Source organism: Dipodomys spectabilis, unplaced genomic scaffold, assembly GCF_019054845.1.
Source record: "Dipodomys spectabilis isolate Male_0828 unplaced genomic scaffold, ASM1905484v1 ptg000026l, whole genome shotgun sequence".
Taxonomy (NCBI): Eukaryota; Metazoa; Chordata; class Mammalia; order Rodentia; family Heteromyidae; genus Dipodomys; species Dipodomys spectabilis.
The window spans coordinates 12494971-12567059 of record NW_024870703.1 but is presented as its reverse complement, the minus strand read 5'-3'; the positions used below and the strand labels follow the sequence as shown (position 1 = coordinate 12567059).

At 41.9% G+C, this 72089-nt stretch overlaps 2 protein-coding genes across 3 annotated transcripts; both read right to left on the bottom strand.

The window, feature by feature from the left end:
* Positions 1-40903: 40903 nt before the first annotated feature.
* On the bottom strand, positions 40904-64480 carry Cdc42ep3 (CDC42 effector protein 3). 2 transcript variants are annotated; one of them, XM_042675507.1, is made up of 2 exons: positions 64457-64480; positions 40904-42999 (listed from the first exon to the last, which is right to left on the bottom strand). In XM_042675507.1, the coding sequence occupies exon 2, from the start codon at positions 42762-42764 to the stop codon at positions 42000-42002; it is 765 nt and encodes a 254-aa protein (XP_042531441.1). In that variant the 5' UTR covers positions 42765-42999; positions 64457-64480; the 3' UTR covers positions 40904-41999. The 2 variants fall into 2 exon arrangements, with proteins under 2 accessions (XP_042531441.1, XP_042531440.1); XM_042675506.1 differs by lacking the exon at positions 64457-64480 and adding an exon at positions 63348-63592.
* On the bottom strand, positions 62742-64644 carry LOC122104534 (translation initiation factor IF-2-like). The gene is made up of 3 exons (XM_042675456.1): positions 64457-64644; positions 63705-63816; positions 62742-63536 (listed from the first exon to the last, which is right to left on the bottom strand). Exons 1-3 carry the CDS (start codon positions 64642-64644, stop codon positions 62742-62744), a joined length of 1095 nt encoding a protein of 364 aa, XP_042531390.1.
* Positions 64645-72089: the final 7445 nt, after the last annotated feature.

The window sequence follows — 72089 nt, the reverse complement described above, 5'->3', positions numbered from 1 at the left end:
TAAAACATTTACCGGAAGAACTAATCAGGTAGCCTACATAGGTAATCTCTGGCTGGTGAATTTTATCATTGTTTTAGAGAGAATCATTGACAAACCCTGAGGACTGAGGCTTTACCATCAATTGATTAGCAATTGATCATCAGAAAATGCATAGCTTGTGGAAGTGTAAAGAATTTACAGAAGTGTTCTTCAAACTGCTGTGCACATTGTAGACTCTTTAAAGACTGGTTACAAGTAGGGCGTCAGGGGCTCACACCTGTAATCCTAGCTACTCAGGAGGCTGAGATCTGAGGATCCCAGTTCAAAGCCAGCCCGGGCAGGAAAGTCCATTAGACTCTTATCTACAATAAGCCACCAGAAAAGGGGAAGTGGCACTGTGGCTCAAGTGGTAGAGCACTAACCTTGAGCTGAAGAGCTGAGGGACAGCACCCAGGCCCACAGTTCAAGCTGCAAAAAAATAAATAAATAAAATAAAGTTACAGAGCAGTTACGTTCAAAGGCTCTCCCAATAAAATCAGAATATTTGTGGCTAGGCCTCTGGATATCAGTAGTTTGGGAAATACCTCAGATGATTCTAGCGTATGGCTGAGATGGAGATCCAGTGATTCCAAGTAGAGCAGAGATTCCCATGCTAGCTCATTAGCACTTGCATATCTGTATCACATGGAGAAAACAGGCAAAACCTCTGATGTGCAGGCATCAATAACAGCAGCGTAAGCAGGAGGCACAAGGGACAGGGCCCAGAAGGTTCACAATGGATGACTTACACAGTATAGGTGTGGCTCTAGACTCAACAGCATTAGAAATCATCTGGGAACTTGTTAACAATTCAGATTCTTGTATCCACAACCCATAAGTATGGAACCAGAGTCTTCAGGGATGGAGCCCAGTTTTGTGTTTTAACAAGATCTCCAGGGAACTCTGACACATTCTGATGTTTGAGAACTGCTAGCCCATTGAGTAAGAGCTGGTCTCTAGGACTAGACTTGCTGGCTTCATATCTTGCCTCCATTACTTAAACAAAAGTGTAGACAAATTAACTTCTCAATAATTCGATCTCTTTATTATCCAGATAGGGATAATAAGAATTCTTTCAGAGAGTTATGAGGTCCAGGCATTGTGGTGCATGGCTATAATCCTAGCAACTTTGGAAACTAGCAACAAGGTAGGAACATTACAGTCTGAATCTCTCATTTGGAGGCCTTATCTGGGAAGGAAAAAAAAAACCACCTGTAAAAGCAGAAGGAGTAGACATGGCTCCAGTGGATGAGGGATATTATTTGAGCAGGGCCTGACATGTAAGTGCTATGTGGTGCTTGTTAAATGTGCATGTGTAGATGCTGTTCTGAAAAGCTGTGACTCTCTGCTACGTTTGGTAGGTATTATTTGCAGTAAAAACTTGGGATAAACCCTTTTCTATAATTTCCTGGCTAGTCCCTTGAAGTCTTGTTAAGCTAACAGATTGTCATCATCATCAGAGAGAAAGTTTTCTATCAAAAGAGCTAGCCTCCCTGCAGGCAAATTTCTGATAGGATGTTCTTGTATGAGGAAAAATACCAACTATATCAGTCATCTTAGAGTCTGTTGGGGTCTGCCTTCTATTTGTAAGTGACTTTAAAATGGTGACTGGAGTAGAAATGGGAGGTAGTAATGTCAAGTCACAGAAAAGAACAGGTGAATGGAAATGATCTCTCCTCAGCAGCTGCTTAATCCTTCAGAATGAGTGGATGAAGACATTTTTTTTGGGGGGGGGGAGGGTCCAGTCATGGGGCCTGAACTCTGGGTCTGGGTGCTGTCCCTCAGCTCTTCAGCTCAAGGCTATCACTCTACCACTTGAGCCACAGCGCCACTTCTGGCTTTTTTTTTCTGCTTATGTGGTGCTGAGGAATTGAACCCAGGGCCTCATGCATGCAAGGCAAGTGTTCTACCACTGAGCCACCTTCCCAGCCCTGAAGACATTTTTCATAAGAGATGTTCCCAGACATTCCCTTGAAGAAAGTAAGAGACCAGCTGGAAGGAAACGAGATTTTTTGGGGGGAGGGGGTGTTCCTAAGGAAACTGAAGTCCAACAGCAGTTCTAGAATGGACTGTTTTAAAGAAAATGCACTTGTCTAAAATCAGTGCTTTTTAAGGCCACAATTTCTTAAGATTGTGAGTACCCACTTCTCAACCTAATTCGTGCCTTTTTTCAATAATTGAGAACAAGGTGGTCCTGTAGAAGGGCAGTTGCCCTTCACACATGTGAAAACCTTTGGGTTCTATCCCCAGCATTGCACAAACAGAACAAAACAAATAAAAACTAAAATAAATTAAGAACCAATCTATCTCCTTACTCTTCGTGTTTCAATTCTTGCTTTTCTGGTTAAGTTGCCCTGGAACGTTGTCATCTAGATGACACATCACAATGTAAGGCCAACAGGTTTGCCATCTTCAGACACCTTGCATTTACTTAGGAAACTGAAGTGGTGTAGTCCTTGTTCCTTGGTTGCTCTTCGGGTTGACATTTTCTCAGAACAGCTTGTTATACAGGAACCTCTGTTCCTGTATAACAGAGTAAAACAGCAGTTTGACCTGTCTTCATGGAAGGTCAATATATTTCTTGTTTGTATCAAAAGACTCTAGAGGTAGGGGACACATTTCATATCCCACTTGGAGGCCAAAGTTTCAAGTACCCAGTCACCACCCAAAAGAAGGAAGTTATTGTAACATGTAAACATTTGTAAACATTGTAAACATTTGGTTATGATGATATGTTTAAGCTATTTTATTATTGTATATCAATTATAAAAAGAATTTTCATTGTGATAGCTCCATTCCTGCATATAATATACTCTGATGAAATTCCTCCCTCAATTATCCTTTTTTGTTTTTTTTACTTCTTTTTTTTATTGTGAAAATACTGTACAGAGGGGTTACAATTACATGGGCAAGATAGTGAGTACATTTCTTACAAAGCATTGTAGCCTCCTCCTTTGTTTCCCCTTCCCATCCCTTCCCAGCCTCCCCCTGCCCCCCCCCCCCCATATCCTTTATTATCTCTTCTCCTGCTTCTCCAACAAAAATTTTGGCACATCTGTTATAGATTAGATGGCTGTATCTGCTAGGCTTATTTCTGGTTCTTCTATTTATTTGGTCTACATGTCTTTTTTTGTGCTAATACCATCTTGTTTGTGTTATGATGACTCTATAGTATAGTTTTAAGTTTAGTATTGTGATATCGCCAACATTTTTCTTTTTGCTCAGAATTGATTTAGCTATTCATCTGAGTTTTAGAATTGATTTTCTAAAAACTCTGTGAAAAATAATATTAGAATTTTTTAAATGGTGCATTGAATTTATAGATTGCTTTTAGTAGTACAGCCATTTTTACAATGTTAATTCTGCCAATCTGTGAATATGGAAATCTTCCATGTTCTACTGTCTTCTGTCTTCTTCAATTTATTTCTTCAAAGTTTTATATTTTTCTCTCTTCCCTCCCTCCCTCCCTCCCTCCCTCCCTCCCTCCCTCCCTCCCTCCCTCCCACCGTCCCTTCTTCCCTCCCTCCCTCCTTCCTTCCTTCCTTTCTTTCTTTCTTTCTTTCTTTCTTTCTTTCTTCCTTCCTTCCTTCCTTCCTTCCTTCCTTTCTTTCTTTCTTTCTTTCTTTCTTTCTTTCTTTCTTTCTTTCTTTCTTTCTTTCCTTCTTTCCTTCCTTCTTTCTTTCCTTTCTTTCTTCCTTTCCTTCTTTCTTTCCTTCTTTCTTTCTTTCTTTCTTCCTTTCTTTCTTCCTTTCTTTCCTTTCTTTCTTTCTTTCTTTCTTTCTTTCTTTCTTTCTTTCTTTCTTTCTTTCTTTCTTTCTTTCTTTCTTTCTTTCTTTCTTTCTTTCTTTCTTTCTTTCTTTTTTGTTGATTGTAAGACTTGAACTCTGGGCTGGGTGCTGTCCCTGAGCTCTTCAGCTCAAGGCTAGCACTATACCACTTGAGCCACAGTGCCACTGTCAGTTTTCTAGTGGTTATTTGAAGAGTCTTACAGACTTTCCTGCCCATCCATCCTGGCTTTGAACTGAGATCCTCAGATCTTAGCCTTCTGAGTAGCTAGGATTACAGGCATGAGCCACCAGCACCCAGGATATTTTTCATTTTTATAAAGGCCTTTCATTTCCTTAGTTAAAGTTTGTTCCTAGTTTTTTTTTGATGCTATTGTAAATGAGATTACTTACTTGATTTCTTTCTTATACTATTTCTTTCTGGTATATTGAAAATTACTGATTTTTGTGTGTTGATTTTATGTCTTGCTACTTGGCTGAAGGTGTTTATTAGGTCTAAGAGTTATTTGGTAGAATTCTTAGGATGTTTGTTTTGCTTTGCTTTTATTCTGGTACTGGAATTCAAGGCTTCATATTATTGCTTAATTTTTTGTTCAAGGCTGACATTTTTAATGGTCTCAAGTCAAAACACATTAGTATATCAAGAGCTATTATTGAAAGATAGTAATTATTTATTGTTCAATATTTGATTCCTAATCCTCATGTTTATCTACTTTTCTACTCATATTAATTATTCCTTATATTTTTGTGTTTGTGTTATCTTCTCTACTATGTTTAGGATTCCTTTGAGTATCTTATGCAGTGCTGCCTTCGTGGTCATAATTCCTTTAATATTTCTTTTTTCTTTTTTTGGTCAGTCATGGAGCATGAACTCTGGGCTTGGGCGCTGTCCCTGCACTCTTCAGCTCAAGGCGAGCACTCTACCACTTGAGCAACAGTACCACTTCTGGTTTTCTAGTGGTTTATTGGAGATAAGAGTCTCATGTACTTTTCCTGCCCAGCTGGCTTTGAACCAAGATCCTCAGATCTCAGCCTCCTGAGTAATAGGATTATAGGCGTGAGCCACCAGCGCTTGGTGTTCCTTTAATATTTCTTGTGACTTTTATTTCTTGTTCATTCATGAAAAATAGCTTTGCTGGATACAGTGATCTAAGTTGGCAGATGTTTTCTTGCAAGGTTTGTGATGTATTTTTCCATGCCCTTCTTACACTTAGGCTTTCTGTTGACAAATCTGTTATTAGTCCAATTGTTTTACTTTTTTTTTTGGGTCCGGTCATGAGGCCTGAACTCTGGGTCTGGGCGCTGTCCCTTAGCTCTTCAGCTCAAGGCTAGTGCTCTACCACTTGAGCCACAGTGCCACTTCCGGCTTTTTTCTTTTTGCTTATGTGGTGCTGAGGAATCGAACCCAGGGCTTCAGGCATGCAAGGCAAGCACTCTACAACTGAGCAACTTTACTTTTACATATACTTGGTAATTCTTTCTGGCAGCTTCCAATGTTCTTTCCTTTTTCTGTATACTTTTAGTTTTAACTATATATGATGTAAAGAGGTTCTTTTATAGTCTTGTCTTTTGATGTCCTAAAAGTCTCCTGTATCTAGCTAACTATAATTCTCAAGATTTGAGAAATTTTCTGCCATTATTTTATTGAGTATATTTTATGTGACTTTAATTGTTACTACTTTATTTGTATGATTTGTAGTTTTAGTCTTTTGATTGTGCCCCACAGTTCTTGCATGATTTTTTTTCATTATTTATTATTTTCTTGATCTGAATGTTCCTTTTGTTTTCAAGCCCTGATAATCTATATTTAACTATTGAAGAATTGATCATCTGCAGTCAGTTATTGATGATCCAAACTATATTGATGTGGCTTTCAATGAATTCTGGTTTTTGTTGTTGTTTGGTTTGTTTTTTCAGCTGACTTTTTCATTTCCAGCATTCCAGTTACATTTTCCTTTAGGATTTTGTAGCTTTGTTACATTCTGTTTCTGTGTGTTCTGTGTGTGTGTGTGTGTGTGTGTGTGTGTGTGTGTGTGTGTGTGTGTGTGTGTGTGTGTGTGTGTGTGTGTGTGTCTGTTTGTCTGTCTGTCTCTGTCTCTCTGTGTCTCTCTGTGTGTCTCTCATACTGGAGTTAGAATTCAGAGCTTTGCACTTATTAGGCAGTACTGGAGTTAGAATTCAGAGCTTTGCACTTATTAGGCAGGTACTGTGCTGCCCTGCTAAGCTTCATTTCCAGTCTTGTTTCACATAAATTAGTTTTGAGATGTAACTCTTCAGTTTTGGCCTGGACCTAAACTGGACTGTAATCTGCCTGTTTTATGCTTCTTATTTTAACTGGAATGACAGACATACTCTGCCACACCCAGTTTCTTACAATGAGATGGAGTCCTTCAGGTTTTTCTGCCTGGTCTAGTGTTGAGCTGTAATCTTTTTGATTGCCATTCTCCCAAGTAGCTAGGATTGTAGGCAAAAGCCCGCATATGAGCCACCAGGATATGAATTCCTCTTTCATATCCTGCATTGTCTTCCTTATTTAACTCAGATGTTAATTTGTATTATCTTTCAGTTTATTCCTTTCTTTACATGTTTGCTCTGTAATTCATTGAACAGCCTTATAATTATCCTTTTGAATTCTTTGGATTTAATTTGCTTTACCATCAATTTAGCATTCATTCTTGTAGAATTGTTGGCTTTCGGAGCAGTCATATTGCCTTGTCTTTTCATATTTGTGTTTCTGCATTGGGATTTGTGAGTAACAGGCCAAATCATTGGCTGAAAGTTTTTTTTAATCACTTGAAGTCTCTCAGTTCAAGTGTTCCCTCTAGTAGGACTTTGTAGTGGCAGGGTTGAGTTATAGTTTCTCACCACTGGGTTGGAGTTATAGTTTAGTAAACAAATATTTGCCAATATGTTCAGGACATCAGGCTCGATTCCCACTGCTACTGTGATAGAAGAAAACAAGCTAGTTCCTAGGGTATATTGTTAATATATATAGATTGAGAGCAGGACAAATCAAGGGTAAATTGTCCACTTCAGGGCTGTTGTTCTACAAACCCTCCAATTCTTGTTTCCCTGGGACAGCAAGCATTCAAATCTAAAACATCAGCTATTGGAGGGAGACTAAGTTCTGTATTGGTGGTAAAGAACTGAGTCACAGAAGGACTCTACCAGCCAGCCTCAGTTTGGTTATATTCCACCAAGCAATTTGCCATCCTGTGGGAGGAAGGAGGTTGAGAAAAATCACAGAATCTGTGGGTTGTGGGATCAGAGTTCTCACTCTCACCTGACAGAACACACATATACCTGGGAGACAGCTCAGTTCATTTAGACCCTGACCAGCATGTCACCACTCTCTACATGGAAAGAATCTGGAGAAATTGTGTAATCTACAGCTTCTGGGCTCAGGTCTCACAGTTCTACTCGGCATCAAACATCAACCAGGAGGAATCAAACATAAACCAGGAGGCAGCTCCCATAAAGTGTTCTCAGTCCGTTCAACCTCTGCTCAGCAGTTCTTCAGCCTGTGAGAGGGAGGCTTCTGAGAATCATGTGATTCTCAGGGCCTAAATTCAGACCACTCCGTCTCACTAGGCAGAAAACATATGTGGTCCACAGGCAGTGGCCAAGTATTCTGTCAGTCACAAGCTTAGTTTTTTGTTTCTTAAAAAAATTATTGTTGGGGCTGGGAAGGTGGCTCAGTGGTAGAGCGCTTGCCTTGCATGCCTGAGGCCCTGGGTTCGATTCCTCAGCACCACATAAACAAAAAGAAAAAATCTGGAAGTGGTGCTGTGGCTCAAGTGGTAGAGCGCTAGCCTTGAGCTGAAGAGCTGAGAAACAGCGCCCAGGCCCAGAGTTCAGGCCCACAACCGGACCCAAAAAAAAACCAACCAAACAAAAAATTATTGTTATTATAAAGGTGATGTACAGAGGGGTTACAGTTATGTAAGTCAGTTAATGAGTACATTTCTTTTTTGACAATGTCACCTTTCCCTCTCTCTGTCTCTCCCAATTTATTCCTTCCATACCCACCAACAAATTGTATAGTTCATTTCCACATAGTGCCTAGTGAGTACAGCTGCTGCATTTGTTCACTCTTTGTTCCTCCATTTCTATGCCTGTTATTTTGTTTCAGTAGTGATCTTCTCACAAGGCAGTACAGAACCATCAACCACTCTACCCTGCTTGAGTCCCTTCCTGCTTAAATATCTCTGAAGTTCCATATCAGACCTGATCCTTCCTATATTCATCTCTCGTGACTGTGTCAGGGTGTTCCAAGACTCTCTGAGACATAATTATTTCTTGTTTTCAAGTTCCCAGAGCTTAAACAATGGTAGTTTCAAACAATAGGCCCTTTATCAAAATGGTCCCTTGCTATAGCTTTCTGAGATATGGAGAACAAAAAGAAATTCTTCCTTCTCTATTTCTAGCCTGCCACTCAGAAGAAGTCACAGATACACTAATTCCCCACACTGGGTTTAAAGTTTGTGGACTTGCTATATGGCTTACTCTACCAGTCTGTCACCTGGGCTGGATAACTTACCTGTAGCAGTGGTTTAGCTCCTTTCCACACTACTTTAGCTCTCCCTCCCCCCCCCCCCCCCCGCCCCACTTTACTCTGTTGCTTTTGTTACCAACAATACTCTGTTACTTTTCTGTTTCTCCATGCTTTATACTATCATGTCCTTCTTTTACGGTTCCTGCTACTCTTTTCCTTTCTCTCCTCAGAATATAGTCTCTCTTTTGTTGCCTTGATTCTTCTGACTCTTAGAGTCAAATGGAAGAAGCAGAAGCTTCTGCCATCTTGTCCTACTTCTCTCACCTTTGTATTATTAAGAAATCTCTTTAAGAAGCCAAAAATTAGGACATCTTCGCAGAGTCACGGAAAGCAGACTTGTTATGGCATGGCTTTACCTTACAAACCATACTGATACTGATTGTCTGATTGTCTCAAAAGAATGTGAATCCAGTCAGACATCCCTAATCTTACTTCCACTTTTGAAAAATTGTGTATAAATAAATATATATTTATGTATGTATACATTTATTTATGTATAACATTATGTATAAATATATATTTTTACAATCAGTACTAAACTCAGGGCCAGCATAGTCTCCCTAGCTTTTCACTCATGGTTGGTACTCTAACAGTTGAGCCATGGTTGGTACTCTAATCCTTTTGATGGTTACTGGGAAATAAGAGTCTCAAATTTAACTGCCCTGGATGGCTTTAAACTGTGGTCCTGAGACCTCAGATTCCTGAGAGGCTAGGATTACAGGTGTGATCCTCCAGTGCCTGGCACCTCTGCTGAATATTTTTAATAAGTATCTTTTCTTCTTAAGGCTAATAATTATGTTTTTTTTTTACATCTTTTGAATCTTTCATAATGCATAGTTCTCAATAATCATTTGCTTTTCCAGATGTTTCTCTTTTTATCTTGGCAGTCTGCAAGATCCCACTTAAATATAAGAGTTTAATTACAGTAACAATGTTGTTGCTGATTCAATCAGTTCTTTATATCTTTATGTGGTTTTGGTTGTCTTTATTATTTTCATTTCAACTTTTATAAGAACATAGAGTATCAATTTACTAGAAGGAAGTATTCTTTTTACTTCCATTGAAATTCTTCTTTGTATCAAACTACATTTAATTTCTTGTATATTTCTAAAACTTTTCATGATTTAAGGATGTTCTTATTCTGGTACAAACATACAAACATACCCACTGAGTCAAGAGAGTCATATATATATATATATATATATATACATATATATATAAATAATGATATACATACTTGTATATGGTACTGCAATATGTAGTAACATATTTGAATGCATATTTTTATATATTATATAGTTGTTTTTTTTTTGTCGGTCATGGGGCTTGAACTCTGGGCCTGGGCGCTGTCCCTCAGCTCTTCAGCTCAAGGCGAGCGCTCTACCACTTGAGCTACAGCGCCACTTCCGGTTTTCTAGTGGTTTATTGGAGATAGGAGTCTCACAGTCTTTCCTGCCCGGGCTGGCTTTGAACCGCGATTCTCAGATCTCAGCCTCCTGAGTAGCTAGGATTACAGGCGTGAGCCACCGGCGCCTGGCTGTATATATTATATAGTATTATGTACACATATCTTTACACATGGCATATCCATGCCTTGTGTCACATGCACTTTTAGAGAGAAAGTAACTCTTGTTTATCTGGTGAATTTATGACCATCCTCTTGTCCTGCACAGTAAAATTACAAACTTCCTTTTTTGAAGGGACCTGGAAGTAAATTTCCAGTAATATGAATCACAGTTCTATCCTCAATTCTTCCTCCCGGTTTGTAAATATCACCATTTGTTGTTGTTGTTATTAACTTTCCCAGGAAATAAACAAATGGCTATTTCTGGAGCCAATTCAAAACAAGGCCCAGTGGACTGATTTTGGATTCCAAAGGGGTGCACAGTTGGATAGTGTGGCTAGAGGAAAGTTGGAGCTCAGAAAGTCTTTCTTCTAAATGAGGCTGAAACCAAGGGAGCTGCCTTGCTTCACCCTGCCCTTCCTGGCTTCCCTAGGGAAGACTGGGAGACAGGCATGGCACAGCTGTGTGCACAGATACGTTCATTGATGGAGGGCTGGACTGTGCAGAGGAGACAGTGGGGCTGCCAGGAACTCAGCCAGGGACAGGCAACAGCAGCCCCCCCTCAGAGTCTGGAAAGCTGCTGTCAATTCCCAGAGATTCGATCTGCCAAAGTACCATGAGATATGATAGCAGCAAGTTGCGTATATACAAGGAGCTCTTAGCTGAGCCAGCTCAAGACACACAATGGGTGAGAAGTGAGGAATATGTGAGCCAACACTTAACTTATCCTCAACTTCTAGAGAAGTGCAGCTCTGATCCATTCAACAGTAAGACCCATGAGGCAGCAGCTAATACAACCTAAGTCATTTATTCCTCATTTCCTTATAGGTGGAATGTGGTGTTTTTTTTAATGCTTCTGCCCCTTCTTTCTCTTTTCCTCAAAGAAATGATTTCTCTGACAGGAGAATTCAGAAGAAATGTCTGTGAATGACAGGTTTGCCCACTCTGCTCCCCTCTGGCTTTGAGATTTTCTGCCTCTGAGGTCAGAGGTCATGTATTCTCATCTCCTTTGTTCCTTTGTGCTAAAGTTTTACTAGGGCAGACTCTCATAGGTGATTTAGGGTTTGTCAGATGTGCTGTAGACACATCCAGGTTGGAAACTTGCATTTAAGCTATAGTCTTCAGTAGCTCTTTCAATAATAGAAATATATTTTTTTTTTGGTCTTCATCTACCTGATTTCAAGTTTGTTTCTTATTATTGGTTCTAAATATGACCTACTAGCACAAGGATGTTTTGTATTGGTTCTTTAGTGTCAACAACTTCTTTCAAATGAAGGATTCTCCTGATTTAAATGAGCGTGAAAATCTTCTGGTCTCAGGCCTGAAGTTAGCAATGCGAAAAGTTATATGGCCTCAATCAGTAGGCAGAAAATCTTGGAGAAAGGAGAAAAGAAAACAGAAGCATGCCAAGGAAGGGCTTCTCCAAGCCAAGCAATCACAGAAGTCACCAAACATCACAAACCCCATCTTCTGTCTTGAGTTGTTTCTCCATTCCTGTCTTCTCACCTCTGGCTCTTACAGGCTTGCCCTGGATCTGTAAGTTCCTAACCAATACATTGAACAAGTGGAATTGGTTGTGGTGTGGTCATTAATTTTTTTTTTAAATATGATTGCTATTGAATCTCATCTTGGGGCCAGGCATTGTCCACACCTGCAATCACAGTTACTCAGGAGGCTGAGATCTGAGGAACCCAGTTCAAAGCCAGCCTGGGCAGGAAAGTCTATGAGACTCTTATCTCCAATTAACCACCAGAAAACTGGAAGTGGTTCTGTGGCTCAAGTGGTAGAGTGCTAGCCTTGAGCTGAAGAGCTGAGGGATAGGACTCAGGCCCAGAATTCAAGCCCCATGACTACCCCCCTCTCCCCCCCCCAAAAAAGAAGAAATTTCATCTTGGCACCTGTCTCTTGACCTCCACTTTTGGATGAAATTTCATGCATGTGTCATCTTGGTCACTATTATATAATCATGAAACACAAAGCCCTCTGGTTACATTTAGCCACAAAAGTATATCTTATTTGTAATAAAATAATAGTCTCAACTAGAACAGACATTCTACTACCCTGTGTGCAGAGGATTTAACCTGGAAAAATGTGTGGAGATGACACCTTCCATGTTCTATACACTTTTGTTGTTGTTGTTGTTTTGTCGATCATGGGGCTTGAACTCTGGGCCTGTGCGCTGTCCCTCAGCTCTTCAGCTCAAGGCTAGCACTCTACCACTTGAACTACAGCACCACTTCCGGTTTTCTGAGTTGTTTATTGGAGAAAAGCGTTTCATGGCTTTTCCTGCCCAGGCTGGCTTTGAACGGCGACCCTCAGATCTCAGCCTCCTGAGTAGCTAGGATTACAGATGTGAGTTACTGGTGCCCAGCTCAGAATGCTTTTAAAAGAAATTTTTTTTTACAGAAGGGTTACAGTTAAATGAATAACTTCCCTCCCCACCTTCCCAACTCTCAGAGTGCTTTTTATAATTCCCCTTTAACTCACCTTGGAGGAGGAGCTGGGCTGAATTGTGGAGCTCTCTTTCCTGCTTGTGTCCCTTGCCAGTGCTTGCCTACTCTCATCCCTTGCTTCTTGTAGGTCTTTTTTTCTCTTCCCTGTACAGTTACCTCATTTTTTCCTTTCCTGTAGAGTCTCTTGGCTTCTTGAAGCACCTGCCTTTCTGTTACTTTGGTCCTGACTTAGCCAGGAATCCCCATTTTTACTTGCTCCCTAATTTGGGAGACTCTGTGGATTGAACAGAGGTTCTCTTGTCAATCTATACATCTGAGGGCACCAATTGGGATGTCAGGAATTTCACACAAGCTGCCAGATCTGATGAAAAGTATGAATGAGGACAGGGAGACACCACTGGGATGGCAGGAGGAAGGAGGAGCTGACTTAATGAAACACAAGTCAGCCTGCCAAGAGCACACAGGGTCCAGTAAACTAAAGGGTCCTAAGATGAGAGAGAAGGAGGCAATTAGCCAGAGTAAGTTCAAAGGCCTAGAGAGATTCCAGGCAAGACAATAAGGGCTATAAGTATCAATAATCTCTCCAGTCCCAGAAGTCTGGGCAACTATGTTTCATCATTGCCTACAGATGTTTCTAAGTTACTCAGAAGATAGTACTTCCTTGCCTATGCTGCCAGTAAAGGTGATACTATACTTTCCCCTAAGGACATTATGAATTAGGGGCTGTGGAACACAGATGTTTGAGGTTTACGACTACCCCATGCTCAACCTTGGTATCTTTCAAACTCAGACCTTTCAGGCAAGCTTCTGATAGGCATTTTCTGGAGGCCTATCTTCTGACACAGATTCTCAGCTCACCTTCTCGCAGACTAGATGTTTTGAGGAATTTTTGGATGACCTTGCCCTTTGGTTAGGACTGAAGCTGACTGCCTCAGTGATGTGTGGTGGCTGGATCTCTCCATACTTGCTCTTCATGTGTTTGTTTTGACAAACTTCTTGTTACTGGTGGGTAGGTGTTGTGTGTTCCTACTCTCTGGTGTCAGATTCCTGGAACTAAATCAGGTTTGCTGGGGTCAGCATTACCTCTTCTAACCCCGTGCAAAAGAAAAACAAGAACAGGTGGCTGCAAAAAGGTCACCAGTGAGTAACTCTAAAGCACCTGTGAAAACTCGACATCAGTATTTTCCTGAAGCCAAGGAATAAAGAGTGTGCACAGCCCTGAACATTTACCTTAGCAGCCATAGCAGACATGACCTGGGTAGCAATGGTTTCTTCAGCTGCTAGGTATATCCTTAGGGCCACAGAATTGGGCACTGCCTTCTACCAAGTTGTTATGAACAAGATTTCCTACCATTTGGAAAACACCATCATGCTTCTACTTCCACCTCAGTGAGACAGTAATAATGAATATTACTCATAATTTTAAAAGGCCAGCCATGCATCTGGCACCAAACTAAGCATTTCTTAATCCTCATAACAACCTTAGGAAGTAGCTACTATTACTTGCATGCACATATGATAAAATCGAGGCTTAGAAATGAGAGCTCATTTACCCACAGTCATATATTTGGTAATGGGTCCAACCCATATCTGATCTGACTCCAAAGTTCATGTTCTTCATTACTGTTGCCCAGCTCTCTTCATCAGTTGCATAAAACCCATTTTCTAAGCTGGGGATTTTTCTTGACTGGTATTTGTTATCATAGATAACAATGACTGATTGGTTCTCACAGTCCTGGGGGCAACTCTTTCACTGTTTGTGGTGCTAATAGTGTTGAACAGGGGTCCAACTCCGACATTTTAGCTTTCCTGAACTTGGCTTCTCATCATCTGCACATGATTCTTCTCGAGAGAATGGCTAAATTTCCTCACCATATGACATCTGGGATTTAAGAGGGAGTTCTCCATGAAAACAAACCTCATTTTTGCAAATATTTATCAAGCCTTCTTTTCCTCCTGCTAAAGTTTCATTGGCTAAGTCAAGTCACATGTTTAGACTCAGCTCCCCTGTGAGAGGGGACTAAATTTACCAAGGGATGAAAACAAGAAGATATTGTTCTTTGAGTAGGCCCCAGCATACTAGTGTATCACACCAGTAATAATATTAATAGTTGTGACATCTTTCACCCATTGAGCACTTAGTATGTGCCAGTCAATATGTTATGGGTTTTACATAATGTTTTTCTTTAATCATCATAATTACCTATTCGATCAGCTTAGAATCATTATCTTCATAAACTAGGAGGAAAAAAAATTGTGGCTTAGAGACTCTAGCCTGATAAAATGTCAAGAGTGATTTTGAACTCTGGCCATCTGTTTCTAAGGCTCCAGTAGAAGTGATAGAAATGTGGTATTATAAAACACAAGTAGACAAGGGGAAGGAAAGAATGCATTCTTAATGTAATGACTGTCCTTGGAATTAGGAAGGAACATTGAAAGGGATTAGTCCCTGCCTTTCATACTTTAGTGTTACAGTGTGTGTTAGGGTCTTTCTGCTTTGAGGCTGACCTTTGTATTCATCTTTTCCAGTTCTGGCATTTGGAGTGCAGAACACAGTCAATAAACAAAATCAGGCACAATTGGGCTCATCAAAATATGCAAGGATATAATGTGGCTTTTCTTCTAATCAGCCTCTCGTTTTAATTCTTGGCAAGATAAAAAAAAAGTAGGAGGGAGCAGTCTTTCCTCTGGTTGTGTTTTCAGACGGTTCTCCCCCTGGAAGCATTTGGGAGCTGAGAATGGTCTAGAAGGAGCTTTACTCTACAATAATGCAGGTTTCAAAACATAGCTTAGATTTTTGGAAAATCCCTTTCTGAGCATGAAAAGTGCAATGACTATGTTCAGATGTTTTTGCCAGCGAGAAACCACCATGACCCTTGAGCTCAGCTGCAAACATTCTTCCTTCCCCACTAGCACCCGGGGCCGTGGTCCAGGCAGGGAACACAGTGTTCAGCCTGTCCCAGGGCTGAGGATGTATGAAGCGTGGCCATTGTTGGGTGATTCTGGCTAGGAGGGCAGTGCTTAAAAGCAAGGGAATCATGTGGAAAGATTCGTGGAAACTTATATTAAAATATGATACCTCCAAAAATAATTTCTTGCAAGCAGTGAGAATTAATGCATTGTGAAACAAACAGAGCTTTCTCTATTAACCTCAGGGAAGAAAAAGGAAGGGGGGTGTCTGTCTCAGTGGAAAATATTGGCTGTAAGAGCTGTGATTTTTTTTTTTTTTTTTTTTTTTTTTTGGTATTTTCCATGCGAGATGACACTAATTGAAGCATTTGGTTATTTTGGTCAGGAGTTGTGGGGATGTATGATTTTGTTGTCCACTATGGGGGGCCTTATTGAATATATCCATTGCTGTGTCTCTCTTATGATTTCTCTGTTGTCTTGGTCTTTGGGGCAATCTGAAATTTTCAGAAGATTGCTTAGTTTCCTGGATGTAGACATTTGGAAGGAAAGCTGCCTAATGGGCCTGCAAGGGCTGGGCAGGGTGTTGACAGAAGTGACTGACATTTACATGGTATTTCCCTGTGTCCTCCACCCCTACCCAAGTGGTAGAGGTTGGATGATACGAAGACCCTCGCAAAAAGAGTTTCTTAACCAGTTGCTTTCGAAATGAAGTCTAAGGAGAAAAGGACCATTTTATCTGAGCAAATAGCAAATTCTTATGGAAGTTTGTAATTGCTGTCAGCTCTCCCTCTGTACCCCCAAAAATAGACCCTGTGTGGTGGGAAATGAGGACAGCAAGTGATGCATATGTGAGCTTGTAACTCATTTTAGAAATGACGCTGAGTCCATAAAGCACAGTCCAAGAAAAATAAAGAAGAATGAAGGGCTGTAAGGGCTCATCAGAGTACTTAAGCCAAATAAAAATATTTGGTACAACTTAAAATAAAGGCTATATTCATTTTTTTTGTAATGTAATGTATAATTAAAGTTTCCTTTCTGGAAAAATATCACTTAAATAGTTTTGGAACACTCATATTGTGATGTACAATTCATTGTGAGATTGGGATTGCATTATGTGATATCATCAGTGTTTCAAGACAGCTTGTTAAGAAAGCTTGTCAAATAATATTGTGGACATAAATGAACAAAACAGAAGCTGAAAGAATTTTTACTTTCCTAAGGTCACATGTATCATAAGTGACTTGAATTGAATATGATGACTCTGATTTCTCTTTCCACTAAGTTTTTTCACAGCCATAAGCTACCTTTTTTTTTTTTTTTGGTGCCAGTCCTGGGGTTTGAACTTGGTCTGGGCACTGTCCTTGAGCTTTTGTGCTTAAAGCTAGTCAAAGTTGATGCTCTAACACTTGAGCCACAACTCCCTATCTGGCTTGTTTGTGGTTGGAGATAAGAATTGCATGGATTTTCCTGCCTGAGCTGGTTTTGAACCACAATCCTTAGATCCCAGTTTCCTGACTAGCTAAGATTATAGGTGTGAGCCACCAATGCCTGGCCCTACAAGCTTTTGTAATAATAGTAGCTACAGACTTGCCCACTTATGTTTGGAGTGGTTTTAGATTTAGTACTAGAAAGCCTGATTATATTAGAATTTCACCAGCTATTTCAAGTCATAATGACTTGAAACAGACCATTAAAATTTCCTAAAACTCAATTTATATCATCTATAACTTGAAAGGAGATACCATTTATCTATTTACTTTTGTAAGACTGAAGATCATGAATGTAAATGTTGATTAAAGATGGTAAAGTGTTCTACCAACGTACACTATTATTATTTGATACAGACTATTATCTGTTAGGTACAGATCCATCAATGAGCAAAGAACAATAAGAAATTCAGAAGGCTTTTATTTAATCTGCCTAATATCCTCTTTATTTCTTTCTAACTACTCTGCAAGTTTCATGGCCTAGTCACAATGAACTTCTAAATTTTTCTTACATAATCTACCTCTTCCTGTCTCCATGCATGGATCTGTTTTCACCTTCCTGTGTAGAATGCCTTTCCCCTGTGACCTCTTACTCCTTCTCCAGAGGCCTTTTCCTCCATAAACATTGTTCACGTCTCTAATATAGCATTTGTACCATGTATTTTGATTGGCTTGTTTTTCCTGAATTATGTTTTTCCTGTATTTTGTTCTTCTGTTTTTATATCTATTTCTGCAGTTTCCCACAGGATGAGCTCCTCAAGGGCAGAGGCTGTCATCTGTATTAAGTACATCTGGCTCCTAGTACACATCCAAAAACTAGTTTGCTGAATGAATACATGAATGAATAAATGATTAGTGATAAATAGGATTATTATCCTGATTTCCAAGTATATTACAACTGAATTGGAGGGGGCATGACAGATAGTAAGAAACACATATCCAGGTTCACAAGAAAAAGGAGGCTGTGCTGTTGGCAAGACCTTAGCAGTGCATAACTCCAGCCAAGCTAAAGTAATAATGGAAATTTTCAACAAGTTTATAAGATTCACTAATGAAAAGTGATGAATGGTGAAAGAATTAAGTCCCACAGAATTTCTTGGGGGGAGGATCTTATTAGTTTTAAAGTACACTACAGTAAATGCTAAGTCCTCAAGGCATCTCTAGAAGAAGAACTTTAAGAAGAGAGTACATCTGTTGTTCCAGAGGTGGAGAAAGACAAAAGTGGCAGGGCTTGGGGAAGATCTCATTTCCATTCAACACATACCAATAATATTGACTTAACTGAATGAGGTGAACAATGGATTGACTTGAACCAGATATTCACAGAAAAAAACAACAACAACAACAAGACAGGTACATAAAAACAGGAGAAAGGCAACTGAAGGTCCAAACGTAGAAATTAGACTTTTGGTCCAACCAAACCTCTAAAGCATGGAGCTGGAGAACAGAGGGGTGGGAAGCCGAGACCTAGATGACAATATCAAAACGACTTCTTCCTCCAGTGTAAAGAATGGGTCATGGGTCCTAAGGAATCACCCAAATACAAACTACACATTTTAATCCTGAAGTAGCCATTGACTCTTGGGACCATAATCTGTAAATGTCCATCTATCAGCCATACTGGCAGAGAAAAGTTCACCTTTGTCCAACTAAGTGAGAAAAAGCAACAATAGTGTGAGTTGTCCATCATATAAATGCCATTAATATAAAGAGCTCTATTTTGAACTCATGTTCTTGCTATGTTTTGTCAGAAAGTTCCTTTTTAGTGAGTTGATGTTGTGATGTCTTTATATGGCAAAATGGAACACTAAGTTCATGTTGATCCTTTAAATTTCCTGGAAATTTTATTGGTCTATAAAATCCAAAAGGCTAGAAGCAATCTATCTTAACATGACCCACAACTTTGATTAGCTGGTTTTTTCCTGAATTAGCTTGTTTTTCCTGAATAGAAGCTCCTATTGCATGTCACAGTGGGGGTTGTTTAAGCCAGTGCTTTTGTGAGTTACATAATCCATAGCCTTCTCATAGTAAAATTTATAAGGACCGTATTGACTGAAAACTGTAAGCTGTCAGGGCTTGCTTCTGTAATCATTACGCTATCAACAAAGTAAACCCTACACTAGGTAAAAACAATACCTTGCATTGTACCATAACAAAGCAGTGTTGCTGTAACAATAACATAGTCTCACATAATAATTATGAAATGCACCATTGCTACCGTGCTGCACAGTAATTGACAATACATGACACACATTTCATGTAAGTGGCTTTAATTCCTGTAGCTTTTCCTATGTGTGTGTCACCTGTGTAGCCCCACGGGGCTTCATGCTCAGGAGGGCCCAATTGTTGTGAATTTTGGAGCCACAATTCTACCCCACAGTTTACACTGAATCCTACAAATTCTGGTGCAGTGCTTCCTCCTATTCAACTGCCCTTGTAAGGGGTTCAGGCTGGGCTGGGAGATCGAAAGAGAGGAGATAGAAACAAGAGACCAGGCAGCAAGGGAATGAGTAAGCTTCTCTAGCCAGCTTTTCTAGCCCTTGCTTTAGATCCAGCCTGGACAGCTTCTGTTTCACTTATTCCACAATAAGAAGGTTCTGGAGACGTATACAGAAGGAGGGATGATGGATAGAGAGGAGAAAGGGGAAAGATGTATCTGCAGATATGAGATACAGCCAGAAAGTCAGAGTGTGTGGACAGACACAGAGTTCCAGAGAAGGAAATGGCCCAAAGGAATTCTTCTCACTCCTTATCTCCTTTTGGCACTGGCCAAGCTCAGTGGGCTTGACATCTTATCAAGGCCACCAAGTGGAGGGATGAGCAACCAGGACAATCTGATCTGCAGAAAGATTAAGGCCCCAAGTGTCTCTCCATGGTCTATGATCTCATCTGAGACTGGTTAGCTTAATGCAGAAAGTCTCCCCGAAAGGATTCAGGAGAGTTTAGGGGGGCCTCCCTCCCCCTCCGTTTCTTCTCTGGCAGAGCTGCTATGTTGGAGATGCTTGTGGCAGGAAGAGGTAGGGCTCTGCTGGGCTGAGTAGGCGGGAGAAAAAGATACCAGTGATCAATTGGCCAAGAAAAGTGCTCTCAGGAGAACAGAACTTCTAGATAGGGAAAAATCCTAGCTGTGAGATAGGCAGCGGAACCCACCTTGCTTTCTCCCACTTTTCTATAGCATCTTCAATAAATGTAGCACTTCTTATGGTTTTGGATTAGTAGATTACTTTGTGGTGCTTAAAGAATATCAACTTCGAAATCTAGGTCAATTCAAATAGAAAATGATTGTGTAGGAGCCAGAAGACAAAGAGTGGGAATCAAGCCAGGTGCAGGTGGCTCACACCTGTAATCCTAGCTACTCAGGAGGCTGAGATCTGAGGATCTCATTTCAAAGCCAGCCCAGGCAGGAAAGTCTGTGAGACTCTTACCTCCAATAAACCACTAGATAACCAGAAGTGGCACTGTGGCTCAAGCAGTAGTGTGCTCACCTTGAGCAGAGGGACAGCGCCCAAGCTCAGAGTTCAAGCCCCATGACCAAAAAAAAAGAGTGGGGATCGAGTGGAGGATGAGGTGGAGGTGAGTGGGAAGCTGGCCTCTGGGTGGTATGACCTCTGTGAGGATGGCAGTTGTACCATGGGCTTTCCTGTGAAGGCTTGAGAATGCGTGTATGACTGACTTGTGGCCCCCAGCTGCGGTGGGAGTGGGAGCCTTTCCCATACTTGAACAGAATGGAACTTGTGTCAGCTGTGGGATTGTCAGCTTGGGGCATTAGTCATCCTTGCCCAGGCTCTCATGAAACTTTCACACTTGTTAAGAAATCAATTGGTTGTTTATCTGTGTTGCCTGTTTTGAAGTTTTGTATTCTCTTTCTGTTCTGTCTCTTTCTCCCCCATCTTCCTTCCTTCCCTCCCTCCCTCCCTCCCTTTTTCCCTCCCTCCCTCCTTCTCTGTCTACCTGTCTTTCTCTCTCTCTTGCTTGCTTGCTCACTCTCACTCTCTGCTCTTTCTCTCTGTCTGTCCTTTCTCTCTCTCCACTTAATGCTTTATCTTCACTATGAGGTTAAGGCAGAGAATATGTTGTCAGCCTCAGGCCAGATCTCTGGGCAGGCATGTGGGAAAGAAATATTTTGGCAGCAGTATACCTTAGGAAGCCAATATTTTTTACCATAAGTTACAGTAAATATTTACAAATTCAGTGGGTGTTCAAATGTTGAGTGAAAAGCAAACTCTTGCACTAATATTTACTTTGAATATGTTCATCATTTTTCAGCAACCATGACTAATTCTCCTTTTCAAAGAACAGAGAGTAAGTTGGCTCTCAGTCTAACAACAACAAAATGTTTAGTATATACATTCTTGTAGTAGGCATATAATTAAAATGCAAGAATAAGAAAAACTGTGGCTCCAAAAATCAATAGTACTAATTAATAAATAATCTAAACATAATCATTAAAGAAGCTAAGTCACAGATTCAGTGATTCATGCTCTGGCTTTTGCTAGAAGGGCAAACTCTGGGTGTACTACAGAAAATGAACCAAACCCAGAGGACAGCATTCATTGTGTACTGTTGTTGAAGTTGTGAGATGCAAAGACAATAAAATAAGACCTTGCCTACAGGGAATTTGCATTTATAAAGGAAATACATCTTACCTAGCCTGTTCAAGGCCCTGGGTTCTATCCCCAACACAATAAATTAATAAACAATATGTTTTTTATTGATTTTTATATGTAAGTAGACAATATGCATTATATAGTAAAAATATGATGACTCTAGGATAACAATAGAAGGAAAATGAAGATAGAAACATTAATCATATAATTATAATTAGTAGGTAATTAATGAAATGTGTGGAGTTGTTTCTAAGATGCAAGAGCTTATTTGAGGCTGTTGGAAAAAAAAACTCTTGAAATGGTAGACTTTTGGGCAAGGCAGTTATTATTATTTTTAATACTTTTTTTATTGTAAAAATAGTGTACAGAGGGGTTACAGTTACATGAGTAAGGTAATGAGTACACTTCCTATCAAGGTGGTTATTATTATCCAAGTGAAAGACCCATGTGTATGAGGATGAAAGGAATAAACAAACTGTCTGGAATGACATTTTGTATAGTAAATGTCTCAGGGAAAACACTAGAAAGAGCTGTTGAGAATAAGAGCTTCTCCATGCACTGTGGAAGACCTGCTATGCCACAGAAACCATCTCTGAATCCCCCCATCCCGACAGAGCCATTTTAGACTCACTCCTTTCTGCTTTTCCTGTGAAGCCATCAGTCCAGTACTGTTGGGTATGCCCATCTTTCCTGGCTTCACTGGGCCAAGACTAGGTCTTCATTGAAGACCAGGCATGGCAGGTAGTGCGGGGCTCCTTAAGTGAGTTGCTGTTCTGTCTTGGTCAGAGTTGGTAATTTGGAAAAAGGAGTGGTGCTGCCCTTTTGTCTCAGGGCATGTGTGAACGCCTTCCCACATATCCACAGCAGAGTAGAAAGGCCTTCTCTTACCCTCCATGGCTCACTGGCTCACCTGGCCCACTCGCCTAGCTCATGAACCAAGAGCCTGAGAAGCAGGTGTATAATTGATAACATGTTCAAAGGACCCGGATTGTATAAGGAGATTCATTTCAACCTCTGAGTGAGGCATAGTGCGTGCAGACCTGATAATGTGCTATTATAAGTAAATGGGACGCACAGTCTTTGTGGTGGTGCTTTCTGAGTTAAGTAATTCCAGAGAATAATTATGGAGCAGAATGATTATACAAACTGCAGACTAAACATTTAGGGCGTGTGTGTGTGTGTGTGTGTGTGTGTGTGTGAAGCCAGCTGACAAAGCAGAGGTAATTAATAGGCAGTTACACTGTGGAAGATTCCGGAAAATACAGTTTTCTTGTCTGGAATTCAAAATGTCTTGACAGAGGAATATTAGGAAGATAGATGTAGTAGGACTAAGTAATCGTGAGAGGAAGGGCATTCTCCAGTCACTTTTGGAAAGACTCTGATGGCATTTGGGTCTGTCTGTTCCTTTATGAGAGCGTTCTCTGTGAGTGTTACAGTTGGCAAGCTGGTGGATAACAGAGATCCTCAGGCTCCACTACAGCTGTGCAAGCAAACTGCTGTGAGGACCAGACACTTGTTAGTTTTTGTGAAGTTGGGTGTCTGGTCTTCGTTTCTTTGCCTTCCAAGGGCACTTCCTGGCAGAGGTACAATGGTGCCCACTCTCAGAAAACCCTAGACAGTGGGCCTCGTGAAGCTATAGAGTGTAGCTGGCTCTGAGCATAGCTGTGTTTTTGTTTTTGTTTTCTGGGTCAGGTATAGTTGTGGAACGATGAGTCTCAACAGAGTGGGACCCACTGATCTCTGTTCGCCCCACCTGCCATAGGTGCACGGGTTACAAGATGCTCAGGGATGGACAGAGATTCTTGCTGTCCTTTGGGCCCCCCAGGGAAATGAAGGGAGCACAATGGGCTCTGAGAGAGTCCTGTATCTTTGTCTTTGGAGCACAGTTTTAGAAAGCCTTGAATCCATTCTTTGATAACATTCAACTATTTTTTCTCTTGTATTCTTTTTGGACCTTTTCCATCACAACCCCCTCATTCTTGGTGTTATAGATCCTTTCACCCTACTCCCTAAGTATCCAATTTTAATCTGTGTTCAGAAGGCTATCAAAGTCCTTCTTCCTTTATCTATACCTTACCTTTCTATATAACCCTACCTTCACTTCTTTAAAAGGTCTTCTCAGGGCTAACTCCAGGCAAAGTGAATAGACTGAGTATTTCACACTGAATGATTGGTACCCTTTAGGGTTAGAAAATTAGAATGGGGGGCTGGGAAGGTGGCTTAGTGGTAGAGCGCTTGCCTTGCATACATGAGGCCCTGGGTTCGATTCCTCAGCACCATATAAGCAAAAAGAAAAAAGTTAGAAGTGGCGCTGTGGCTCAAGTGGTAGAGCGCTAGCCTTGAGCTGAAGAGCTGAGGGACAGCACCCAGGCCCAGAGTTCAGGGCCTACAACCGGACCCCCCCCCCAAAAAAAAGAAAAGTAAAATCGTTATTCACTTGTAAAATCTAGGAGAATATTCTATACCTTCATTTTGAATATACTATCCTACATAGCCCTTGGACATAGTCTCACCACTTCAGTTTGCTAGAAAGGAAACTGAAACTGAGAACCCTTAAATGGCTTTTTTTACTTGTTGGTGGCTCATGCTTGTAATCCTATTTTGGATGCCGATACTTGGAGAATTGTGTTTTGAAGTCTACCCAGGCAGAAAAGTCCACAAGACTCCATCTTCTATATAATCAGCAGAAAGCTGGGCTACAGGCATGATTCAAGTGATAGAAAACCATCCAAGCAACAAAGCTGAGAAAGTGAAGGCTCTAGATTCCCTCTATTGACAATCACAATCCCGGGTTTACATAGACAAAAAGATATAAAATAAATAAAAGTGTTATCCTATCTGAAATAAAATCTAAGGTAAAAAAAAGTCTGAGGTATAAAATGGTAGAGCACTTGTCTAAACAAGTTGAGGCTCTGAGTTCAAGCCTACTGCCAAAAGGGGAAGTATAGGATGGGGAGCCTAGGCAATGCTTCCACTCGGATGTCTAGCCTTCAGAGACCTTATTTACTCCCTTCCACCATCTGTTTGAAAAGCAGATGGACCTATATTTGGGTAGTGGATTCTTCTCAGTCTTAAGGACATCTAAATAGGCTGATCAGATATAAGAAGCAACCTGCTCAGAAGGATAAGAGGATAGTAACTATGCAGCTACTTGCTGAGGTCTACTTACTGAATGGGCATGTGTGCCCAGACTCCAAGAGAGAACTATAAACTTCGTTTTTAAAAAGAATGGGAACTCATTACCTGTATAACACCTTAGTAATAACAATACAAATTATATTTAAAACAAAGAATGATAGAGTTATGCTACTTCTTTTTTCCTCTAGGCTTTCCTAAAATTATGTGTTGCTTGTGAAACTCAGAGTATAGATCACATGCTGCAAGATGACCCACCACTATCTCTCTTAGCCTAATGATATCAGCTTGGAGTTTTCTTTTTTCTCTGATTAGGTACAGTGTTCCCAATTCTAGCAGGTATAAAAGGTAAATGCAGAAAAAAAATCTACATCTAGTGATTTTTAAGTTACTTATCTCGATCCAGTTGGTTGTTTTTAGTCTTCTGGGTGTAAGAAATAGAACACATTCAGCTGACTCTTGCTCTTGAATGAGGTCTATTCTCTTCTTTCTGTGATGCCCAAACCGCAAAACTCGTGAGTGGCAGATGAGGAAATTTCCCTTGGATAAGCCAAGTAGGGATAATTCACATTACTAAGGATGATGTCATAGACCAAGAGCAACCGAAACTTGCTTAGGCAAAAGGGGAATTTTGTGTCTTTCTTACTAAACCTTGAGAGGACAAGGATATAGCTAGACCTCAGAGATGGTTCACATGAGACAAGATTATCATAGCTTTTAGCCTTCCATACTTGACCTCAGCCGTTCTGCACTACAGCTTCCATTCTGTCTGACCAACATCCTCATAGCAGATGGACATAAGACCAGTAGAGCAGCCCACCCTCTCAACTCATAGCTCACAGTGCCAAGACCCATAACCCCCTGACACTGGATGGTAACTGTTCTAAAACACAGGAATAGAATGGAGGAAGGCAGCATCTACCAAAGCCAAAAATGCTGCTAAAAATGCTCTGGAAATTCCAAATCAACAATGCTATAAATAGCTATAGGAATTACAAATACATGACAATAATAAAACCGTATATATTATACAAGTATAATTTTAAGTTTAAAATGCAGATATCAAAAATTGACTTATGATAGCTGAAACTCACTATTTTATATTACTGAATTACAAACATGAAGAAATGGAAACATTTTAAATAGATATTAAAACTATGCCCAAATATCTTTTTTTGGTACCTATATTTGGTGCTCATCATCATAATTTTTAGTTTATCATCACCACTCCTTTTGACTCACATTGCAAAGATAATGGAAGGTTTAAGTGGGAAGTAAATCTTAAATTTTTTGGAAAAATGACAGTTAAGAGGAAGAATTCAAGTATTCAAGAAGCATTTATTCACTCATGATTTCCCCTGGAGTCACTGCAAATTAATGACACTTGTAGGAAATGGCAGGCATACTAAACCTTAAACTAAACTTTAAACCATCAAATTTAACATGCAGTCATTTAGTCAGTATAATAACAGCAAGTACTAAATATTTACCAAGTACATGTAATTACTATAAAATCTTTATTGTCATTAAGTAAGTTAAATATCCAGACAAGTAGTTGATAAACAAAGACCAGCAGGCCAAATTCAGCCTGATAGCTAGCTGTATCAGATGAAAATAACACTCATTCACTTACACATTGCCTACAACTGCTCTCCCACTATGGAACTGAGTGATTGCGACAAGACTATGGACATGGAAGTCTAAAGACTTTATCACTGGTCCTTCCCTGCAAACAACCCTGAAATGAGATTGGTATTTGTTATAACAGTGATTCAAACCCAGGTCTGTTTGAATACAAAGTTGATAATCTTTTTTAGATAACCTTGCAGCTGAGAACTCAGCTGTTAAGATGAGGTTGTTTGGGTTGAAATCAGACGCTGCCCATCAGTAGCTCTATATTAGACACTTAGGTGTCTGGATTCTTCTATGACTCTTAAGGTTTGTAGCAGATATAAGGATAGTCTTTGGACCCTAGATGTCTGCCCTGGTCCTTACCATTCCCAAACTCTCCCTTCCCCCACTCCACCATGCTCTGTAGGTCCTTCCTCAGTATTTTTCAGAGTTTTCAGCATTCAGCAATGCTATTGGATGGGATGTGCTGAGGTGGGACCCTGATTCCTGTCTCTTGTTTGTTGTGTTCTTTTATCTATCTGTACTCCTTAGTACTCAGTTGAGGCTGGCCAAGGAGGTCCAGGACTCTGCATGATGCTCAGGGACCTCAGCCTGCCCTAATTATAGGAGGGTGCTGACAAAGCATCGCTCTTCAGGGTAACCCATTCTTTGTGGAGACTCTGCAGTTGGGCCACCATGTAAGTGCAATGTGCTGTTTTTGACATCTCTGCCTCTTACAAGATGCACAAATTCAGGGCTCCAAGGGGCCTACGATCTACTGCCAACCCCTGGACTTGAGGCCCATGTGAGGCCTATGCATCAGCCCTTGCCCCTCCTTGTTCCAGTGGATGGCAGCTTCTAGTCTGTTGCCTCCCAGGGTGGCGGAGGTGGCATTGTTCCGCTGGGATGGCCCAGCTCCCTTCCTCAGCATGGCCAGAGGTGAGCATGGCTTTGTTCTGTGATAGTTCTGTGATGCAAGCAGACTCTGGTTGATGCTGTCTCTTGCCTCTCATCCATGTGTGGACATTGAAGTCTCCACACTTAAGCTGTGTTGGTGAGAGTGGACATTCCTCGCCACAAATGGCATCACTCTTCTTTTTCTACCCATGACCTCTCCCTCCTCTTCCCACTAGAGGTGGTGCATGAAAGACAGGGATGCTGTCAATGCACAAAAGCATCATGTTGGAGGAATGCAGCCATGTCCCTAAGGAGTTCAAGAGGAGATCTGGTTGGAAAATGCTGGGCTGTATTTATGCTGTAGAATACCAGGCAGTGAATTTAAAAGGATTAGAAAATGAATGAGCATTCACATTTTCCTGTATATTCTGGGCAAGACTTGCTTCTGTGTCATCATCCACAAAGCACAGAACCAACTCTTGAGGGAGTCCTGTGGAAGCTGGGATTCCTGGGTGCTAGGAAGGATGGGGTGGATGGCCAGTGATCACATAACTTGCTTTAAATAAATGACATTAAGGAATTGCAGAGGCAGAAGAGGTTGGTTTTGTGAGGAGTGCATTCTTCAGAGCCAATGCGAGAGTCATAGTGCTGTCCCTATCCTGTTCTCCTAAATAATGCCATGCTACAGTGCCATTCACTCAGCAGACAAGAAAGAACAAAAGAGCTGCTTCTGGCATCTGCAGGAAGCAGGCTGTCTAAGATACAATACCATCACCCACACTGACGAGATAGTAAATAAATAAGTAAACACCTCTTCTTTACCCATTAGTCTGGAATTTCATTGAAAAATCTTTAGGCTTCAAAGTGCTTGTTTAGACAAGGACCCTGCAACAAAACCAAAAACAAACAAACCCCCCTCCAAAAAAACAAAAAACAGAGACCGACATTCAATGGATGACTCTGTGCTTGGTGGCACTTGATATTTCTTTTTTGGTGTCACTCTTGCTTTCTTTTCTCCTATCTCCTTCAGGTTTGTGCAATTCAGAGTGTTTTCCTCATATTTCGATCTCATTTTCAATAGTCAACTTAATGTTTTGTGGTACTGAACACCACTCAACTTTGCAAGCAGAAGATTTTGCCACCTTTTCCCTGCTGTGACCTACTATTGATATCTATCTTTCTTACCTAGTCATTGTCTCTGCATACTGTCTACACACATATATCTACAACACCCAGACACACACCCCCCTGATGAACATTTTGATATAATGCATAGGAATCATGTTTACATATAATTTGTTCCTTGCCTTAGGAGTTATAAAACCCATGAATTATGAGAAAGGGAAGCTTGACTTCATATGCACATCTTGTGTCCAGATGATCTGTTTATGGTATGCCAGGAATGCGGTGATGCTCAGATGAGCACAAATGGAGTTCTAGGTGCGCTGTCCATGTGTGTGCCCCTGGTTAGAACTTGGCTGTTTAACTCTCCACTTGCCTGTGGATCAAGTGTCCTGTGGCCTGTGGCAGCTGAAATGTTGGATGAGTTCTGAGTGCTATTGTAGTTCAGGGCTACGTGCTTACATTTGCTTTGTTTTTCCTGTCTTTTCTTTTTGTTTTTCTTTCCTCCCTCCCTCCTTCTCTCCCTCCTTTCCTCCTTCCCTCTCTCTCTCTCTCTCTCTCTCTCTCTCTCTTTCTTTCTTTCTTCTTTCTTTTCTTTTCTTTTCTCTTCTTTCTGGATTGAGATATAGCTCAGTCCAGAACTTGGTAAGTAGTTTAAGGTAGCCTCAAACTCATGATTCTCTCTTTTTCTTCCTTCCTTCCTTCCTCCTTTCTCTTCCCTCCTTCCTTCTTTCTCTTTCATTCTCTCTCCTTTCTCTTTTCCCTTTCATTGTTTCTTTCTTTGTTTCCCCTCCCTCCTTCCCTCCCTCCCTCCCTCCCTCCCTCCCTCCCTCCCTCCCTCCCTCCCTCCCTCCCTCCCTTCCTTCCTTCCTTCCTTCCTTCCTTCCTTCCTTCCTTCCTTCCTTCCTTCCTTCCTTCCTTCCTTCCTTTTTTCCTTTCTTCCTTTTCTTTCTGGATTGGGATATTGCTCAGTCAGAACTTGGTAAGTAGTTTAAGGTAGCCTCAAACTCATGATTGTCCTGTTCCCACCTCTTCAGTATTAGGATTATAAGCATATGTCACCATGCCTGACCTATAGGTATATATTTGACTAGAGGCTATTGAACTAGAATCACGTTTTATACCTTTTAAACACTTTTAGATACTCAAAGATCTATTTGTGGCTTCATATGAGGCACTACAGTTAACTGTTTTACATATTATTCCCCTCTGCTATGGCGCATAATTTGTATTTCCTTAAGCATGACAGTGTTAGTCTGTCCTTGAACTAGTCAATGTCACCAATTAGGATATAAAATTCCTATCCTATTATGTGTTCATACACAGCATGTCAGGGAACCTGAAATATTTTTTTTTAGTGCATTTAGATAATGTGTGGTAAAGGTGACAGGTTTTTGTTTTCTTTTTTGCCAACTTGTACATTAGTGCCTCCTAAGCAGCAGATTAAAATTCTCTTAAAGCACTAACACTGATTAAAAATGTTTGTTTAGGCTTGTTCAGAACGCTTAAGTGCTTACAAGATCCAAATCACATTCTTGTCCTTGAAGCCAACCACGTTTTAAAAATCTGCTAGAATGACTTTATTTTCTTTAGTATATGATAACAGTTTTCTATAGTGCACTATTTTCTTTTACAAGGTAAATAGCTAAAACCTCTAAATATGAAAGACAAATCCAGATTTGTGGAAACATACGCTTTTAAAAGGTACACATGCTTTTAAAAGGTTTTGGTTGTGGCCAGGTAATGGTGGCTTATGCCTAGCATCCTGTCTACTTTGGAGGCTGAGATCCAGAGGATTGTTTTCCAAAAGCAGCCTGGGCAGAAGAGTTTGTTAGAAACCATCTCCAAAATGACCAGCAAAGGCAAATTTCAACGTATTGCTTACATAGTAAGCCATAGATACCAGCCAAGTATCCAAACTTAGCCAGAATGATTTTGGTTGGTCTTTTTAGTCTCTTCCTTTTAATATATTTGAAAAATGCATAGTATATTGCTCTCTTTTCCTCGAAAAATCTTTTTGTGACCTCTGAGAAGCTATATCTTGTGGAATAGTAAAAAAAAAAAAAAAAAAGATGAACATTTAGTCTTTACTTTTTATTAAAAAAAATTGTTTTTTGCCAGGGGTGGGGCTTGAATTCAGGGCCTGGCACTGTCCCTTTGTGCTCCAGGCTAGCACTCTACCAATTGAGCCATAACTCCACTTCCAGTTTTTTGAGTGGTTAAATGGAGATTATATCTTATGGGGACTTTTCTGCCTGGGCCAGTTTTTTTTAAATACATTTTTTATTGTAAAAATACTGTACAGAGGGGTTACAGCTACATGAGCAAGATAATGAGTACATTTCCTATCAAGCATTGTTGCCTCCTCCTTTGTTTTCCCCCACCATCCCTTCCCTCCCACCTCTACACTGTCCCCCCCCCCCCCACCTAGATTGTAAAGTTCGTTTTTCAACATAATTAGTGTCTTGTACATGTCATTGTTACAATGGGTCAAACATGTATCCCTCTTTAAGCATTTTGTTTTTTCCCTTCCCTCCTCAAATTAGAGAAGTGTATATACAAGATACAGGGTACCTACATCAAATACAGTGAAAACAGGGGTTATACCATGAGGGGAGGAACATACAAAGAAACAAAATATCACATGGTACATTATAAATACATTAGAAACAATAGCAAGAAAGGAAAAACCACTTGTGTCCCTATCTTGGGGTTCATTCGCTTAACATCATCTTATATGGTCATATCTACATAGCTTTTGACCTTTTCTGCTTATCCTAGACATACTAGTTATTGCAAATAAGGGAAACCATGGGACCTATGTGTCTTTGGGCCTGGCTTACTTCACTTAATATAATTTTTTCCAAGTCTTTCCATTTCCTAACAAATGGGGTGATGTCATTTTTTTCTGATGGAGGCATAGAATTGCATGTTATATATAATATGCCATATTATATATATATATATGTATATATATCACATTTTCTTGATCCAGTCATCTACTGAGGGGCATCTGGGTTGGTTCTATATCTTAGCTATGGTAAATAATGCTGCAGTAAACATAGTTGTGCTGGTAGCTTTAGTATGGTCTTGTTTGTGAGCATTAGGGTAAATACCTTGGCCAGTTTTGAACTGTGATGCTCAGATCTCAGCCTCCTGAGTAGCTAGGATTACAGGTATGAGCCCCTGGTGCTGGGATTTAGTCTCTACTTTTATTCATTCTACTGCCCTTACCTTCATTCAACAATAGTTCTTGTACCAGAGTGGGCATTAGGATTATTACATGGGCTTATGAGAAAGATAGATTTGGACATGGATGGCATGGTGGGAGGTCCACTGAATAGGCCTTGAGTAGGGAGATGGGGTCAAGAATGGAACAGCTGGCTGCTGGAGACTGTAATGCAACCTTCAGGGGGTGGGGCATCTCTGACAGAGGTATTATTGTGCTGGGAAAAGGAAGCTCAGGCAAAGACACATAGTTTGAAAAGTCAGGAATTTGGGGAGTTCCACAGCCATTAACTGAGTAGAAGCAGAGTGGGTGGGGCCAGTGGTGTGAAAGAAGCTAGAGACAAAGCCAGAAACAGGAGTGGAAGGGCTCTGAATGTCATATATAAGGAATTTTAACTTTGTCCCTTAGCTGTGGGGACCTGGAAAGGATTATGGTTACAATGGTAACTTCAGAGAGGACAGCAGTGGTCAGGAATCCAATGTATATCCTACAAAATTAAGAAGAGCGATAGAGGAGGGATGGGTGAGAATGGGGGTGACATTGATCAAGATATATTGTGTTCATAAACTGATTTGTTAAATGGAAATTCCTTTGTACAACTACCTGAAGGTAATTTTAGAATTTTTTTTTTAAAAAGAGTGGCTAGTATTGAAATCAAAGGCTCCTAAAACAGTGTGAGTAGAAATGAGGATTTAAAATCAAGACCTCTCCTGAGATTATGGACAAAGTTATTATGTAATATAATTGATTAAAAATTATATTTAGTCATAGTCTTGTCCTTCACACTCTCCAAGAAAATTTGGAAAGAAATGTGGATTGTTGTATTTCCTTTGGCGGTCTTTGAGAGAAGGCTATAAATACCAAAAATGCTTTATGGCTTGTTGATAGATCACGGTTTGTTTCTGTTCCATTGTGAGCTGTGATAAGATCAATTAACATAGACTTGCAGGCTATTAAGATTGCCTAATCTTTTTTTAAAGAGCCAGAATACTTTTAGGTGGCCCACAGGTGAATGCTTACTTGGTGGTGAATTAAAGACCTACTGATTCACCAAGAGAAGATAGACCACCTCCTAAAGCCCCCAATCCTATCCTGTTCCCAACTTGGCGTAAAGGACACATGCTTAGCAGTTGGGTCTTTATCTCCAGGACTTTATATAGGTGACTGTTCTGGGTCATTTAGCTGGTGTGCAGTAGTGAAAGGGGAAAAAAGGGAATGATAGCTAGGAAGGATTCAGAGTGGCATGCTAAGAGATGGAGAAAGAAGACCACCAGGGAACCAGGGGAGAAACAATACCTGTGGTGCTGTAGTCTCCTGCTACAGAGGAGGCAAGGAGCTGGTAGGGGAAGTAGCTGTGACTTTAGGGATGTCAAATGTCAGATTTGATTTGTGTCAAAACACAGGCTGAGTGGCAGAATCATGGGGCCTCCAGAGGACAGTGGCTTCAGTGAAGGCGAGGACGAAATGGAGCACTGGTTGTCAATGGCCCTCCAGAGGTGTGGTAGTGACTCACAGGCTGGGCTTGGTTTTCAGAGAGAGGCCCCTGAGTGTTCTCCACAGAAGTCCTCAGGCAGTGAGACTAATAGACAGCCACCTGTGCTGCTCCTCCCAGACTGAAACCTGTTCTGTGTCCATCCATTTCCACTCATCATTTGGCTTCAGGACGCCTGAGCTTCTCCGACCTGGGTTCCTGACCACCTTGGAAGTGAAGGATTTTCTGTGCTCCTGCTGCTGTCTCCAGAGCAGTCCTGACCTCTATTTATTGTGACTTTCCAATCCTCTTGAAGACTTCCCTTTCTCCTCCACCTGCTTGTGCCACACCCAGGACCCAGGACTCTGAATCCTCTAAGGAGCTCCAGCTTGTGTCATATATAACCAGAGGGACAGTGAGTCAAGGCACCCCGGGGCCTTCATCATCTTCCACAGGACAGATATTGGGTGTCAAATGTATGACAGGGTGCTGAGCATGGAATCTCAGTATCAGTCAGGTTAAGTGGAGCCTGGACTACTAGCCAGCCCTTTTGTGTCCCGACTATGGTACTGTTGCAATATCATCACTTTAGGGGTAGCAGGGGGTAGGGGTTTCCTGAGGTGGGAAGATACCATTCTGGGGTTCCATTCCAGCCCAGTGGCTGATTTTTGGCAGCCACCTTTCTGAGCAGCGTTGAAACATGCCTCACATAACTGTCGGCTCTCAGTGAACCCTGTGGCCTCTTCTTTGAGTTGCCCTTTGCTGTCTGGGAAGGCCTGTTTAACTTGGCCTGGCATCTTAGGCGGAGTTACTAGAAGACCATCTCCCTAGCAACGACCAGCCACAACCCACCCATCCGCAAGCTTTCTCCCTCCTCTTTGCTGTTGTCTAGGTGATAGGGATTGGATCTAGCCTCTGCCTGTATCTAATGTTATCTAGAGCTGGAAACAAATATGTTGTAAATTTTTTATTCCCCTACGCCTCCCCTAAATCTGCTCTCCATGCTCACCCATACCTGTCAGCAGCCATTGGGGGTGCCAGTTTAGCCTTAGCCTTTGCTCCTGCCTGGAATAGTCTTCCCTTCTTTGCTGCTAGTAAAAGCACCTCTAAATCAGTGCAATTCCTTTTCTTACTATGGAGAGTGGGGTCAGGGGTGGAGAGAGAAGGTTCTCTTAGCCTTATCTCCTTAAAGAACCGGCCAATTTAAAGTGTTTTTTTTTTTTAAAGCTCCATGTTAGTTGGTAGGGAAGCCATAGCAAAATACAACAGATTGGATGGGCTTAAATAACAGAAATTAATTTTCTTACAATTCTGGAGGATGGACGTCCAAGATCAAGGGGCCAGCAGAGCTGATTTCTCTTAAGAATCTATCTCCTAGACTTGCAGGTGGCTGCCTTCTTATTGTGTCCTCTGTAACACCCCTCATGGCTTTTCTTTCTCCTTATGAGGGCCCTCCTACTTTGATGAGCTTATTCAACTTCCCTTACCCTTTTTGAGTCGTGGCTCCAAGTACAGTCACCTCTGGAATTAGGGCTTCATTATATGAATTTAAGAGACCATGATTCAGTCCATAACATTTTCTACTCTCAATATTCTCCTTTTTTTCTGTAGTCTTTACAGTGCTTGAGTATTGTTTAGATTTTTTGATGGTAGCTTTAACAGATCACTACCAACTTATTAGCTTAAAACAAATTCTCCCATAGTTTTAGAAAAGTCAGAAATCAACATCACAAGCTGTAATCAAGCTGTTAGCAGGGCATGGCTCTGTCTGGAAACTTTAGGGGAAATCTGTTCCTAGACTCATCAATCTTTGAGTGGCTGTTAGGGTTCCTTGACCTGGGTAAGCATCAGTCCAATCTCTGTCTTTGTGCTCACATTGTCTCCTGCTTTTCTGTGGGTCCAGTTTCCCTTTGCTTCTCTTCTTAAAGAAGACAGACCATTGTAATTACAATGAGGGCCGATGGATAGTCCAGGCTGATCTCCCACTTCAAGACCCTAAGCTCATCATCTCTATAAAGTCCCCCTTTTCAAATAGAGTGGTGTTTATGTATCCTAGGAAGGAGAACCTCTTATCTTTGGGAGCCATTATTCAGCTTATTACAGGTATATTACACACATAATGTCATTTGATATTTTCATAGTGAAGTCAACTTCCACAGGGAGCTTTTGTGGAAGGTCAAGAGCCTCAAAGATGTCTTTCCTGGGTGTGTCCAGGCAGGATCACATCCTCCAAATCATTCTGATGACAGATAGCTGGGTCATCACCCACAGCTTGAGGGGAAAGGATAAGGAGGGTGGGGGTGGGGAGTTGCTGATTCTCCCTGGAGAGATGAAGCTTAGGATGGTCTGGGGTAGAATGCCTAGACAGAAGACTTTCTCCTATTCATTCCTCCTTCGTGGTAGGGTGGAAGGGTGGGACTTCCTCCAGGAAGTCCCTCACTTTCAATGCTTTGTTTACCTCTGTTTAGAGCAATTTCCAGGAGCTTGAGCTTTGGTAGGAAGGTCTTGTTTCTTGGTTTTTTTTTTTGTTGTTGTTTTTTAAACTACCAAATCAACTTCTTTTCTGTGTCCTATTGTCACACTTAAGTTTTCCAGTCAGTTACATAAGATGGCTGATGTCTATTGTCATTATAAAGTTTAGAGCCAGCGTGTTGAACATGAACAGTTTTAATCAACAGTAAATCCAGTATTTTGTGTTTTAAAAGCAGAGGGGCATTACTGCTCAGTGAGGCCTAACAACAGTGCTTTATTTGGTCAGAGGAGCTGTGGTCTGACCCTGTGATGGGAGAGCTTTATTGCATGCTAATCTAATATCTAAGATTGTATTCATTGCTCTTCCTTCTTGCCATTTAGGGCAAAAAGATCTGCTGCCAGAGCATCGTAAATGTTTTGCTTCTTGTTTAATCCCAGCCCCAACTCATTTTCATGCCATGGGAGTACAGGTTAGAAGATAATTACCCGTTTTCTTCTCTCACTTTTACAACGCCCCTGCTTTCTTTACAAAGGTATGTCTGTACATGACTGCTAACTAAAAATTTCAATATGTAATTTTTAATGTTTCAGGCTTTTACAAGATTCATGGTTTCTGTAGCTAATGGCTTGTCTTCAGATGCAGAAAAAGAATAAACAAGTTATCTAAAACCACAATCTGTGCTGCTAAAGAGCAGAAAGGCAGAAGGATGATCAGATAGCAATTTAGAAACACCAACATTTGGTATCAGAGGCATGCCTTGAAGAACCATATCAGTCACTGAGAAGTTTGCATCAATCTTCCCTACTATCTACTGTGGTTGATTTGAAATTAGATTTAATCGCACTACTTTCCTGTGTTTCTCCAGCAACAGAGAGACCAACCAAAATTACTTTTATCATCTCTGGTGAGAACTGCAATTCACATTTGTGATAGGCAAATCTCTTAGAAAGCAGATTTCACTCTTTGTTATTTTCTTCCTTTTTCTTTTCATTCTTCCCCTCCCCCCTCTTTTCTACTTCCAATCCCCCCCCCCCCCCCCCCCCCCCCCCCCCCCCCGCTCCTTTCCCTCTTCCTTTCCTTCTTGATCACAAGAAAAATTGTGTGTTAAGTGAAATCATTCCTCAACTTTCTTGCTCCTTGGTCCTAGTTTAGTTGTTAGGGACCTGTGTTCTTATTGTAAGTATCTTATAAGTGAGTTCACATCCCACTCCTGGTGGCTCTCAATTATTACTTCTGGAATATCATTCCAAAACTCCATACCTAACATGATCTCTCACCCAAAGGAACCCATGTTTAGAACTGGATTTCTAATTCTGAGGAAACCAGGTAGAGGATGAATTGTTTTAGAGTAGATTGAATTTATCAGGCTTTGCCTATTTCACTTACAAACAAGGCTGGACATGAGTGTGATGACCACATCTTTTGGGGTTTTGATGCACATTTTGTGTGTGTGTGTGTGTGTGTGTGTGTGTGTGTGTGTGGCTTGTATTAAAGCTAGAATTTTCCTTGGAAGCACAACAAAGTGTTTCTTTGTTGAGATTTTTCAAACTCCAAAAGTAATGCAAGGATCATTAAAAAAAAAACCACAACCTACTTTATGAGGTTATTTGTACTGTTAATGTTAGGGCCTTAAGTTGTGCTGAGATTAGACCATTTTCTTTATGTGCCCTAAAGGGTAAGAGCTCACTCTGGGGATAGTGTGGATGTTCCCTGAGGGATGGACAGTCCAGAAACCACCCCTGGGAACTCGGCCTGTTTGTTAAGTCCAGACTTTTAAAGGTATTTGAGAAAACTTCTGAGGATGTTTGTTTCTACTTGGGTTGGTTTTCCTACTACGTAAGCTAGAACCTCTTGCAGTCTCAGGTTCTGCAAATGTGGTTGGAAAAAAAAGAATTCTTTGCCAAGATGCTTCAGGGAGATTTATACTCTCTTGTCTGTTTGCTGGGGGCTTTCCTTCTCAGTGCTGTGGATATGCAGTCAGCCTGGGGAAAGATGCCCCAGAGCTGTGTGAAGAAGATCCTGCAGACACTTTTGGTGAGACAACAGCCCCAGTGCTGCTTAAGTCCAAGGGCAGTAAGAAGTTGTTTCGTCTGGTGCTGCTTTTTCCCTCCTTATTTATGACATCTCTGAACACCTCCTGACAGCCTCACTCCTGTGAGTCCCTACTCTGGCCCGTCAGGTCTTGGAACAGGCACTACTGAGTGGGCCTGAGTTTCCTCAAGATAGTGGATACTTTTAAATAAATAGTTAACCCTGGGAGTTACTCATCCAGCAATCTGATCCTAAGGCATGTCTTTTGCCACTGGAGTGGGCCTCAGGAGTGGGTCCAATCTTTCAAGCCTGGAAATAGGCATTTTAAGATCCAGTCCTTGAACTTGAAGGCATGGTTCCAGTGGTAAAGTTCCTCCTTAGCCAGCAAGCACAAGGCCCTGAGTTCAAACCCTAGTGTAGACAAAACAAAACAATCTAGTCTTTGTGCTTGGTTTTAAAAGAAATATGATGAGGATGGGAATATAGGAAGTATATACTTGGGCTTTGCTTGTTTATAATGTTCTTCCTAAGAATGACCCCTCTTCTTAAGTTTCACCCATCTTGAGGTCTCCTTTGGGCATTTCTCTTCCATGAACCTTCCCATGGCATCTCCTTCAGTTCTTTTCCCCTAACAGCCCTTTCATCCATGAATCATGCACATGATTTGATGTACTCCAATAATGATTTTATGGTGAGTTTAACACCTAATTCACTTACTCAGCTTTGTTAATTTTGGAATATGGTGCACAGCTCTGCCTAAATGATGAGTCTATGGAATATCAACTATGTTCTGCACGATGCCTTTGACTTGGGCAGATGTTTTCTATCTCTTACCCATGTCAATCTGCTTTCCATGGGGGAAGTTTGGCAGACCTTCAAAGGATGGAGATTACTGAATTCCCTTGGAAGCCAGTGGAACTGACATCACTATCAAAAAATTTTAAAATAAAAATAGAAGATAATTAAATGCATCACAGTAGCTGTAAAACAGATTTCATTGTTAGGCATCACTTAGTATAATCAGCATACTTACCATTCCTCCACATGACATTCTCTGTAGCATTTTACCACAGAATAATGACTTCCTGACAACTCAAGCAGGGAATATTGAGACCTAGTTGTTCTAAGAATAAGGCAAAAAAGAAACTCTGTCAGATGGGAAGCCTAATGGGTGAAAAAGTACTCCATCAGAATAAAATGTGATATTCTGGGTAGAGTCAGATGGAACAAAAAGGTTAACAGATCTATCAGGACACTTAAAAAAACAAATGAGTTACTTAACCAGGACCAATTAGTGTGCATGACTATTCTTGAGTATTACAGCTTTCTTGAATCTCATATAGTCAAATAAACCTGAAGGCTACTCAGGGGAACCAATGATGGCTTATCACGTGATGTAGCATTTGGAAATTTGTCCTCCTTTACTGGTTCTGCCCAAGGGTTTGGGTGGGGAAACAGCAAAGCACCCTGGCTTTTAAAAATGAATCAATTATTCATAATCTGGAGATGTACTTCTAAAACCTGAGAATTTTATCTGGGACTAGATTGCTGTCAAATTTTCAAATGAGAAACTCTTATTGGAGAAAGATCACCCTGTTGATTTGTCTTCCTGTTTATATATTTCATAGTGAAATGATTTTACCAGGCTCTATCTTAGGAAAAGGATTAGAAGTATCACCTTAATGTATACGTCTCTTTCTTCTAATCTATAAAATATCAGGTTAATTCACAGATTATGACTTCAAGTATTTGCAAGGAGCCTTCAGAAAAAAAGTGGTAGCAGGCAGTGGCATAAAAAAGGACTTGTATTCTGGAACTTGGGTTCTCTTTTCTGTTCAATTTGGTCTTTTGTAGGCTTGATGGTGATGTTGGCTCACTGATACTGTGATAAGAAATGATTTTATATAGTGTGAAAACTAAGTACTCTGATCTCTTTATCTTTTTTAAGCCAGTAATTTTAGAGTGAAACAATAAGGTTTGTCATTGGTTAGGTCTTGCTGCCTAGGAAAATGTTTACTCACCAAGAATCTTTTCCATCTTCACAAGAAGAGATTTTATTTATGCAAACTGCATACCTTTCCACCTTGTTGGGTCATAGATGGCTTACCATTCTTTCAGTTTTCAAATAAGATGAATCTTAGGTTTTCTTATCTTTCAACAAGGGCAGACAAATTAGGCTCTAAGTGGAACATGTTCAGGACTATGGAGGAGCGTCAATTCAGCTCCCAGCAGGTGTGAGGCTAAAGTGCCTCTTTGCAAGAAAAAAAATCACCAGCTGTGCACCTGCTCTCAGAGAAGGGACCAGGCATCAGAAGACTCACACAGGAGAACTGACTCAATAAAAATCATTTATAAGCTGGAAGTGGCTGTGTTTCCTCTTTCTAACAGGGGCTTGTTTGTTCTAAGTCAATTACATTTACAGACAGACAGAGAGACTATATGGGAAAGGTCTTGGAGAAAAGAAAGTAAAATAGCTCAACAACATTCATGATGCCTGATCACTTACATGCTATCAAACAAACAGCATGGCTATCCTCCCTAATCCCCAGAGAGGCAGCAGAGAATATACAGACATGCACCTCCTCTCTCCTAATAACTCAGTTTTTTCCCCTTGAGGTTATGCAACACACAGGAGTACAATAAGAGGCCGAATCTGATCAATAGTTATTAGATAAAGTTAGTATTGAAAGAATCCAACTCTGACTATAAATTATGAGCTCATGAGACTCAGCCGCATTAATTTAGAAGGGGCTGGGAAGTCTCTGGAACTGAGAAGGGGTATGGTCCACTAGAAAAGGAACACTGGAGAGTCTCAGGGAGAAGACCAGGCTGATGGATAGCACTGCACACTAAGGGAACCAGTTTCCTATTGCAGCTGATCATACTAAGTGCATTTTGGGTTCAAAGTTTCCTTTACAGACTCAGGTGACAGAAGAGTAAACCCAGGGCAAGAAGCACAGAAGTGGTGTGCGTTTGGAAGGGTGAGGCAGAGACTGTAGAGGGTGGCATTTCAGGAATACAGCTCAAAGAGAAATTAAGTGCCTGAGAAAGAGTAGGCAGGCATTGTGTATCAGTGTTTTCGCTGGTGGTTGCAGGTTGTGCTTGCAAAAAAGACAGGAATCAATGTGCACACATTTCCTCTTCCTGTTTCCTTAACCAACACCCTTAACACATCTTGGACTCGTTGGGGTAGGGAAAGGGCTCTTAACTGGGCTCTGTAGCTCCTTAATCTTGTTTATATGGTAACTGATTAGGGGCAAAACCTTTGTTGTATGAGTCTGAACGAGGGTTTCTGAACTGGAAACATGCACAGAAACAAGCACTAGGAAGTTGATATATTATTTTTAAATCCTGAATTCCCATATTAATTTCTCCTAAAGTCTAGGGCCTCAGTTTCAAGAATCTCACAACTAAAAGAAGTAAAAGTTCCAGAGTAGATGATGAGAATCATCTCTGACCTTACTTGAAAGGTTTTAGGCCACTTTAGAGAAGCAATTTTTCTAGCTAGACTTAAAATATTCTCCATGTCTTTGTTTATTACTATAAACAAGCAAGTTCATTTTAACATTTACTTTTATTGTGTGGTATGAAGTACCTAGGAAATCCAAGTATGTACTGTACTAAAATACCCATATTTCCAAATAACATTACATGGTATAGGTCACAGTCTCTGCAAAAGCATCAAAAGCAAACCTGTGCCTTTATATCTTACAGTCCATTATTGGCTGCTGTTAAAAGTATGCTAACACATAATGAAGGAACAAAAAATAAAGCTGATAACAAATACGCTTTTCAAAATACACATATACACAGCTTACAGTGGAGCCCCACGGAAACAAGTCAAATGACATTTGATGTATTATCTATAAAATGTAGACTCTGCAATAAAAAGCCAAAGGCACATAAAAATATATTTTAACTTTAAAAATAACTTAGTTACAGTAATACCTTGCTTGTGTCTTAACCAACATGTAGCTGACAGTCAAAAGTTTGCAATATAGGTACAATATACAGGAATATATAAGAACTACAAGAAAAAAATCCCCAAATCCCATTAAATTGTTCAAATGTGAAAACACAGAAAGTTTAAACACTTGGGAGAATTCGCCTACGGTGAACCCAAACAATATACTGTACAAAAGAGTCTAGAAAAAAAGGCTTAGGTGTTAAATGCATTTTGATTTCCTCTTGTTCAGAAAATGCTGGAGAATGGTGAAGCTCCTCGGGGCACTTCTCTCAGCCTTTTCATAGCCAGAGCCAATTCCTGGCCAAGCCAGATTTCTTACATGTCTACAAATAAACAACAACAAGGAAAAAAAAAACACCAAAACTGTGAGCTGATCGTGCGGAAAATGTGCTCTGACTCATTTCCTCTTAGTGCCAGCCCAGGTTTTTGGTGTTGCTGCTTTCTAACTTGTTTTTGCAAATAGGGCATGATAGGTAAAAAAAATACCTTATAGGAACAAGAACATTGTTTTAAGAAAATGTATCATATAATTAATTGCAAGAAGAAAAACCAAAACCAAAAGAAAATAGTCAGGGAAGTTTTTCTCTTCAACTGTGGTTAGTTGAATGTGTGTGTGTGGAGTGGGGGGGGAGGGGGGGGATGTTGTTTATTTTGGTACCTTTTTACTCTGAAGGAAAAGAGCTGTTACTTATTTTTATCCATGACATTCAACACTTCATCTAAAAATGAGGGCCCAAGATCCAGCTGTAAGGAGAGAAGGGAACCTGTCAGGTCAGAGAGGGACTCCTCAGACTTAGTCTTTTCCTTGATGAGCTCGCAGGGGGCAGGATGCTCAAACATGTCTTCGGCTGGCCAGTCGGAGTACTGTTCCGACAGGCTGGAGGAATGGCTGTCTCTGCCCTGGCTGGACTGGGAGGCTGAACCACTGGAGGCCCAGGAGGCATCTCCTTGGTGGATTGTCCCATTCTCCAGCAAACTGCTCTTCTCCTGAGCTTTTTCCTCCAGGACAGGCTCACAGATGAGCCTGGGCAGCTTGGGCCGCCCAAAGGATTCCTGTTTGGAATTAAATGTTACTGGTGACAACAGTGGCAACATGAGAGCTTGGGACCCTCCGATGGTTGGGAGGGAGATGGCGTTTTTGAGCACAGGGGAGGGCGTTTCTGTGAACATAGAGTCTGATGTGCTGTTGGCCCGGAAGAACTCGCTGTGCCCAGGGAACTGGCCCGAGTGCGCCTTCTCCTGGTTCCCAGGCAGAAGCTCATAGTTCCCTTGCAGGAAGGAAATGTCTCCAAAGACATCATGTTGGCCCTCTTTGCCGATGTGGATGGTATGGCGGAAGTCTCCCAGGGGAGGACTAATCATATCAGGAGACAAAATGTCCCTCAGTTTAAATTTCTTTCCCTTCTTGTTGTTGGCAGCTTTTAGGTAAATTGGGGTCTTGGCTGGCATTTTGGAAGTTGCGAATGTCTCTTTCACAAAAGGGGAAAAGGGCTACTTTCTTCACCGGTAATACACGTTTCTGGAAAGCTCTTTTTGCTAGGAACTGTCATACCATTTTTATCAAGTGGCTGCAGAAGTGGCCCTGAAATGACAGGGGTCTACGAGACCTTGCTGAGCTTCTGGCAACCTTGGGCTTCCTGGAGGCTGGTTACATCATCCGCTTCCTTCCACAACACCAGGAGACCTGGAGAAAAAAAAACAAAGACATTAGGATCTTCCCATCCTTCTGCACTACTCAGGCTTGCCTATTTCACAAAAGGCTGTAAATCATGGCAGGTTCAGACCTTCATAAAGCCCACTTTTATTCTGTTCCTTCTCAGATAAGCATTATAAAAAAAACAGTGATTTTTTTTTTAAGCCTCTTGACTCTTCACCTGTTCTCACATCTTCAAGGATGCTTTCCATTAAGGCTTGGTTTGGATACTTATCACTTACTAAATGGAATTTCCAGTTCCTTTCTAAGACTATTTGATTAAATACATTGATCGTATTTATATAAAGAACTCAGTAACAAAACAGTATTAGTCTTGCTGATATTCACACCAAAGCAAAAGAACAAAATGCCTTTTAAAAACAGTGAATAGGAGAAGACAAGAATCTTAGACATGTTCTGAACTGTGGCCATGCCCATGTTTCACAAGTTTTTGAGGATTTTAAGTCCCTCTTTTTCTTGGTGCTTTATCAGAAATCTTTTGTTTTCCCCTGAACTAAAACAAGATTAATGTAACCTTATTAAGATTAAATGTTGGAATCAAATTGTAGCATGGTGAGAATTTCAGGGTTTGAGATATTTTGAGATGGAAAGAAAACCACAAAATTGCTTCATTCCAAAGACAAAACATGATGATCATACAGGATATAATAGGTGTGGAACGGTGTGGCTCAAATGGTAAAGCCCCTATTTAGAAGCACTAGGCCCTGAGTTCAAACCTCAGTAGGGCCAAACAAAGAAATTTTAAAAATCACTCACAAAAACATATAATACAGTGGGGCTCTCATTTAGCAATATTTTAAAACATTATTGGTCAGGCTTGTAGCCTCTGCTTGTGGTAGGTATGATTCTAAGGTAGCTCTAGCATCTGCCTCCTGCCGGTTTACTGCTTTTGTGGGTGGAACTTGGGACTTGCTTCTGTATAAAGGTATGTCATGCCTCATGTAGGTTATGTAACAGAAGACACTATCTGAGCCAATAAGGAAGAGAGCGGGTAGGAGGTGTGCTAACACCATCACATACCCGTAATCTCAGTAATCAGGGAGCTGAGATAGGAAGACAATGAGTTTGAGGCCAGTATGGGTTACACGTAGAGGCCTTATCCCAAAAAACAGAGAGGAGAGAGGGAAAGGGAGCAGCAGAGGGACAGACAGGAGACAGACAGACAGTCAGACCATTCATTCCTCTTGCCATTTTTGAGGATGTAAGTTGTCATACTATGAGAAAGGCTATGAATATGGCTTCTGCTAAGGATGCTAGGGAGTTTGGTAGTGAACTTGCCCCGGTTGAGCCTCTAGTGAGACACCTTAATCCCAACACAGAGAGACCCTGACTCTCAGTCATGCTCAGTTTTGACTCACAAAAATGATGAGATAATCAATAGGGGTTGATGCAAGCCATTAAGTTTTTTTAGCAGCACAGAAAACCCATTCCCCCTACAACCACTATAAGATTAGCAATGAAGAACAGCTAGAAGAAAGCTCCAGAGATACACGCTCTTTCTCTTGAAAATAATCCTCCAGGTCTTCAGTTGCATCAGATGACATGCACAAGCTAAACTATTCCTCATCTTCACTGCAATCTCCCTCTTCTGTGTCTCTGGCCACACAGTCTGACAACAGTATTACAAGGGCTGGGTAAGATAGTGGCTTGCTACATTTGTTTTGTAGCAGCTGGAGGCCATCTGCATCTTCCCCATATTTCTTTCCTTTCAACAAGAGTTTTAAATATACTTATCAGTGGCAGGTGACAAGGATTGTGCTCCAACACCCACTGGCAAAGGTAACAGCAGCGTCTCAGTGTGTGGACATGCATGTTGTCTAGCCAGGCAAGCCTAAGAAGGGAAGCAAGGATAAATGGAAGATACCCACTGTGGCTTCAGATGTGGAGAGGGGCCCATGTAGCAGTTTTACTCTTCAGAACAGGCTAACCAGGGAGCTGCCAAATGCAACAGGGTTATGGGTCTAAATAGTCTTAATTTTAGCTCTTATTTGGATCTTATCCTAGTAACAAAAGTTAAAACTAGTAGGTCGGGCAGCTCATGCCTGCAATCCTAGCTTCACAAGGGTCTGAGTTCTGAGGATCAAGGTTCAAAGTCAGCTTGAGCAGAAAAGTCAAAGAGTCTGTCATCTCCAGATTAGCCACTCAAAAGGAGAAAGTGTAGCTGTGGTTCAACTAGAGCACTAGCCTTAAGCAAAAACAAATTCAGGGACCGAGTCCAGGCCCTGAGGTCAAGGCCTTGGACCTGCACACACAAAAAACAAAAGCATTCCAGGGTTTCTTGCTAAAATATCAGCAGTTCCTTCCCCTAAGTGCCAAGGGACCCAGCACTACTCTCCTGCCTCGTTGGCCACAAGACGGCTGACAGCCTGCTGGGCTGAGGAGACCACAGGAGGTGGTGAGCAGCCCCGAGGAACGGCTGCCCATGAAGCAGAGGCCTTGGCACACAGGGCAAGGATGGCAGCTGCCATGGAAAGATACTACAAGTCAGGGTTGCCTGGGGTCAGCTGGTGAAGCAGGGTGATGCAAGGCCAGGATCCAGCACAACTTGGTCCATATTATTCTTTCCAACCTCCCAAGAAGAGGCAGCCAGAGGGTAGTTCTCTGCCACTCTACCTGGGTCACTTACATCTACTCTGTAACCAAATAAAGATCTGGGGTGGTGAGAAGAAAGGAGAAAGAAAGCTGCTTCTCCCTCAGGAAGGAATGCCCAATCTCTAGACACGAGTGAGCTCTGAGGATTTATGTCAGTGGCAAAGGGACAAAGGTTGGAAATAATAAGGCTAAATGTAAAAGGAAAAAGGGGAAGGGGGACAAAGAGCCAGATATGTTATAGGACATACAGACTATTACTGCTTAAAAGTTCAGAGGTGTCTACTATATCCTAATCCTAAAAGCTCCCCAAATGCACTGGAAGTTTACAAAAAGAAAAGAAAAGAAATTCGGGGCAAAGGGCTAGTCTTACAACCTCAGATGAGGTGGCTTGTGTGATGGTGGGAGGCGCCTGGCAGGTTTGACCATGACTCTCTGTGTCATCTGTCCTCTCCCAGCTCATGGATTCTGTTGATCCCAGGGAGGTGAGCTAATACCCAGTACACCAAGGTTCTTGTACCCATTACCACCTTCTTCTAGCTCAGCAGCCAGGGCATATCTACAAAGCTTCCATGGGTTTTGTCCTTTCAAGACCATTTCCCCTTGTTCTCTCAACTTCATCTCTGCCATTGCTTATGCAGACCCCTGACAGGGTGGGTGGCTTCTTTACAGATAAGGAGTAGGCATTTACACACACACACACACACACACACACATGTATAGACATACATACACATATAATCTTGGGAGTAAGCATTGGCTTTTCTTTGTGCCATCATTGTTCTAACTTCCCATATGTACTCATTCACTCACAAGAACTTGTGGGGCTGCTAATATGTTAATGTACCCATCTTACAAATGAGACACTACTGAGGCACAGGGGTTGAATCATCTACCAAGACCTCATGTTATGTTATCTGAGATCATGCCACGTGTTTAGGGAGTATACTCCCTGGGAATCCAGTCATTTCTCAAATTATGACGTGAGTACACTTCAGAGCCTGTGTGCTGGGCTGAGGAGGATGGGGAACAGGCTCTGGGCACACTGGCTGTGGGAACATGAATAAGTCAACCTCAATGGAAGGCAGCTAGACAGTATCTTCTCACCTATAGACCATGTTCTTGGACTTGATTTCACACCACATTGAGGGACCAGGAAACATTATTCAGGTGTCTAAACAAGCAGAACCCAGAGCTAGGTACAACCCAAATGTCCATCTACAGAGGACTGGTTAAATGAATTAAGACATACCATTCAAATGAATGCTATTTATAGCTAGAGGAAAATGAAACGTTCAATATCATCATATGGAAAGTATATATATATATCCAAAGGGAATAAAAGATACAAAAGTATGTGAATCTATCTGTATTGGCTTACATCCATAAAGTATTTCTGGGAGCATACACAAGAAGTTAATAATGGTATTTGCCTTCATAAAGGGGGAGTGAATGAAGAGGACAGGCAAGAGTGAGAAAGGAACTTTCTCCATATCTCCTTTAGTGATTTTGGATTTTTAACATGTAATTATCTGGCTATATAAAAATATTAAAACATAACCGGTAACTGCACAGGGCTCACACTGCATATTCTTGAAGAGTTGATTTCATGTTGTTTAGACCCTGCAAAGTCTGTGGGACCTGGGAATTGCTAACCATCATGCAACCATTTCTATGGAAAAGGTATTCTATTCAAAGCCACATCTGGATGATGACCTCAGATTTACAAGGTCCTCACTGGAGCAGGGCCTTTCACCACAGCATGGTAAGGGAAAGATCATCAAAGAGGCTGCATCAGTTTGTACTTTGAAGGATAGGAGAGATCTCAGAATAAAAATGTGTTCAGTCAGACGGGCAATGAGAACAGGCCAAGAGCCCTAGAGCACAGGCTGGGCACCCTCATCAGGGTGCAGCCTGGAGTTGCCCAGGCTCAAGGCACAGCTTTCTCACTTGGGAGGTGGTGACACAGATGGACAACATTTTGATGGAATGTTTCTGAATGCCTGGACATGAAGTCCTGTCCCTCTTCCTTATTTTAAGAAAGGGCAACTTGGGCTGCTGAGGACCGTAGCAGGAGACAGAGTGGTGGATGAATCAGAGCTAGACAGCAAGGCCAAAAGATAGCCAATGGGCCAGAAGCGAATGATCAGACTAGCAGTGGGAGAACGAGCCCTCTCTTGTCCTTTCTGAGCCAAATAAAGGGACTTGACAGCTCTGTGTCTCAGTCGAGACTAACACCAGCATGAAGTCTGGGGCATCTAGCCATTTAGTCAATGGCCAGTCACACTCAGTCCCTGGCTTTTCTGTCTTTACCCTTTTTTCAGTTAAAGGCTCCTTACTTGGTCTGTCTCTTACTTCCTCTGTCACAACTTTCCTTAGTTAGTTGTCACTCCTAATATCTTCCTGATATCTTAAAAGACATATGGGAAAATGGTTCCTATGCATGGACCTTCCTCAAAAAACCCTTCCCTATCCCTGAAATCTGAACTCTCCATGACTGCATCCCTTTCTTTCAGCTCATGAATTATGGTTTATTTCCCTTCCCCTATTAGATGACATATAAAATAATAGAAATCTAGGAAATCACATTCCTTGGAAAACAAACATTCTAGTTTTAGTCTCTGGAGAGTAAGATTTGTCAAAGAAAGGAGTCCAGCCTGCGAGCATCCTCTCTTCAGATGGGAGGGACAGTCTAGCACATAGTAACCAGCTGTAGATGGACATGACATTACAAGTATCTATGAGAAATCTAAGTGTGTCAAGACATAAAACAGAGGACCTCAAAGGAAGGTAAGGCCACACTTTGGGTAAGAAAGACAGACGGCTAGGTTTTCATTCCTGCACCAGGCTAAACAATTCTCACTACTGACTGCCTTGAACAGTGAAAACAGTGAAAAATGATCACAGCAATATTAAGAAAAAAACCTGAAGTAGTCCTTTGTTGTTTTTTTGTTTGTTTGTTTTTTGAGATGAGATCTTGCTATGATCCCAGATTGGCCATGAACTCATGCTCTTCCTGCCTTAGCCTCCTAAGTATTGGGAGTTAACAGGCACCAGGCCTGGTTGGCTTCATTTCTTTATCATCCCTTTGACAAACAAAATAAAGCTGAAAATATCCAAACAGAGCAACAGCCAACAGGTGAGGAAAAGCAAGGGGGGGGGGGGGGGGGAATCAGTTCTTGAATGACTCAGAGTTGACTGTACTAGCAACTCACGGGGTTCTAAAAAGAACAAAAGGTAAGGTTTAAAAATCCATTTATTTTAAGAAAGGAATGCTTGGTTTGTCTACTAATTGTTTTTAGATTCTTTGTGGAATGGGAACAAAAAACTCCCTGCATCCTGCAAAATAGCCTGCAATGTTAATTTAAAACACACGTGTGAAAATGGCAGGTGGGGAGACAGTGGGGAGACAGGGTGCCCACGTCAGTCCCCAGGGACCTGAGGTCCTTTCCTTTCTGCTTACAGGAAGTGAGCCTGCCTCCTCCTCCCCCTGTCTGGCTTGGTTATCACATCCTTGAAGGGTATCCCAACTAGTGATCATGTCATCCTCTGTCCCAGCAGTGTAGCCATGCGTCCTTCCTCCTAGCACTCAGCCAGGAAAAATATTAAGTTATTCTTTCCTGTCTGAACCAACAGTCCTAAGGAAGGATGATGCCTCTTCCCACCACGTCCCAAACCCCAATCATTTCTGGAGTATTTCCCTCTTCTGTTAACTAGAAGAAAGTAGTCCACTGAACTCAGTCCCCAGAAAACTATATTGGTGGCTGGGTTTCACACTTCAGAAAGGATAAAGGCTACCAAGAACATGTTCCCACATGTTCTAAGGAGGATAACTGAAAAATACTACAACAGCTTAAAGAAAACAGAGGGAAAACTAATCTTTAGGGATCTGAGGGATTCATTTAATTCTCTGGGAAAAGGGATTAGCTTGTTCTAGAAAGCCCTAGGGCAAACAGATTCAGGCTTCTCCAAAGAGCAACACAGATTTCTTGAAAAATGGAATGGACTGCCAGGAAAGTGGTATGGGGCAGCAAACAGGTCATGAAATGGGGATGTGAGGAGGGGGTCATGGGGAAGAGCTTCCCTAATGTACCTGAAACAATGGTGTTAACCTCTCATGCAGAAACACTATCACTGCTAATTCTTTATGGTCCCTTATCACATTCCCATATAAAGATTATATATTTATATTCCCATAGACTATAAAGGTGTTTGCCTTTATAGAACATCCTTTAAAAAGGCTTTCTGTTCAAATTCAGTTGTTTTGGCTAATATAGAGATGAATAGCCAACCTCTGGTATCTGAAAGCTGAAGTTACTACTTCAGTGTATGCAATCTTGTTAATGATTTGTAAACTCTGTGAGAGGGCTTGTCTAAGATAGACAAAAAGCACTTTAAAATTCTAGGTGAAAGAAATGTAGTGTTAGAAATCCAATACTGAACTTAAATGAAAGTCTAAGGCAGAATTCAATGTAACCAGAGAACACTCAGTCAAAAACATCCTGAAGAGCATGCCTTTCATATTTCTAGTCTGTTCCACTCCACTCATTTGAGAGTTATGATGCTTTTTCTATTTTTAGATTCTTATCCTCTCCTCATATCCTCTAAACTGATAGCAGAACTATACGCTACAAGACAGCTAGTGCAGCTGAGCTGCGCTGTACAAATCTTTACCAGACTGAGTAGGTTGTATTTTATAGACTTACTCAGAAAGTCTAATACACCTCCTCACCTTCAATTATTTGTAAGTGGACTTCTCATTTATGACTCAGCTGCAGCTTGTATTTACTTTCCTTTTACAACCTTGATTATATTGGGCCCCATACATTCCATATGAGACTCACTACTCGTTTGTATTCATTCCTCACATTGATAGCACCTAGTTGTACTATCTGAAAGATTTTTTAGAAACAAAACTGGATGGCAGAACACCCATTCCACTGGGTCCCAGTGCTGTTTTAGAGAGGCCATGAGGGCCTTTTCTCTATAAAAGTAGGTTAATGGGGAGGATCCAGTATGGACACTGATTCCTGACAGTTACACTGAGGCAGGTGCAGGCAAGTTTTTTCATGCCTGGTTCATTCTGCATGACTGGTTTAACATAGGACTCAGCCTCAGGGCTGGTCAGAAGCACCCAGGCAGCACTCTTCTTTGATGGATAGGAATCTAATAAGGCCATGGCTGTGAATTGTTCACATACACCGTAACTAATGTATCTGTCTTAGGGTGAGACTATACCAATACAGGAACTGATTTTGACTTCCAGCAAAATTTAGCCATGATATTCATTCTAAACTCTTTCCAAAAGCACAGAACATGAGAAGCTGCTTAGTTGCTCACAAGAAGAACTACTAACATTTCAGTCAGCAATTATTCCAATGTAAAACCCCAACTGTGGTAATAGTAGAATGATCAAACTTAGCTTCATCTTGCAAATGTACACAGCCTGGTCAGTAAACTGTTTTACCAAAAACATGAGCTAGGCATGTTTATTTCAACCCTGTTCACCACAGCTAAGCTACAGGGTAAACCAGGATGCCCCAAAACAGAAGAATGGATATGTATATCTCAAATGATCCAAGTAAGTTGACAGGTACCCACAAGTCCAGATTAGGGACTCTTATTCCATGTGAACTTTGAGGGCCATGTTCTCAGTCCTTTGCATTATGACAGACAGACACATCCTTAAATTTAGACATTCTGAATACTCCATTTCCCCAGTGGGATGAAGAGACGAAGATAGGGATTTCCATTCTTCCATCCTGGTAAAGCACTCTGCAATCACCACTACTCCTTGAATGGGCTGAATACACATTTCCTGCATCAAACCAACATTGTATATATTTGTACTATATAGCAGTGGCCACTCCATTCTTCACCAGTTCCATGACAGATTCCCTTGTATGAACTGTATTCTTGCCTATATGCACACATCTGATGAATGAATGAATGAATGAATGAATATACTATCTAAGCAGTATTTCTGTAGGCATGAATGGGCACATTTATCTTTCTTCCTCTCATAACATACGGCATGCAGCTGAACTTCAAGTTCAGAGATGTTATATCCATTAACCTATTAGAATTTGCATCATGATACAGGACACATGTGAAAAGTAATGGCTAATATCTAAGTGCTTTCTAAGATAGCCAAACAAGTTATCACCGCATATAATACCTGGATTGTATCTCATAGGACATAATCTCAGCTTAAGCTCATATCTCAGGTCAATCAAAGATGGAGCAATTAGAATTCTAGCCACAGCTTTACTGTCAACCTGATCACATAAGAACTGCAAACCAAAACTACCTAACATCTTATAGCACTGAGATTTCAGTAGCAATGACAGGCAGAGATGCCAACTCGGCTTTGTCAGACACTAATAGTGAATAAAAGAGAGGTCCTAGACACTTGAGCCTCCAACTCTAATAACTCATTATGAATTCTCAGTCATTCTGCTATTGTCAAAAAGAATCTCAAATGGAATTTCAGCTTATAGTAGAGGTCAGAAGATTAAAATGAAAAAAAAAAAAGTCTCCTGAGCCTCAAGTTAGAAAACAAACATCCTGTTCTTAGAAAATAAGTGCCGCTAATTCTTTTCTCAGAGGAAGCACATGCATGTGACAATCACACAGCTTTCACCAGGGACAATAGCTCCCTTCCCTTGCTATTGACATTTCACTTCCCTCCTAACTTTCTGAAACTAAGAACTCCAAGTTCTTGAGGTGGAATGTTCTCCTACCTTCTTACCATCAGCCACGAATCATCACATCCTCTGAGACCTGCTTCAGAGTCACTTCCTTCCTGGAGGAAGTCTTCTCTAAGCCACCTCACGTAATCCAGCCTCCATGCTCCCTGTCTTGGAGGTTTTCTTAGGGTTTGTGTAGAGCTTATGCAATTTGTCATTTTCCTGTTTTCTGGCTTTGTGACTTTATGTCTAATGCCTCTGGGTAAATAGTAAAGCTCAAAAAGACTAAGGTAAACGAAGGTGCTACAAATGAGGGCTTCTGTTGGTAAGTCACTTATATAGCCTCCTTGTAGGCTCCAAAAACAAAAGGCCTTAAATTCTGTTGAATAGGCTCTTTTAGTTTTCCTTCTGCCTGTCTATAAACTATAGTAGGTGAGTCTAATCTAGCATCTTGCTGCTCAAAGACATACATACATATACACACAGATATATATATATATATATATATACATATATATAAAGTTTCAGTGGAACACATAATGGATGAATGAGCATTCACTCAAGTACTGCCTACAGCATAATGATTCTCATTGGAGGTGGTTTTGTTTGCCTCCTGCCACCCCCAGGTATCATAATGCAATGTGTGGAAACATTCTTGATTCTCATGATTGAGGTGAGAAGTGCTACTGGCACCTTCCATTGCTCAAAGACTGTCACCAGATCAAAAGATTATCTCGTTTCAAACGTAGTTGAGAAAAGCAGTTGAGAAACCTGAGTATAGCTGCTCTTGCCCCACACGATGAGAGTTGAGCAACTGGGAGACAGATTGTATGTGGTCCTCAAAGTCTAAAATACAGAATTCTGACAGAAAGCTACACCTCTGCCTTAAACTGGCCTGTCTACAGAGTTTCATGATGGGTTGTCTGTCCCCTGCAATCACACTGGCAAGTGGCCGTGCACATACCTACGGCTGAACCGTGCTGCGCTAAGTGGGGCCATGGACCAGATTCACAGCACAGGATCCATCAATACAGAAATTAAAAATAAGCTCTTGACAGATGAACGAGAGGAAAGATGGCCAAATATAGTAATTATATTCAATGTATATATTGTGAAAATAGAATCACATAACTGGAGAGAGTGTGTTGTATGGAGCTGGAAAAGATGGGGGAGAAAAATAAAAGGGTAACAAGATATACTGGATCAAGAAATATTGCATTTATAAAGATTTACTGAATTGGAACCCACAACTTAAAAGATAGAGAAGGGCTGGGAATGTGGCTTAGTGGCAGAGTGCTTTCCTAGAGTGCTTGAAGCCTTGGGTTAGATTCCTTAGTACCACATAAACAGAAAAAGCCAGAAGTGGTGCTGTGGCTCAAATGGTAGAGTGCTAGCCTTGAGCAAAAACAAGCTCAGGGACAGTGCACAGGCTCTGAGTCAAAGCCCCAGTACTGGTGAGAGAGAGAGAGAGAGAGAGAGAGAGAGAATACATTTTAAGAAGTAAACTCTTGAAAATGCTTTGCCATTGCTATAACAATGAAACATATGATCAGTAACTTTTTTTTTCCTCCACAGAACAGACTATGAATAAGTCTGAGAGATGTAACCAGTTGAACTTGCATAAGAGCTACATGTGGCCAAACTGCTACTTCATTGTACACAGTAGTATCATTATGATGGACTGAACATTGAAACAAATGAATAAACAGTGGCCCTGATTAGAGTTTGAGAAGCACTGGACTTTTTCTTCTGCAGATGGAAGATTTTTTTCTTCCCTCTGCCTGGACGGGGCATATGCCCTCTCCACTTTCTTCTCCTGGTAACTGGCAGAAAGTCATCCAAATCCCAAACCCCACTGTCATGCTGGTTCCTCCTCCTACCTCATTCTCCATAGTTATGTCTCATTATGTCCCCCCTCCGCTACCCCACTGCCTCCACCTTACTTCTGTCCCTCACTGTGCTGCCACATCAGAGTATCTGATCCTCATCTGTCCCTGTGCATCTCTTCTCTCCTACTTTATCTTCCAAACTATCCCAAAGTGAGCTATCAGGAATCCTCCAGAAACCACCCCACTTACTGTGGGCAGGCCCACCTTTATAGCCATGACAAGCCAGCATGGGACTACACTGGCCACCCTGCAGGTTGTCATCTAAGAGAAGATCTTTTTTATTGTTATGAGCTAGCCCAGGCTAGCCTCAAATTTGTAGTCCTCCTGCCTTAGCCACCCAAGTGGCTACAGACAGACACCATACCCAGTTCAGAAAGAATGATCTTTGTTCACAGGAGGTACTGAGTAAATGTTTATGGAATAAATGAACAATAAGAAAACTTAACAGCTTTGACCAGCTTCTTCTTCAAGCCTGCTTGCCCTGCTGAAAATACATGATGGAGTCTGTCTACAAGTCCTATAGGAAAAACAAAAATTATTTAACAAGACATTGTCATCTGTTTTCTGGTGGTAAAGGCTTTCTTTCATTTTCCCATCTGTAAGGCATTTTAACTTCCCCCCATCCGTGCACGGTAACAATCTTAACAGAGTATCAGTACAAACCAGACTGATTTTACAAGATGGTACAGATCTTTGGGATTATAACAAATATTTGTAGACAAGCTTTTGAAAAGGGAAATGACTTCTATCCATGTCTGGAATGTGCAAATAGACTCTTAGAGAGTTAAGACTCAAGGCAAATTTGACAACACAGTTCCATGAATGATTCAGTTCCCCTGGCTATAGTCAAGTACAACTGAAAAAAAGAGGTCCTGGAGAAAACAATGAGCCCACTCTTCTAACCTTTCCTTCCAAAAGGAAACTGGTTAGAAGGGAAATTGGCCTATGTGACCTAACATGTATTAGGAAATCTCGAGAAATTACAATAGTCATTCTATAGAAAAGGGAAGCTCAAGGTGGAGCAGTAGTCATGGGAAAGGATTTTTATATTTCATATAAGGTGTGAGTTCCCAGACTTGATGAAGTCACAGCCCAAGGTCCTACAAATACTTCTGTCCTTCCGATCAAGCATCCATATTTTAGAGCGTTGGAAAAATGTATACACAATTGTTTAAAAAATACACATAGTAAAAGACTTGATGTTTTTCATTTGTTTGTTTTGCAGTGCTAGAGATCAAACTCAGGGCCTTAGGCATGCTAGGCAAGCAGTGGACCACATGTACATTGCCAAATAACTTGACTATCATATCTTTAAGAAATTGAGGTTTGAGCACTGCTCAGTAGGCACTGATAAGTTCACTCAGCAATGGGGTTTTCTTTTTTGAGAGTTGCTAGATGGGTAGATTACATACCAAAGGCTGATTTTAGCCAAACATGAGAAGAATCTTACTGATAGGCCAACTGACTTGAAAGGCATAGCAGATGCCCTTATCGGAAGATAGCACGGGACCCACAGGGAGCCTCCTTGTACCACTGACAAACGGGGCTCCAAAATTACCTTGACAGACTGGAAGGGGGAGGAGGAAAACCACAGGAATAAACTGAATAAGAGTGAGGAGGAAGTCTTGCACTGGGCTAAAGTTAATTATGTAATCACGTAAGTACAGAATGAGGCAGGATGTGGCCAGCAGTTCTTAAAAAAAAAATAGACCTGGGCATTTTAGTTCACCACGAGCTTACTGTGAACTGACATTGATTGAGACCATGGCTGAAAGAGCTATAGCTTCTCCAAGGCTTGCTGCACAGGACCCACTAGCATAAGTCCTAGAACGCACCTGGGGATCACACCTTCTAAAGGACTCTAGATGCCAGAGGCCACCAGAGAAGAACAGGCAGCTAAGTGGAAAAAGTGGAGCCACACACACAGTTACAGCCACACTGTTACTTCCTTTCAGTATGATTGTTCTATACGGTCCCAAGGACAGAGTTTGGCATGTGTGTCTGGAGGAGCATGGTGCAGTGGTCCATGCTTGTAATCTCAGCTACCTGGGAGGAGGAAGAGGAAGGATGGCAGCCCAAGCAAAAGTGTAAGACCCTATCAAAAACAGACCAAAGTAAAAGGAGGAAGGCACTGAGTTCAATGCACAGTACTGAACAAACAAAAATAAATAAAACAGGAAGCTGGATGGGGACTGAAGAAGGAGTCCAAAGCAGCTTGAGTTAGTCACTGAAGAGCAGGTAAGAAGACACTCTGAGAAGATTCCCAATTGGGTCTGGGTGTCAGTTGGAACTCCAGAGGTAAGGCAGGGAGGGAGGGAAACAGAGATGGAGCATGTAAGCGTTCTTGTAATGGGAGGACTTGGGGCAGATAGCCTCTACCATACCATCCTAAAGGAGCAACTCCTGCTCCGTACACACATATAGACCACAGTGATTACACACTTATCTGTGCTCAAGATGTATTTACATCTCATGTCAGAGACAAAGGATACTAGTATAGTGGTTCTTTATGCTGTGTTCAGTGTCTTTTGGAGCCCCAAGGGCTCAAGCAAAACATTTGAAACAGTGCTTGCTTCGTCCTGAAGTCATCTAAGAGCAAGGAAACTACTTCCACTCAGGCTAGGACTTTGTATACAGGAGCCAGTGAGATACGGCTTCCCTAAGCCTTCAACCAGCCCAAAGGCTGGCCACTCGTGAATCTATTCAACAACAAACATCCACTAAGGACCTATGAAGGGCCAGGTGCTGTCTTAGTAATGATGCCCTGGTTGTGTGGAGGCAGATAAGATGAACATACTCCCATGTACGTGGCCTAGAAGGTCTAGGCCAACACTAAGAAATAATCACTCTGCTCTAAGTAGACCCCTGGGTACTACAATCAAAACACAAGAAGATTTGGTGGAGATTGTAACTGCTCATCTGCAAAGACTTTGAGAAGGCCCAATGGGAGTTCTATCTATTTCCACAGTAATGAATGATGATCCTGCCCATCAGGACCACCTACCCCTTGAATCTGAATGTTTAGCCAAGGAATAAATGATTTTACTGGATTATGTTTTACATGAGACAACAATTGCTAACTAGAAGAGGATGCTAGAGAGCAAAGTTAGTAATATAGATAGGGCGAGATTGTCTATTTCAAAAAACGAAATCCCTTTGTAAAGCAGAAAAGGTGAAGATAAAATAGGTACAGCCTTGCCTTCCAGGTAGTCTAATTAAGAATCCACATGGATCAATACATGATCACTGTAGCTGGGTACAGTGGTGCATGGTCAGACAAGCCTGGACCACATAGGGAGATTCTGTCTTAATCTCTCCACCCTCTCCAAAAAAGATGATAAATGCACCACGTGTCACAATGGAGAAGGCACAAGATACTCAGAAAAAAAGAAAATCTGAATAGAAACTTAGAGCCAGAAGTTTAGATAATACCATGCTTCTCTCCAATTCCCTACTTCTTTGCAGATGGGAAGAGGCACCATTCTGAGAAGGAAGGGAGGGATTTGCCTGTGGCCAGCTGCTCACTAAAAGCATAGAGCCTTGTTATTTGCTGGGGTAAAAAGCCTAAGTCTGAACTGACCTTTGGCAAGAAAAAAAATTTAAAATAAATACATAAATTAAAAGGGTAAGAAATCAAACACATTCCAAGCAGTAAAACTGCATTTCACTCAAAATACCTTTGCTTGTTTTAACAATGTCTGAAGCCTAAATTGTCATGATATATTTGAATAGAACATGGCTTTTACAACTAAATGTATGACAATGATCTATCACTAGCATCATGTGTCTACACATATGACCTTCTGGTTGTCACCAGAACATGACTGATTCCCAAAAGTGTAAGCTGTCTAAATAGAGGCCTGCCTTTGAAGTTCCTACTTTCCAGCCTGCTCAGGCTGCTCTCCCAAAGAGCTGTACTGCTCTAATGACTTCCAACTAGGGATTCACCTTATTATTAGCATGATAGCTATGCTAATAGGTGACATAGATCCTGACTCATTGGATTCTAGCCTAGAGATTATCTGAGATCATCTAACACCAAATGTTTCATGTTAGAAATCAGAAGAGACCCTGTGAGGTCAATGTTACGCCATTTGGGTCAGAGCTAAGATTACCACCTCAGCTTTCCAATCTCTAGTCTTTCCTATCCTTGGATGGTCCCCATCACAGCACCACTAGACATTTGTTGGCATCTTCTTGCTCACAGCTGGTTCTCTACCACTTGAGCCATGCCTCCAGCTCAGCCAGCATCTTCTGGTATTCTCTTCCAGTTCTATACCTGTACCAACCATTTTTGGTTGACAAGAATGTCTTGTGTTCCAGCGATGCTAAGATATACTGTAGTATGTAGCTTCTTTTATGTACTAGAGTATATCTTCTTCAGACCAGTCCTGTAGCTGCTCTGTGAAGATACTCTGGACCCGATCTCTATGTAGAGACTCACTATGCACACTGTTATGGTAACTCCCTGTCCTGCAGATGGGGATCTTCATCCAAATCATTTCCCTCAGAACCATTTCCTGAGGTGATTCAGTTTTCAGTGTACATGTATAGGCAGTCATATTCGCTAGCTATTGGTATATGATCACTCCTAACTTTCTAAAATGTGCAAACATTTCCAAAAGCACTGAAAAATCCTTTCTTCTTTTACTTTTAAATTTGGGATTCTAATTAACTACTATTAACTAATGACAAGCAAACAGTAACGACTAAGCAAACACTAGTTTGGAGCTCACCAATTTTCACATTTCACTAGATGACTTAGAAAGAGTCTCTTCGTCCAAGCATGGTGGTATACATTTGTAACTCCAGTGTTCAGAAGACTGAGATAAAAAAAGGTTGAGAGTTTAAGGCCAGCCTGAACTATAAAAACCCTGCAGAACAAAAAACCCAAATCCAGAAATAAGTCACTTTTCAATATCAATGCTATGCTTCGTATTACAAAACTGTATAATTTTTAAAACTGCTTTTCCACCAAAGGCATTGTCAAAGTTTATTATTCCGCTCTGGTTGAAGTTGGCATTGAAATAATCCACCAGGCTAAAGGTTTTTGTTTTTATTTTTGCTGTATTATTATTATTATTATTTTAAGGGAGAGCTCTCAAACTACTGCTGTAGAACTACTTGGCTACTTTCTTTCTTGTGAGTATTGTTCTGTTTTGTGGTTTAAAAGGAGGAGGCAGGAACAGAGAAGAGAAGGTTCCAAAGGAGTTGGACAGCTCCAGGGCTGTCACCTCTGGTTTTGAGGCAACCTGAGCTATTCTGAACGGTTCCTGAGCTATTCTGAACAGTTTGAGCAGCTCCTGGGTGACTTCCCAGTGAAGGCTTGGCAGGCTGTTTTGAGTGCACACATACACTCTCTATGTATCTAAGGCCTTCTTGCTTTATCTTTCACACCAGAAGTTTATCTAGCAGTATCCAGGGCATATGCAGAACTGTTACTGGCCCCATACAGCAAGGACAGAGCCCAAGGCCTTCCTGTGCTGCCTCTTTGTGGTTCCTGCCTTTCTCTCCACTCTGCTCTGGGTAATAGTTGTTGTCAGGGACTTCAGGCCAGGCCTTATGGACACAGGATATAATGAGAGTTCTACAACATCCCTGGCCTCTGAAATGCTTTCTCTTTGGTGGTGGCAGGTCTTTCTTTCCCCTTTCAGAGTTCCATATTTGTACCTAGTAATCTCTCGGTCTAAATTAAACTGCTTATGTTAACTCAAGCAGTTTCATGCTGGATTCACTGTAGAAGAAGGTTACTACCATCCATGTAGGACAAAGCCAATGTTAGTTATTAAATAATTCGTACTGTATTCTCTAAGGGTGGCAATTACTGTTATCTTCCTTTGGGTGGTGATACTGCTCCACAGAGTTATACAAATGAGTTCCTTGCCAGAGGCCAAAAGCCATAACAATAATGGGACTTAATAGCTTTCCAATCCCTCCTTCCAAGTCATGAGGGTGTGGCATTAGGGAAAAGTGAAACAGATCTGAGTTCAAACCCTGCTACCACTACTTACTGAGCTGTGTGATCCTCACCAAGTTACTAAACTGTTGTGCGTGTGTGTTCTCCTGTGGAAGAGAAGGGGGTTCCCATGCATTTCATAGCAAAGTTACAAATGTTAAATGAGAGGACCAGTGTTCAGTACCTACCAAAACCAAGCAACACTGGTAATATCAACCATATATCATGCCTATTGGGAGCAGGCATGATAATCCTGAGTGTGACATTGTTCAACTGCTTGAATACTCAGGGTAACACTGCCACTGCATGTTACAATGGACAAACTGAAATACACAGGTTAAAGTCACTTGCTCAAAGTCACACAAGCATTAGTCCTAGAATGAGGCTAGTCTGACCCAGGGACTTAATAACTTCAAAGTATTTTTTTTCTCTCCTTCACTCAAATAATTGCTTGCTTCAGAAGCTCCATTATTCTGCATATACAAATTTAGGTATTTACTTTCTTAATTTGGGCATCTAATATAACTTGGTGTGCCCTCAGTCTCCACACCTACAAGATGAGTTATGAACAAGTCTTCTTTCATAGAATAATTGGTAGAAACCACTGAGCACTCAGTTCAGACTTCAGGCCAAAGTATTTGTTACATCAGGAGTAATGAACACTTGAACAATTCTCAGGCTTCCATGCTTGGGAGAGATTTTGTGGCTGGCTGAATCCACTAGTTTCAAGTAACTATACTTGTTCTCTGGCAAACATAGTGCATATTTAAAAATAGATGTTAAGTTCTTATTCAATCAATTAGAAGAAAACCAGATTCTAGTTAGAAAGAAATTGACCTAGGCCTATATAAAATCAGACCGAAAGCAAGAACATATATACTTTAAAAGTGCAAAAATAAAACAGAGTAAGTCACAGCAGCCTTTGTGGAGGCTGTTTAGATTTGAGAATTGTATTCCACCCACTGGATACATGCTATAGCTAATGGGCACACAGCTTGTAAAAATGTTATGGCTTGGTTAAAAAAAAATCTTTGGGTGATGCGGGTTAAAGTGACTTTACTCCCAATGCTGTTGAATACTAGGAATTTTACAAGTGGAAACGGGCAGCTTTTGTGAATATGTTGGACATAAAACAAACTACCACATTAAAGGAAAAGCTGGAGAGCAGACAGGGCAAACCAGCTTGGGGGAGAGCCCTTCTGCAATCATTGTTCAGGCTTTCTATTTAGGTGTCTCACACATTTAACTTTACAATAAGAAGGGGGAAAAAAACATAGAAAGGGGAAAGGAAACACTACTCTAGCTGCCTTTCTATGAACAGAATTTCAGGCTCAGATTAAGAGAGGGGAGCTCCTCTTATTGCATGTCTGCAGGGGCATGGCGCCCTTAGCACTGTGTTCTAGTCATGGAATTCATAGTGTAAATCTCTAGCAGATGACACCACTGGAAAATAGAAATTGCCAGAAATCCCTGGAGGCTCCCAAACTTCTCTGAAGTTCTTATCTGTGAGCCTTGGGGGGGGGGGGGGGGCGGGGGAGGGAGGTAGTCCTGTTTTCTGCCATGGGTTAAGCCTATTGGGAAATCTATGCTTTTTTGGAAGCCTTGCAAAGAGATTTTCAACCATCCTCTGACTACAGAAAGATGTATCATTTGTTTTACATGAGATGGCGCTGTATAATCCACAAACTGCCCCCTCCCCTTGTTTCTGAGTGCTTTGCTCTGAAGAGTCTGTGTCACACACATATCCAAGGAGTTCATTCTCAACCCCCCTGCACTACAGGTGATGTCAAAGAGAAGACTTCTGGAACTATCCAGAAGAGAAGAGAAGCTGTATTTTAGACTTTTCAGCTGACTCAGTTTAAGGCATTCTGCTGCTTCCTGGCTAGCCTTTTATTTTATGGGAGGAAATCCCCAAACTGGCTTTGCTGTTAAAATCGGGTTATCTGCTCCCCTCCTAATTTTTGTACTTAAGAAAAAAACAAAAACAAAAACCCAAAACAGTACTTCAGCCCTCTCCCAGCCAAAAACTTCACTGTGAAGCTAAGAGCTGCAAGTTGGAGAAGGAATCTTTGTCTCCCTAACACGTCCATCAGTTTCCTTCCCAAAGCACCCAGCACACTCAGAACACATCAGCAGCCCACTCCCCTAAATACATCAGGGCTGGAAAGATTCATGTTCTAAATCCTCCTGACATTCCTTTTCCCACCCTCATTTTAATCTACTCACTTTTATTTTTTAAAGACAAAATGTAATCACTTGACTGTCTTGGCCGGAGCCCACTCTGGGGCTTTTACTCCTTTCAACACAGCTGTGCTCTGGGCTTTGATGATGCTATCCACGCGGCTTGTCCCAGCTCCAGCCCGGCTCGGTAATGTATCATTCAAGTGCGTATTTATTTTTAAACTGACCTCTCCTAGACGGTACAGTATAAAGGAGGTCCTGCCAAAAAAATATGCTACTTTCTATTTATAAGATGAAACACATGCCTCTCAAAGGCGAGAGGAGGGGGTGGAGTATAGTAATTCATAAAAATAAAAAAAAAGAAGAAGAATGGCCAGATCCATTCCTCCTCCTGTGTCTAATACCCGTCTATGTCAAGACAGTTGCTAAGAAAGGGGGGGGGGGGGGATCTTGTAAACGCTCAGCTGTTAAGAAACCACAAAAGCAATGCAACTGCCAGATCTGTAGGTTGGCAGCCTCGCCTCCGTGTCGCCCGTGGAGAGAGCACCCAAGGGTGGGGACGGGGGTAGCTGCCACCACAGATGTGCAGGGTGCACCCCATGTGCCATCCGGGTGCAAATACACAACGGGAGGGGCGCGGCAGCCCAGTGCTGCTCGTTCGCGGATGGAAACACGCGATGGGCGTCCAGGAATGGCTGTCAGCCGTTCCAAGGGGGGCAGTGCAGCCGCGCAGTCCCACCCTGAAAAGCGGTGGGGAACAACGCGGGGGGGGGGGCGGGGAGGCTCAGCGCTCCGCGTGGGCCGCCCGACCCCCTCCCCGCCCCCGGCGGCATTTACAGCCCCAAGGCCCTCCGCACCCCCGCCGAGCAGGCGGCGCCCGGGTCCCCCCGCGCCCGCCGAGGTTCCCAAGCCTTTCGCGACCAAGCGCCGGAAGCCATCCCCTCCGCCCCCCCCCTCCCGGCGGCGCGGACAGGCGCGCAGGTAGACGAGAGGTCTGGGCGGGCACCGACTTACCCACAGCCGCCGAGGACCCCAGCCCCGGGGCCGGGCACCGGCGCCTCCCGCGGGCGCACGCAGTCCGTGCCGGTGGCGCGCAGATCCAGGCGCGGCGCGTGCTCCCGGCGTTATCCGCGCGGGGACCACACGAAGACGCTTCAGGTCGGCGTCCGGGTCTCCGGCGGTCTCTCTGATCGGTTCGGCCCGCTGCGCACCGCGGGAACGGGCAGAGGAGAGAAGGTGCGAGCCGGACTGAGCGCGCGGCTGCGGGACGAGCGCCCTGAACCTGCGGAGGGCGGGGCGGCGGGGGCGGGGCCTGCGGGGGGCGGGGCCCGGGCGCGAGGGGCGGGGCTGGCGCGCGGGCGGCCGCGGTACCTGTGCGCCGCTGCGGCGCACGCGCAGGGCCCACCGCTGGCGGCCCACGGAGGACAATGGGAACCCACTGTTACCTTCCCGGCGCCACCCTCGGGGGGGCGGGGAGTGGGCTCTCCGAAGAGAAGCCGCCAAGGCACAAAAAAACGGTCCCTGGGCACAAAAGAAGGGCCACGGGGCGCTGGGCTCACAGAGGGAGCCCGGAGTGCTGCCACCTACCCGTCCGGTGCCCGGGGACAATGGGACTCCGCCCGCACCCCCGCCGCTCGAGCCAAGCCTCGGGTCCCCGTCTCTCCCCGTCCGAGGAAGCGAACCTAGCGGTGTCAGGCTCGGACGCAGGGCGGCTGGGCGGGCGACGCGCGGGGAAGGCAGAGCCACCTGATGGCGACTCCCGCGTCCCTCCGGGCCCGTTCCCCCCCGCCCCCCCGGGGCCCGTTCCCCCCCGCCCCCCCGGGGCCCGTTCCCCGGAGACGGCGAGCGGGCGGGGCGAGGCGGAGCCGGGTCCGGGGGCGGGGGGGGGGGTCGCCTTCTGACAGTTGCGAACTCGCTCCCCTCGCAGCTGCCTCCAAAACCCGGAGAGCGGATTTAGCGCCCGGGAGACGCCCGGGGCTCCGATCGGGGGGCGGGGGGGGCTCCGATCGAGGGGCGGGGGGGGGGGGGCGGCGAGGACGCCGAAGAAGCGCAGACGCAGCAGGTTTTTCCTCCCCGGAGGGAGGCGTTCCCTGCCCCCCCTCGGGTCGAGGAAGGAGATTTACCTAAAGCTGCGGAAGCGGGTGGCGGCCGCCCCAGACGCGCGAGGGCGGAGGCGCGCGGGGCGCAGCTGCTGTCCCCGAGCGTGAAATTCCGCCTGCGGCGACACCTGCGCCCGTCGGTCATTCCCGCCACGACCCACTGCGCGCCCGCCCCCTCGCCCCGGGCCCGAGCGTGAGCCCGGGGCATTCATGGGTCGTTTTCTGCCTGAGCTTCCCTGCTTCGCTCCCTGGTGGGAGACAGGAAAAGGGTGGTGTTTTCCCGGCTGTGAGGTCCTAGCTAGCACGGTTAGCCTGGGGAGAGGGCTGGGACACCCACCCCCCACCCCCTTCTAGCAGCTCCAGTCGTGCACTCGGGGCCGGATCCCCAGCCCTGGGACTCTGGGGCAGCATGGAAATCCTGGCACAAAGCAGCCAAGAGACCTTGGTTTTGCAGAGGTAGTATCAGCTTCAGGTCTTCAAGGAGACGTCTTCAGGTCTGTTTGGAATTTTCGAGGGTGCACCTTGAGCCCAAGTTGTAAACCACGGTCTGTGTTCAAGTGAAGTTGAAAAGGAAGCGGACGCGACTGTTGTGGAAAGCAGAATACTAAGGTGGAGTGTTAAAAGCCTCAAGGAAAATAATAGTTGGCAGGTCAAACAGCCATGAGGTCGGAAGTCAAATAAGAAACTGCTGAAGTGATGCTAGAAATTTGACAAGCAAAACAGCCCTTGAAGATAAGAAACCCGGCCTTGTTTCCTTTTTTCCCCCAATGACAACCCCTCCGAAGTTTCCTTTGGCAGATACCTGAGTGCCTCCTCCAGATTCCTGAAAGTTTTACTTGGAGCTCATATTTCAAAATATATGTTCCATTTGGCACTAATGTATATATTTATGAATTTTTTGAAAAATATTAAATGTTACTTGGCATACTTTAAAGGTATTTTATAAACATCTGTGCATGTCTTTCATTACATATGGTAAAAGTACAAAGATGTGTGTGTACTATATATTTATAAATTACCACATGAAAGATTCCTTTTGCACACATACAAACATTCCATACACATATGTCATATGTATTTTTTAATTTGCTCTATTGTTAGCTGCTGTTAAAAGCACTTTATTTCCACATAACTAAGTAAATACCTTCTTTTACAGTTTCTGCGAAGCAGAGTGGCAGGTTGTTGGAGATAGCAATTTTATTCCAAACCCTTGTTTAAACTCTTCCAAACTATTCCAGGAAGGCTTACCTCCCTCTGATCTTTTTAAAATAATACTTTACCTCTGTGCTGTAAACAATTTATCAGAACCTACCCCTTCAGGGGCTAGTGGTGCTGGTCTGACATATCCTGGCATTTTTTTTTTTTATACCCAGTGTTGTTTATTTTAACTAAACGTCTTCAGGGAGGAAAAATATCCTCATAGAGTGAATTTTCCTTCCAAATGAACACTTTTCTTATACTTACTGAAATAGATTTGGACTTGATGAATTTACATGTCAATATGTTAGGAGCTCTCCTAACTAGAAAAAAGAGAAAGTTTTGCTTTAGGAAGATTTTAGGAGTGCTGAGATTTTGCTCTGAATTTAGGAAAGGTTTATAGCCTTGAAAATTTGGTGGTAACCTTAGAGGACTTAGTGGTGATTAGTATTTGTAGACACCTGTCATGGCCAACAGTAAATGCTTTTCTATCAGTCCTTACTCAGGAGAACAGCTGAGTGTTGGCAATGTCCCCGGTGCCGAGAAACTAGTCTACCTGGGCAGAGAACACAGGAGCAGTGTACACAAGTGCAGACTATAACTGTCTTGCTGCTGAGTGTGGCCTACCCCAGGTATACTCCATTGGAATCTTCATTTCATGAAGGATAAATGGTTTGTGTGCCCACTTAACGTTCACCCAGCCCAGGTTTATGCTTCTCCGCCTTTTGAGTCACCGTAATGTTGCACATGAACCCTTGGGAAAGCATAGAGAATCATACAAGTTGTCTCAGAACAAGGGTTCCCTTGAAAACCAAACTATTGATGGCAAGGAAACCCTGGATTAAACTTCCAGTCACCAAGCAACAAGAGGAATTTGTGGAATATTCTTAGGAAGCCAGTTGAGCCTTGCAATAGAAAGGAGTAATGAAGGGTAATTTGGGCAGGTGGAATGTATAGGAAAATGACCCAGGAGGAAAAATACCAGGTATCTATTTTCACATGTGTTAACATGAAACTGAATGAGAAGATTGTAGTTTTTCATAGCAGGCTTTCCTGGCAATTCCTTATTACTTCCAAACACTCCAAAAAAATTTTTTTTGTTTTGAAGTCAATTGGAGAATCCCAATGGGGGAACACAAGAACTCTATCACATGAGGTTTCACATGAGACCTCATGTCCTTCCACTTACCCAGTCTCATCTTCCCCACATCAGGCTGTTGCCTGGCCTACTCTAGCACAGTCTGCTATCATCTGCGTGGGACACTTCCCTAACTCACCAAAGGCTCCTTTCTCCATTCATTATGGGCTTGATTCAAAGAAAACTAAAGGAGAGGCTTTCTCCCCCCTGAAATAACAACCCCACCTAAATTCCCTTTCCCTGAATAAAGCAGAAAGAATTAATTTCTTCATGACCTGCCATGACATCGTATTTATTTGTATCCCACTCCTAATCTGTTTTCTATAATGTATCGACTTGAAGTTCTTTTGTTGCTCCTGTACCTAAGAGAGGGTCTGGCACATGGCAAGTACTCACATATTTATTGAATAAATAATCCCTTAACTACAACCAGCAACGAGTGTAAAAGCCTTGTTTACAAACCCCATAGCTAGAGATTGATATTATATTAAACATTCCTGGGATATACCACATGGATGCTGAGACTGAAATTTCAATCACTTCTTTTTAGTCTAACTGAACATGAAATACAAAACACATGGAACATTTTAAGTTTTAAAAATTCAAACATTTTAAAGGAAGGCTTACAAAAAAATGTCTTTATAGTCCATGTATAATGCATAACTATTTTTCTTCTGGCAAAGCTGAAACATATTCTTGTGTGCTCAGCTGGGGTTTTCCTCAAAAATACCACATTTAGGCTGCGCTCAAGTGTGTATGTTCATGATTATCCCCCTAAGTTAGAGTTAAGAAAAAAAATGTAAGAGCAACTGGAAGGTTATTTGTTTGTTGGTCCTTGTGATAGAACCCAGGACTTTACACATGCTAGACACAAGCTTTACCACTGAACCTCATCCCAGCCTGGTTAAAACATTAAAAGCAAGAGGGATTCTCTTAGCTTGAGTATCCCACTCTTGGTTACCCAATTAGAATTTCACCCATGGGAGAAATTATGCTAGCTTTAGCTAATGAATTTAGCTAACGAATTGCCAAATGCTGAAGTATTTTCTAACCAGTGATTTCCTTGTAAATAAAGGAGCTCCAATCACAACTTGGTTAGGAGAGTTCAGTTTCACCTAATCAAATACAACAGGAAATGGCATTAGAGGAGACTTAGCATGCATTCTGCAGGCCTAGTTCTAAGTTCTATAGTTCTAAGCAAGTCAGAGAGTCACTCACTATAGCCACCAAATCCTAGGACATTTTTTAAAAAATTTAGTTCCTGACTTCAGGGCAGCAACAATATGATTTATGGATAAGCCCTTCAAATATAGACGCAATTGATTATAAATAGAAACCAGTGATTAATGAAAAGCATTACTTGGGTTTTAAATGAATTTTAAAGTCCTTTTTACATTTTCATCCTCATTTGTTGGTTATTCATTTGTGTTGAATAGGTAAACCATTATTGTTAACACTTTTGCTTTGATGAAAGACAGAAAAGTCTTAATACCAGATCTCAAAAGTGTATGTTCATATCTATTTTCCTGCCATGTAGGGACTGCCTTGCTCATCTCTGTGCCTTTAGCATCTGGCACACTTCCTATAATAGAGTCTCTGACACAAATAAGTGTTGGATAAAGGAAGCATCTCCTAGGAAGCCTAGGAGAAAGGATGATACTTAAAGCTGCGATAAAAAAGAGCGCAGTGGAGCACAAAGCACAGGATGACGTATGGCTATGGAATCTGTAAATATCTAGATTCTCTGGCAGATGGAAAGATCTGAAAAATGTTAAATGGTAGTAAAAGTACAGGACAAATTCTCTCACGTCGGGGATGGGATCATAGAAAGGCTTGTACAACAGGTATATGGACATGCTTCAAAAGTATAAATGTGAGACACAAAAGGGATGTGTGGGAACCATCAATACCAGATTCAATCATGCCTTACTAGGACTTGAAGTGGGAAAATACTGAGCAAAGTATCTGGGAGGCTTTCACAGTTCAGATCTCCCATACCTGGAAGGTCAGGAAGCCTCGGTTAATTCCAGTAAACACAGATCCAACAGCAATATCTTTGTAAAAAGGAGTCTATTAAGCATGCCTCTTTATTCTGATGCTTGAATGTCAAAGGATCTTGCTAACCTTCAGATAAAGAGTTCTCTCCCTGGATTAGAAAATTCCCGGAGATGGCAAGCTGCTTGCAAACCAACCAATCCAAAGTCTAGGGATCACCCATCTCTTTGTCTGACTCTCACTTAAAACAGCCACCATCCACAGACCTGTACCCCAAACCCATGGCCTTAGCCTTTCCAGAGAAAAAAAGAAGCACCTCCCCCCAAAAAACTGTCAATTTTTAATTCAAGGAAATCCTAAAAAATATCTGACTATTACTACTCAAGACTGTCAAAGACATCAGAAATAAAGAAGGTCTTAGAAACTGTCTAGCAAACATGAACCTAAGGAGGCATCACAGTAAGTGTGATGTAATATGCTAGATTGGATCCTGAAAAAAATTAGTAATAATGGAGAAAATTTGAATAAAATATGGTCTTTTATTAATTATATAGATTATAATATTTCAATATTGGTCCATTAATTATTCCAAATGAAGATTAGTGGCAGATATTATGTATATAATAGGTGAAAGTAGTCATGGAGTATATTAGAACCTTCTATATTGTCTTGGTGAATTTTGTTTAAGTCTTTCCCAAACCAATCTACAAATTTAATACAATACTCATCAAAATTCCAATATCATTCTTCACTGAGATAGAGAAAACAATCCAAAAGTGTATAGAGAATCACAAAAAGGCCCAAATTGCAAAAGCAGTCCTGAGCAGAAACAGTAGTGCAAACTTCAAACTCTATTACAGAACTATAGTAATGAAAACAGATTAGTACTAGCAAAAAAACAGGCCTGAAGAGCAATGGAAAGAATAGAAGACCTAGAAATGCATCCACAAACCTGTAATCATCAAATAACCAGTAAAGGAGCCAAAAACATAGGCTGAAAGAAAATTTCCTCAACTGGTTATCCACATGCAGAAAACTGAAACTAGAGCCCTGTCACCTTGCACCAGCATCAATTCAAAATGGATCAAAGACCTCAATGTAAGACTTGAAACCATGAACCATTACAGGAAGGAGCAGGAGAAACAATAGGAATCCTTGGCAGAGGCAGGAATTTTCTGAGTAAAGATCCAGAAGCACAGCAAATCATAGAAAGACTTGATAAATGGGATTGCATCAAACTGAAAAGTTCCTGCGTGGCAAGGGACTTGGCTAACAAGCTAAAAAATACAACATACAAAATGGGAGAAGATTTTTCCCAGCAATACATTAGACAATGGCCTCGTGAGAACTTATGACACTAAACACTCAAAGAATCGACTACCAAATTAAATGGACTAATGAGCTAAATAGACACTTCTCAGAAGAAGAAGTAAAAATGGCCAACAGACACATAAAGAAATGCTCAACAGCAGTGTACAGCCTTTTCACGTGTCCCCTAGCTGGACTATGGGTCTCTCCTTGCAGTATCAGCATGAGAGCAGAGTCTGAGTAGTGACCATGAAGAGTCATGGCCAGACAAGCGTTTAGGAAGTTTCTCCCTCTGTTTGACCGAGTGTTGGTTGAAAGGAGTGCAGCTGAAACTGTAACCAAAGGAGGCATTATGCTTCCAGAAAAGTCTCAAGGAAAAGTATTGCAAGCTGTGGAATCGGGCTCTAAAGGAAAGGGTGGAGAGATTCAGCCAGTTAGTGTGAAAGTGGGTGATAAAGTTCTTCTTCTAGAATATGGAGGCACCAAAGTAGGGGCCCTTATTTAGGGATGGTGACATTCTTGCGAAGTATGTAGAGTGAACATATCACTAAAATGGCATCATGTGAAGCTGCCCATTCCGTGGAAGTTCTGAGATCTTTCATCATGTAAATAATTCCATATCTACCTTTTTATAATAAACTGATGGTAACTAATTATAAAAAAAGAGAAATGGTCAACATCTGTGACCATTAAGGAAATGCAAATTCAAACAACACTGGTCCATCTGACCTTAGTTAGAATGGCCATCACCAAGAATGCAAATATTAACAGATGCTGGCTTGGATGTGGGCTAAAGGGAACCCTAACACTCTATTGGTGGGAGTAAACTAGTTCAGCCACTTTGGAAAGCATTGTGGAGGATGAACAGGCTACAGTAAAGCCACCAACACAACCATGTTCACTGCAACACGATTCACCATAGCCAATGTATGGAATCAGGCCAGATGCCTCTCAGTGAACAGATGGATCAAGACAATGTAGTATATATACACAATGGAATTTTATTAATCCATTAGAAAGAATGATACTTTTCATTCGCAAAGAAATAAAAGGACCTGGAAAAAATTACATTAAGTGACTTAAGTAGGGCCTGGAGAGACAGAAGTTGCATATTTTTCCCTCATATATGGAAGCTAGAATTGGTTTATAAGTAAATACCTTGGGTGGTATGCAAGTGCAAATAAATGTATTAATTGGAATATGATAAATTTAGAGGAGAACTCAAACATTATAATTTCTTAGAAAGGCAAAAACATAGTTCAACAAAATAAGAACCATGAAATGAGCGCTTGAAAGGGTAATGGTGAGGTCAAGGAGCGGGAAATAGACAAAAGAAAAGAATGGGAGAGAATGCAGTAAAAAAAAATCAATATACTACAAAATTTAAGAAAAGTGAGGGAAGGGGTAGATTCGGAGGGATTGGTACAAATGTTGAAAGAGGTGACATTGACCAAGATGCAATATAATCATAAACTGCTTTGTTGACTGGCAAGTCCTTTGTACAACTACTTTAAAAAGTTGTTTAAAAATGTACTTGGAGCCAAGCACCAGTGGCTCATGCCTGTAGTCCTAGCTACTCAGGAGGCTGAGATCTGAGGATCTTGGTTCAAAGCCAGTTCTGGCAGGAAAGTCTGTGAGACTCTTATCTCCAATTAACCACCAAAAAACCAGAAGTGGTGCTGTGGCTCTAGTGGTGGAACACTCACCTTGAACTGAAGAGCTGAGGGACAGCAGCACCCAGGCCCAGAGTTCAAGCTCCATGACTGACCAAAAAAAAAAAAAAAAGTACTCAGATATGTGCTCCGTTATTAAGCTGGTTTTTATCTTACATCCTGAAATTTAGGGCTTGGAAATTTATATAGTAATTAACAGTAATTTTGTTGTTGTTGTTGTTGGTTGTGGGGCTTGAACTCTGGGCCTGAGCGCTATCCCTTAGCTCTTCAGCTCAAGGCTAGCACTCTACCACTTGAGCCACAGTGCTACTTCTGGTTTTCTGGTGGTGTATTGGAGATAAGAGTT

Excerpts from the sequence above, each read along its gene's own strand:
- Cdc42ep3 (XM_042675507.1), bottom strand. The coding sequence starts at position 42,764 with ATGCCAGCCAAGACCCCAATTTACCTAAAAGCTGCCAACAACAAGAAG.
- LOC122104534 (XM_042675456.1), bottom strand. The coding sequence starts at position 64,644 with ATGAATGCCCCGGGCTCACGCTCGGGCCCGGGGCGAGGGGGCGGGCGC. Across the intron at positions 63,817-64,456 it reads ACCCGCTTCCGCAGCTTTAG|AGCCCACTCCCCGCCCCCCC; the intron begins GTAAATCTCCTT and ends TTCTCTTCGGAG. Across the intron at positions 63,537-63,704 it reads TGCGCCGCAGCGGCGCACAG|CGGGCCGAACCGATCAGAGA; the intron begins GTACCGCGGCCG and ends CGCGGTGCGCAG.